General features: G+C 41.5%; 1 long non-coding RNA gene across 1 annotated transcript; it reads right to left on the bottom strand.

Moving 5' to 3' along the window:
* Window positions 1-15,669: 15,669 nt before the first annotated feature.
* On the bottom strand, window positions 15,670-57,991 carry LOC123377068. Its single transcript, XR_006582068.1, has 3 exons — window positions 57,819-57,991; window positions 45,765-45,916; window positions 15,670-15,862 (listed from the first exon to the last, which is right to left on the bottom strand). It is a non-coding gene; the product is annotated as an uncharacterized LOC123377068 (long non-coding RNA).
* Between the last annotated feature and the right edge of the window lie 1,418 nt (window positions 57,992-59,409).

The following is a 59,409-nucleotide window of genomic DNA, read 5'->3' as shown; positions in this document are numbered from 1 at the left end:
TCTTAGCTCATCTGGGCAGGATGGAATAGGGACTACGGGAGCAATGCACCTCCAAAATGGAGCTGTCTCTCTGTTACCTCCAGGTCCTATTGCCAATAGCACCATCTCCACCAAAGGTGGGGTCACGCCCCCATGCTGGCTGACTACAACCCTTTGGGACTGTGAAGCATTGCAGTTCCAGCTCATGATCTGCTCCTACATGCATGCACTGTGTGTGGTGATATAAGAGCTTCCCTCTATACCCCAGTGCAAAACTGGGTAAGAAAGCCTAGGATTTTGCCAATAGGTTATACTTCAATTTCCATAATTAGTGCTTTTTTTGCTGTAGAGCCCATGGTCAAGATTTGCAGAAGCAGCTATTGATTTTGAAGGCCAAATGTGACACCTTAAAGGGGGCTGATTTTCACAGGGCAGGTGCTCAGCCCATTCAGAAAATCTAGCCCCTTTAAGGCATCAAGTTGGGCATCAAAAACATGAGACACCCAATATCACCAGTCACTGTTGAAATAAGGAATAAATAAATAATTTGGAAGAGTAAATTTTGGATGAGGGTGTGACAGATAATATCCTGGGCAAGCCTTACTGAATTAAATTGAATCTTGTTGAATTAAGCTTAACATCTGTGAAGTCCATTGCATCAAAAACGCATATGGATATGTACTATTGTGGGATTGTATAGAACTTATTTAGCACGATGACAGGATTAATGCAATCTATGGAAGATATTTCAAAGGACTTTTTGAGACAATACTTGTGAAGTAAATTTCCTAGGAAATACGTGGGGGTGAGGGAAATGCAAATGACCCACTTCAAATCCATTATTTTGAAGCTACACCCTGGGGAGAGAAGCCAATTTTCCACTGACTACCTGCTCCTGAAAATACTCATTCAACACCTTTAAACTGTATAAAGTGGGGGGACTAAACTGTTCATGTGCACTAGCTCTAACAGGGGTGGCTCTACAAATTTGGCCACCCCAAGCAGTCATGCCCGGGAGGCGCCCCCGAGCCGTGGGAGCAGCGGACCTCCCGCGGGCATGACTGCGGAGGGTCCGCTGGTCGCGCGGCTCGGCTGGACCTCCCGCAGCTGCGGGCGGTTCGCTGGTCCGGCGGCTCCGGTTGAGCTGCCGCAGTCATGCCTGCGGGAGGTCCACTGGAGCCGCCGGCCGAGCGTCCCCTCCGCAGTCATGCCTGCGGCAGGTCCGCTGCTCCCGGGGCTCCGGTGGACCCCCCGCAGGCATGACTGCGGCAGGTCCGCCGGCCCAGCCTGCCGCCCCCCCTGGGAAAGGGCCGCCCCAGGCGGGTGCTTGCCCCGCTGGGCTCTGGAGCCGGCCCTGGCTCTAAGATGGGACTGTTATGAACTTGTGACCACAAAAGAGATCCTTTTGGGTGGGTTGAAGGACTCACTTGCCAGAACTGATGTTGGAGACAGCTGCGGAGGGTGAGGGATCTCTGGTAAACTTATTAACATGCATGTTCACTCTTTTATTGTTATTAATGTTTTCCTGGTAATGCTTATTTTTAAACCTTAAGAATTAGGTTAAAAAGCGATTAAAAAAATTAATTGTGATTAATCACACTGTTAAACAATAATAGAATACCTTTTATGTGAATATTCTTGGATGTTTTCTACATTTTCTGATATATCAATTTCAGTTATGACAGAATACAAAGTGCACAGTGCTCACTTTACTTTTATTACAAATATTTACACTGTAAAAAAAAAGTAGCATTTCTCAATTCACCTACAAGAACAAGTACTGTAGTGCAATCTCTTTATCATGAAAGTTGAACTTAGGAATGTAGATTTTTTTTGTTACATAACTGCTTTAAAAAATAAAACAATGTAAAACTTTAGATCCTGCAAGTCCACTCAGTCCTACTTCTTGTTCAGCCAATTGCTCAGACAAACAAGTTTGTTTACATTTGCAGGAGATAATGCTGCCCACTTTTTGTTTACAATGTCACCTGAAAGTGAGAACAGGCATTCTCATGGCACTGTTGTAGCTGGCATCACAAGATATTTATGTGCCAGATGCGCTAAAGATTCATATGCCCCTTCATGCTTCAACCACCATTCCACGGGACATGCGTCCATGCTGATGATGTGTCCTACTTGATAACAATCCAAAGCAGTACAGACCAACACATGTTCATTTTCATTATTGAGTCAGATACCACCAGCAGATTTTCTTTTTTGGTTGTTTGTAGTTTTTGCATCTGAGTGTTGCCCTTTTAAGACTTCTGAAAGCATGCTCCACACTTCGTCCATCTCAGATTTTGGAAGGCATTTCAGATTCTTAAACCTTGGGTCGAGTGCTGTAGCTATTTTCACATTGGTACCTTCTTGCATTTTGTCAAATCTGTAGTGAGTGTTCTTAAAATGAACAACATGTGCTGGGTCATCATCTGAGACTGCTATAACATGAAATATATGGCAGTATGCGGGTAAAACAGAGACTGGGACATACAATTCTCCAAGGAGTTCAGTCACAAATTTAATTAACACATTTTTTTAAAATGGAGCATCATCAGCATGGAAGCATGTCCTGTGGAATGGTGGCTGAAGCATGAAGGGGCATATGAATGTTTAGCATATCTGGCACAGCAAGTTGTGTGGCTTTTCCAAAATCTATTTCCCAAAGGTCCGAATGTCCAAGTCTCCCCCTTCTGAGACAAGGGTAATTGAACAAAGGAAGAAGTTGGCTCTGAAGTGTGCATTCTGCAGTTGGGTTCCATTTTCCTTGTCTTCCCACTAACACTTCACATACAACTCAGTACTGGGGCTTAGTGCCATTAACACATCTTTGAATTGATCCTTTAAGAAGAGCCCTACTTCTTGAGTTTCCACATGCAATGGAACAACTTGTTCCATTGCAAAATCGTAAATGCACTCGCCCACATTTCCCATGGTGTCCAGTAGATTATGGGGGGAGGGAAAGAGCCAGGCCTATTGTGACTGGGGACTTGAGATTTGGCAATGCTTCAGGTATGCATCCAAACTTATGTTGCTCCAATGAATGTCAGCCTTTTGAAGCTAGCCCATTGCTATTAGTTATAACCTAGACCTACAGCTTATTTAAAAGAAAACAACTTCTAAACAAATGTATGAAGCACTTGAGTGCCTTTATGTTTAAATCCCAAGAGCTTTAAGATAGTGGATTTGTTAGGGGAGATTGAGTGCAAGTACCCTTCTGTGAGCTGTGGAGCTTAATTGGACTACAGTTGCTTTTCACTGTGTGTGGAGAGAATGGGAATTTACTGACTTTCATTTTCTCCACTGTACTTCCATCGGTGTAGATTTTATCACACAGAGTGTGAGAGATGAGGAACCTAAAATGGAGGGGAATCCTATGATTTGCAAAAAACCGAAGGTGTAGTGCTTCCCGAGTGAAGTCAGCAGGCATACCACTGAGGCTTGCTGGGGCCCACAAAAACATTACTGCTCATCTCCTGAGAGAGCATGCTGCACTGCACATTATGTAGCAGAATGCAATCCTCCTAGGTTGAAAAGGTCAGAGAAGAGGCCAAAGAAATGGCAAGAGTGACTGAAGTGCAAAGATTAGAAAGTAGATTTGCAAGGTGAGAGCTAACCATAAAAAAAAAATAGAAGCATTGATCCTATAGCACTTAAGTGACTTAGGAACCTAATTCCCATGGGCTTTCCTTGGAATTTAAGTTCCAAACTAAAATAAACCCAGTACTATTTTTAAGCAGTCCAGTCCCCTCTTTTTTTTAAAAGGCATATTATAATTCCTAAATGTCAACATCTGGTTTTGCACCATTCAGGCATGTAATTATAAAGCTCTAATTTCTAGAATTAACGCTTCAATTTGTATATATTTTGTTTTGAGACATTTCATCATTAAGATAAATATGAAGTAAGTGGCTAGTCATCATTAATTTCATGTTTATTGAAAATTAATCACAACAAAAGAATATAAAACCTCTGCCGTCATTTTGTTTAGGGCTTGAAAAATTTAGCAGAGAGCTATAAGCAAGAGGATCAAGCCTATTGTGCCAGACATTGATTCAAAATTTGAGTGGGGAGAGATCAGCCAGATCCATCTTGCACCCCTAGCTACTTTAGAAGGGGGAGGATGCAGTCCTTGGATCCAGCTCTTCCATCTTTTTATTTGTCTTTTTATTTATTTTATTTGTGGGTAGTGCGTGTCTCAAATGTGAAGCCACCTACTCCTTCCCATTGTCTGGTTGCCAGAAAGGGGAAGCAGCTTTACTGGTTTCTCCCCTTGCCTGCACCCCTTATAACAGGGGAGAGCAAACTTTTTGGCCTGAGGGCCACATCGGGTTTTGTAAATTGTATGGAGAGCTGGTCAGGGGAGGGGGTCATGGCCCAGCCCCCACCTCCTATCTGTCCCTTCCCCAGGACTCCTGCTCCATCCAGCCTCTCCTGTTCCCTGACGGCCCCTGCCCCATCCACACAGCTCTGCTCCCTATCCCCTGACTGCCCCCCGGATCCCCATCACCCCATCCAACCCCTCCTCTCATTCCTGATGTGCCCCCCCTGCCCCATCCAACCACCCCTTTTCCCTGTCCCCTGACTGCCCCCGGAAGAACTCCTGCCCCTGACTGCCCCTGCCGCCCCATCCAACCTCCCCTCTTCCTGACTGCCCCCCTCCAACCCCCAGCCCCCATTCAACCCCCAGTTCCCGCCCCCAACCACCACCTCAAACTCCCCTGCCCTCTATCCAACCTCACCCCCTCCCCGGCTCCCTGCCCCCTTACCGTGCTGCCTGGAGCACGCGTGGCTGGTGGCACTACAGCCACGCAGCCCGGCTGGAGCTGGACCACACTGCCACAACACAGCTCAGAGCACTGAGTCAGGCTGGGCTCTGCAGCTGCGCTTCCCCTGAAGCTCACAGCACCGCCACCCAGAGCATTGTGGCAGAGTGAGTGAGCTGAGGCTGCTGGAGAGGGGGAACAGTGGGGGAGGGGCTGGGGCCTAGCCCCAGCCCAGGAGCTTGGAGGCCAGGCAGGACGGTCCCGCGGGCCATAGTTTGCCCACCCCTGCCTTATAAGAAGCTTTCTGGCTGCTGAGGGAAACCCATTACTATAGCCTTTCCCCAGCCTCCTGGCTGCTGTGAATGTGTATGTTAGGGTCACTAATAGTCCTCTACTAGTTCTAGTTTTTGTGTCCTCTTCCCCATTGCATAGCTTCAATGCACGAAGCCCTAGCTGCTGCTCAAGAATTTGCCAAGCAGCAATGGAGTGGAGTGAAATTAACATGATGCTTTTTAGTTTCACTACTACCCACCAGGCTCTGATTAGAAGCAGGGGAAACTGACAAGTCTTGTTACCTCTCTTGCTGCTCAGAGGATAACCAAGATAATGGAGGCATCTGTCTGCAGACTCAAAGATTTGGCTCATATTTAGAATCTATCTTTGCAACAAGAAGGACTATGTAGCCCTTCACTTTCAGACCCAAGCTTCCAAGATGTGAAAACTTTTGCCTTAATTTGTTAAAATGAAAGTTTGAAATTGACAACTTAACAGTCCCCTATGCCCAACACAACAAAAACATTTCCATGTCATATGAAAAAATGGGAATTTCATTTCATTTTTGTTAACAATTTAAACTTTTTCTTTCTTCTTACAGTGTTTCAGACCCTAAAGCATGGAGGTGCTGTTTGCAAAATAGGAGTTTCAGCTGTCACTTAGCAGCCAGTGCTGAGCCTGACAAGAAAGATTTCAAACTCCCCCACTCAAAACCTTGTCTTTTTCACCAATAGAAGTCAGTTCAATAAAAGATATTTCCTCACCCCACTTTGTCTTTCTAATATCCTTGGGCCAACATGGCTACAAAACACTGGATACAGGATCAGTTGTCAGAGCTACAAAAACAAAGTGCTTTAAAATAATCATTCCTTCCCAACTTTCACTTGCTGTTTTCAGCAGGCTGACATCTGTTGCCATGGTAACAGGCATGGAGTGCATCCACCAGACATGAGCAGGGACATTAGATCCCCTGTTTAATTTCAGCGCTGGACAAAAGCGGAGAACTGAAAATACTATTTAACACACAACACCCATTGGACCATAACCCACTCTGACTTATGTCCTGTGCAAACCCATTACCTTAAAAAATAAGTTACCAGGGCTGTAAATTAGGGCGAAACATGGTCCATATGCTCAGGATTCTACGGACTATAGCACTTCAACTTAAATTAAAGAAAACATCTCTAAGACATGTCCTTTCTATTTATTGCTCCTGTTATGGTGGAGGCTGGGATAACCCTGTTTGAATCTGGGGGTGTGTAACAACTACCCTGCATTCATGATAAATGTCAGAAGCAGCTATGATTTTTTGGGGGGGGGAGGGGGTAGGTTGGAGTAAGACAGCTGAAACAATAGGAGCCACCACCTACAACAGGCCATGTGTAAGGTCATTTAGAAACTGAGCTGTGTGTGCAGGGAACTTGACTGGGTATTGTTTTGCTGGAGGTGTGCATATCTGTGAGCAGAAGCAGCAGAGAACAGGGAGAGAAGCAGTCAAAAAGCTAAGCAGCCAGCCAGAGAAGCATTTGCAGCATGACTCAGAGAGAAAGTCAAGCATGTGAGCTTCTTGGGCAGAGCACTGGCTGGAGAGAGGCTTGGACCTGTGAGCAAAGAAATTGTCTTCAGTTTGATTCCTACTGCATTCAGGGAAACAGAACTTTGTACATTATTTGTAAATAAATAGGACTGAATCAACAAAATACCTGATTCCAACATCAATTTTTCCTCCTAAGGAAACAATCTTCAAAAACCTGAATGTTGGCTAACTGCTCAAGTCAAAAGATTAACAGCCTCTTAGGCAGTAAACAAAATTAGCTAAGAATTTGCAACCTCTGTGATTGTACCAGTTATGCAGTCTTACAGCCAGACATTAGATTGATCTGAACTTCCTGTCTCTGATCTGTGAACTGGACTCTCAGGTCCCATTTACACTAGCAAACTTTAATTACTCCAGTGGGCTAGGCTATCTAGCAATGTTAACAGAGATTTCTGGGTGGAAGTAACATAAAATTGAAATATAATGCATTAAATTGGACAAATATATACAGACACATATGCATTACATCCATGTGTGGATGCTATGCACCTATTCTAGAGCAGCTCTGCAGCCAACTAAGGCTACATCTATAGTACAAGCAAAGGGTTTGATTCCCAGCACACATACTTATCCAGTAAGAGCTAGCACCAGTACAAATAATAGTGTAGCCCTGGTAGCAGGGGCAGCGGTAGTAGTGGCACAGCTTAGCTGAGCACAAACCTGCCTGAACCCCATGGGTACATACTTGGAGTGGCTAACCTGTGCTGTCACTGTCATGCTACCAAGGCTACAATATTTATATACTCACTAGCTTAATGAGAGCTAGTGTGCATGTAAGCAGAGAATCACCCTCCTAGCTGGTAGTATCAATGTAGTCAAAGGGTTAGGTTCTTTAATGCCCAGGTGCAGCAGAGGCTGTAGGGAATGTTGTGTGTGAACATACTATCGTGGTTTACACAAACCAGGCTGACAGGTGAAAACTGTTGCAGGATCAAAGAATACTGGAGATCCTTAGCTGTGACACCCACATTATCAGACCTGATATGCACTGGTGACTCATTTGAAGCTTCTCTCCCAAGTGTGCCAGAAAGGCATCTCCTTCTAGCCTAGTCAATAGGGGCTATGCTAAATTGGTCTCAGCTGGTAATCTCTTTGCATATCTTACACTCACTCAGCTGGACTTTTTGCTTGTAATCCACTGCCTTTTTTCCATTATGGCTTTTTTATATCATTAAGATCTGAACAAGTCAGCAACTAAGCTAATCAAACAGAATCAAGTTGCTCACAGGCTGGCACTGAAGTATTGTTATCACTAGGGAATGGAGTGGAAGCAATTGCCCAGAGTACAAATTAACCAAGTCTTGACTCAGACTATGACCTGAAATCCAGATACTAATGCTGGAATAACTTTTGCCATCTCTTCTATACCAAAGGCTTCAATATATTTAAATATTCATTAAGTAAATCTTTAATATTTTAAATTTTACATGCCAGTAATTATTCTGAACTTTTGATTGCAAGCTTTTATTTGTGTCTAGTTTGAAATATCATTTTTCCATAATGGCTCAAAGAGATTTGTACCTTGATTTTAAGTGTTAAATTACTAGGAGATCTCAATGCATTAATCTATACTTCCCATATCATCGGCAAAAATGCAAGACGCACAGTTTAGGGTGTTTGGGGTTTTGTTGTGTTTTTAAAAATAGGCTGTTTAAATGACATTGTACATTAAATTAAGTGCTCAGACTTGGAAAACGCCACCTGGCAATTAATAGGACTCTAAGGCTGATAGGCCTAAAATTAGATCCATGGTACTAGCTACCCTTTGGAGACCAGGTTTGTCCACACACCACACTTTCCCTCTGCCCTGGTTGTGAAGAGATAGGATTATGAATATATAAAATCCAAGCAGTGTGATCTCCAAGCACCAGAGAGAGCAGGATAATTCACTACCTGCACACACAAGCCCAGAGCAAATGGGCAGCATAGAGGAACATTTGTGATCACAGTAAACCTCCTCACTGGAGGCTGTGGGGATTTTCAAAACCTCTTAGCAATGTCCTAACTCTGCTCTAATTTAAGTCAATAGGAATTAAGTTAGGACAACACTGAGCACTTATGAAAATCCCACCCTGGATTTATTGTTGGGATACTCCGCAGAGAAACTAATTCTTTTTTCAAGGTTTCATTCATTAGCTATTCAGGATCAGAAAGGCTTATATTAAAAAAAACAAAACACTCTGTTCCACCTAGGCTATGTTTTGTGCTTTGGAGACCATCACAGAGATACTGCCAGGAGGCTTGCCAAGCCAGTTAAAAGGTCACCAGACTTGTGAACCCAGGTTCAAGTAATTAGAGTAAATAGAGGCTCTTAAAGTCAAGAAAAATATTGGGTTTCAATCATACATAAAACCCACTAGGTCAGTCCAGAAGTGAGCAAGGCTTCAGGCCAGGCACTGAATGATGACAAGGAGCGGGAATGCCAACCAACAATGAGGAATTCTAGACGGTAACAGGAGGACAGGTCCATTACCTCCACTTTCACAGCAGAACAAAAAAAAGGGGATGCAGCTTGCTCATACATTGTCACTTACTGTTACTGACCAGCATGCCCAAAAAGTGCCTCTTCCTGCCTTAGTGTGTTTTGCCTTTGCCCCTCTCCAGGCAATTGGAAGCAATGTTGCCTTGTGGCTAGAATAGTGGAGGGGAATTCAGGAGATGTACGTTCTATTCTCATCTGCGTCGGGTCTGCTGTGTGACCTTGGGCAAGTCACTTCACTTGTGGGCCTCAGTTTCCCCCTCTGTAAAATGGGGATAATGGTACTGACACTGCAAGTGTGCTATCCAGCGATATCAGCATCATACGTTGTTTTAATTGTATGTTTCTCAGGGTAAGGACAATGTTTTCAACACCAAGCTCACCATCTGCATACAACTAACAAGAATACTAATCAGAATTAATAGACTAGATCAGCATCTGCTTCTGAGGCAGCAGCTACTGGATGGAAAGAACAGAAGATAGCAGCACAACATTAAGAAGAAAAAGGACTTAATTGTTTTGTAATAATTCCCGTCTTTCTGTTACCCAACCTTTGAAAAGCACCTGGCAAGTAGCCAATTCAGTAGATGGATCAACATAGTAGGGTGACCAGATAACAAGGGTGAAAAATTGGGACCAAGTGGGGGGGAAATAGACATCTATATAAGACAAAGCCCCAAATATCAGGTCTGTCTCTATAAAATCAGGACATCTGGTCACCCTAACATACAGTCTCTTTCTCCATCTAACACACAGAGGAATATCTGATTTTTTTGCTTAAGAACTAGCTGGACTCCTGGTGTTGAGAATTGCCCACTATTGATATTTCGAAAGAGAGAGAAAGGCCACTGATATGATGAATGATATATTTCCCCTTCACAGGCTCATTGCTGGAGCCACAGTCACCCCTCCCTCTTTCTGCCTTTGCCACTGAACCATAACCATATTTTAATCTTCTTCATAACTAGGGGACATCAGAGGGAGGTGAAGAGATTGCTTTGCTGGAGTGTGACAGTACTAGTAAATGTGATAAAAGTAATTAAATCCTATTCAGTCAGTTTATGTCTTTCCCCATCCTTAACATTCTTCTTGCAACTTCCAAAAATAGGATTCCCAGTCGCTGGCTACACTGTAATTCACCCCACCCTCAAATGGGCCTTATTATATATTTACTTATTTGTATTGTGGTAGCAACTAGGAGCCCCAATCATGGACAAGGACCACCTTATACTAGGTATTCTACAAACACAGAACAAAAAGATGGTCCATCCACACCCTAAATAGATTGCAATTTAAGTAATTTTGCTATGGGGTGCATGCTGGCCAAAGGATAACTTGTCAATGTTGCATGTAAATGGCTGCTAACTGTATGAATTATTGCACTACTTTTCTTCAAGATTTATTTTGCTGGCATTTGATTGGCCCTCCTTTAATGATTCTCCTCTGCTTATATGAACTCTGTGAAGGGTTTTGTTATTTGTATTCTGGTACTGCCTACAAGCTCCAGCCAAGGTTGAGTCCTTGGTGTACTAGGCATTGCAAAGACACATGATCGAATGCAGTCTCTGCCCTAAAGAGTTCACAGTCTAAGACAAGACAGATAATCCAATGTAGACAACAACTGATAAGTAAACTTATCAAAAGTGTAAGCCTTCTTGGATAGAATGACTCATTTTTCTAGCTATTGCTCTGTCAATCTGGCAATTGCTAGCCTGCTGGGTGGCTGTTGCACAGGGAACTTAGGGGAATGGGGAGCTGAGGGGGACTGCAGGTCCACCCTGGTTCAAAGCCCCCACCAGCTAGCTCCAACGGGCTGATCTTTCTGCAAACAGAGGACAAAGCAGGCCGCTGCCAAACAACCTTATAAGGGAGCACTGCACAACTTTAAGCGAGCATATTCTCTAATTGATTGGCAATGTAATAACAAAACAACGTTAACCGGGACGACTTTAAGTCACTTAGCAACATGGCAGAAATGGGGCAATGAAGGATTTATGTGTGGTCAGGGTAGTGGCCTTTCAGATGAGCTCATGTAGTTTATACAGAACCTGGAAGGGTGCTTGGAAAAATGCAGAGAGGTGACTGTGCAAGAAGCTGAGAAATGGGCAGACAAGATGGAAATCTTGTGGAGCAGAGGGGACATTTCCATTTAGCTTCATTTTTACATCTTATTTTAGACTTGAAGATGGAGCTAGTCATGGCCTGGTAGCTCTGAAGGGGGCTCAGGAGACAGGTTGTGTTCTGTCTGTCCGTAAACTGGAGATAATGATGCTAACCTCCTTTGTAAAGCACTTTGAAATCTACAGATGAAAAACACTATGTAAGAGCTAGTCAGTATTATTACAGTCAGTCAGTTTCTGCAACCAAGGAGCTGCTTCAGAAAGGAAGCAATGACTCTTCTTCCCCAATCCCCACAGCCTTGACAAAATAATTCCATATTTCATGCAGTAAAATCTCAGCACTAAATGCAACTGGATACACAGAAGCATGAATGATACACTTTTTTTTTAAAGATACCTGAAACCGATACCATTTTATAGGGAACAAATAATAGTTTACATGTTGCATTCTTTAGCCATTCTTTGCTTTCTCTCTACTAGTAGGTACAGCACAGCAATTACCAGCTACCTCCAGCTCCCTAAAACATGCACAAAGGGTAAATGAGCACAAAGCCATATTAAGCCTTCTCCCTAAGGAGGCCTTGAGGCATCTGTCATTACTTGAGGGTGTCTCATGGAGATATTTTCATTGTACAGTAGGAGTGTCTACCTGAAAGAAGACATCACCAAAGGGAAGAAGTAGCACTTGTTGGGTGGGAGGGATTTTTCCACCTCTCCAGCTGCTAAAAATGAATTCTGCTTCATTGTCTTCTAGCTGAAGCCAGATAATATAGGAGAACCAATGCTTCACATTCTGGTATCCAGCCAAGAGGACTGCTCCATACGTTCAAAGCCAGCCAGTAAAACTAGCCTATCTGGTAGTGAGCTATAGCCATACCAAATCAGGCCATTATTCTAGCTCGTCCAGTAATTTCTCTAGCAGCAGGCAGCACCAAGAGTTTCAGAGGGAGATAAACCCGCCTCCCTAATCCACCTACTAAATCTTTTTAGGGGGAGAATCTCTCCCCAGACTACAGCATGAGATCAGTTTATGCCCTGAACAGTGGGGCTTGATTATCACTGTTTAATCTTGTGTGACTGCAAACGTTATTACTGTCCATGGGATTCTTAAATCCTTTCCAACATCCAGCTAAGCTATTTTTCAGGAAAGGAAACATCTTTACACACCATGCAGCGAACCTGTCCTCTATGTTGTTGTAATGAATAACCTAGACTGACTAGCTGACTACATTGTGTATACAAAGAGGTAGTTCCTTTCATCCCTTTACCTTTCACTACTTTGCAATTTTGAGTATCTTTTTGATCATGAAATGGGGATTTCCAGTGAGTTGTTTATTATCCCCTTTGTTATGCCTCAATAAAGTCCCAGTCCTTGTAGTCTCTCTTCAGATGAGAAACCGCCTATGCCTTAAACAATTTTCTCTGCCAGTCCATGGACCTTTTCGGGCTCTGGTATATTAATCACTATGGGCTAGATTCATCCCTGATTGACTTTAATGGAATTACACTACTCAATGGCTACATGCAGTGCTTCCAACTCCACAAGCACAGGGAGGAGGTCAAACAGCCCTGTGTAATAGCTCTGCATTTGAAAGAACCAACTCCTCTGCAGCCAATTCCTTTGAGCTAATAGTAATCAGGATTACTGCTTAAGAGCAAGGCCAGTTTCCCTACCCTCAGTGCTGAACAAATCACTGTATTGATGATGGGGGTCTGGAAATTCCATTTCTACCTTAGAGCTCAATTTGGATTCCCTCCCCTCCCCCCATGCAACACTGCTGGTTGCATGGTGGAGATGCACAACGTAAATGAGATCAGAATTTGACCTCTAGACTTCAAGTTTCAGTTAGTGATGCAATTTTCTGGACTCTTTCTTTGAAATCCTCCTCTTTCTTAAGAACTCCCTAATACAGGAGGCTCAGTGTGAAGAAGTGCAACTGCCCCATGTTTTCCCAGGGGTTCCAACAGTTCCTTGAGTAAATAGTGTCTGGAAACTTACTGTGATAAATTATGGTCTAGTATTTGCCATCTGCTCATGAGGCCTTAGATTGCCCTCCCTCTACTAGCAAACATCGTGCAGGTCCCCAGGAAAGCTGCCCCAGCGAATGTCCATCTAGGACTTGAGTTCTTATCTTCATTAAGTAGGAGGGGAAACATAATGCCTACAAGTCAGGAAACATTCATGTGCAGCGCCATCTCCTTTGAGCAAGCTATAATGAAAATTAACTGATTTATTTTTTAAAAAATAAGTAGTTGCATTGCCATCTGTCCTCATTATAAAATATTCATGTGACAATCAATATATTGTCTGAGGTCTAGAATATTTTTTAAGGGAGCAAAGAGAAAAAATTTCAATTAAATTCTGTTAAAGCACATGGTGTATTTTTAATTTTAAATTCTGTCTGCTTGCATTTTTGGGGATCAGGGTCTTGAAGTTAATCACAGCACAGGGAGGTTAGTTCCTGCTGATTCTACTGGTTGGCATTTTATTCTTCATATTCACAAGCATCTGAATCTCTCCCACTGGTTGGCTAGTATGTATCTAGTTTCAAAAATTAATTATGAGTGGGAGATGGTCCCAAAACTGTAGATTTGTCCTTCCAGAAGCAAGAGACTTGGCAGCACTAAATGGTGGTATTTGCTAGTTCAGGACTAAATGAATGTTGGCAGTAATGCTCTCTGTGCCCTATTTAAAAAGCTGTCATTTTCTCAGCATATGATGTTCTGTCTTGTGTCACATCATGAAGTGATTCAGTGTATGTAAATCACCATCAGTCTGCAGCAGTTTCATAGGGAGGGACTATTTCGTCTTTGTTTGGAATTAAGTACCTGCTGCAAAACTCAGGGCATATATGAAAGGGGAAAGTGGAAGAGATACATGTGAAAATAGGCAATTACTCTAATTTTGCAGGCAGATAATCACTTCTAACATTTATTTTCCATTGATTAAAAGAAAAGTCCATACCCATTGAAACTCAGGTCAACATTTTCTCTTAGGTGAATAAAGCAAGACACCTAAATAAGGAAGTGAGTTGATTTTTTTCATAGACACTGAGCACCACTGGTTCCAATTGACATCACCAGGAGATGGAGGTACTCAAAACCCTTGAAACAGCTCACATATTTAGGTACCCAATTCTGGATTTATATGCTTAACTTTAAGCCCTCAAGTTTGAAAATGTTGGCCATAGTTCTTTGTATTGCCCCCCAAGCCCTGTCCAGCAATAATTGCTCTAGTAGCCACGTAACAAACACCATACTGAGCATAGGCAGAAGGGGATGAAGAATCTTTCCTGTTTACAGGCAAGTAATGTGATCTCACCCCTGCACAGTTGCCAGAACTGCCAGTCATGGAGACAGACACTCACAGCTGTGATCAGTAGAGAAAACAAGACCTGCTATCAAATGGGAGAGAACAGAGAGGGAGAAGGCAGAATGGCCTAAGACAGCAAAGGGGTAATAGTTCTGCACCAGGCTGCCTCTGGGAAAGCACCCAGGAGACCGACAGACAGAAAGGCTGCAAGCCCTGGAGTTGAAGTGCAGATAGACTCAATTTAAGGGGGAAGGTTCATGAACTGATCTGATTGAAAACAACTGAAGAGGGCCACTTAGGAGAAGCTAGGATGCCTAGAAAGACCACACCAAGAAGTGTTGACAGGTCAAAGCCACAAGATTTTTAGCTGTCCCCAAACCTCTCTCTCCATCCAATATTATCCATATCATTCTTTGTAGTCCCCTCTTCTCCTTCACATTATAAATGCTTAGGGCTCTGGAAAGATACCAAGTTTCACTTTGTCTATGTACATTCAGAACTTCTCTCACCGCACCCCCACCCCCAAAAATCTGATCCAGATGAAATTTCATCTGTTTCACTACTTGACACAGCTCTTAACAGCAAAAGCTCAGATTCTAAGGCCAGAAGAGACCATTCTGATCAACTAGTTTGACCTCCTGTAAAACCATGTGCTATAGATCTTAGCCAGGATCATTAATAGAGCATATCTTTAAAAAAAAAATCTAATCTTGATTTTAAAATAGTTTATGAAGAATGACCTTGGTAAGTTGTTCCAATGGTTAGTTACTCACAGTTAAAAATTTACACTTTAGTTCCAGTCTGAATTTGTCTTGCTTCAAGTTCCAGCCGTTAGATCATGTTATACCTTTCTTTATTAGACTGAAGAGCCCATTATTAAATATTTGTTCCTTGTATAGATACTTATAGACTGATAATCCCCCATTGACAGTTACATTTTGAGACCCGTCAGTTTTTAATCTATTTAATGTTTACTCATTAAAAAAACTAGAATGATATAAAATTAATCACAATGAGGTGCAGCATCAAGTCAAATGCCTTACAGAAGCTTATATTGCATCAACACTATTATCTTTATCAACCAAGCTTGAAATCTCATTAAAAAGTAGTTTGACAGGATCTATTTTCCAGAAACCCACACTGATTTGTATTAATTAATATGAACTAGAGGAATGTAACATAACCAAGTTCTGTATCAGTCACTCCGTGATCTTGTCCAGGATCAATGTCAGGATGACAGCTCTATAATTATCAGGGTCATCCTGGTTTTCCCTTAAAAAAAAAAGCACATTAGCGTTCTTACAGTCTTCTGAAACTTCCTCCAGTGCTCCCAGACTCCTTGAAAAAGAAAAACAAAAAAACCCAACTTTAATGGTCCAGCAGGCTCCTCAGGCAGCTCTTTAAAAACTCTTGGATGCAAGACTTACTGATTTATAAATGTTTAATTTTAGTAGCTTCTGTTGAACATTCTCCAGAGATACTAGTGGAATGGAAAGTTTTATCACCATATGTTGAGATTGCATCATCTGTGTTTTCCCCAAATACAGAATAGAAATATTTATTGAACACTTCTGCCGTTTCTGCATTACTGATAATTCTACCCTTTCCATCTAGTAATGGATCAATACCATTGTCAGGATTCTTTTTGCTCTTAATATATTTTTTTAAACTCCTTTTTTTTTTTTAAAATAGCACAGCCTTCTTTCCCAGTTGTGACTTTTGGGGGCATCTAGTAAGGTGTTCTTAAATTATTCCCAATCATCATACACAATTCCAGATTAAATTCTTTCTCCCAGTTGATTTGCATCGTAAACTGTTTTCAGTTTTGTGAAATTGGTTCTATTAAAGCACCAAGTATATATAGTAATGATCAGGACTTTATTCTGTTTGCACATTATAAATGCAATCAAGTCATAATCACTTGTACCTAAGCTACAATTAACTTAGTTGTGTGATCAGTTCCTCTGTCAGTTAGGACAAAGTCCAGTATAGAATTCCCCCATGTTAGCAACAAAACTTTGAGTTAGAAAATTGTCATCTATAAGATTTAAAAATTCCATAGATGTTTTAGTCCTGCAGCGTGAGATCAAGCATGTGTTCCTCAGACTGAAGTCCCCCATGATCACAGAATATTTTTCCTTACATGTTGTAGATAAGTGTGTAAGGAAGCAGTCACCCTGTTCCCTAGTATGGCTTGATGGTTTGTAGCAAACACCAGCTAATACCCTATCTTGTGCTTTATCTGCTAGGAGATTGATTTATAGTTACTCAAGATTGATAACTCAGAAGAAAACTGACTCCAAAGCCAGTAATGCCAGTTTTGACAGAGTGCCATTTCCTCTCCCTTTTTGCCCACTCAATCCTTCCTAAATAGGTTGTAACCACTGATTTTTAACATTCCAGTTGTACTAATCATCCCACAAGATTTCAGTAATACCAGTGAGATTGAATTTATGTTTATAAATGAACAATTCCAATTTCTCATGTTACCCAGGCTCCTAACAGTGTATAGGCAACTCAAGAAATTTCTCCATGTCCTTTGGTTCCTTGATTAATTTTGTTCTCAACATCTTGATTTTGTGTTAACTGAGTACTCATATCTTCCCTCTTTTTGCCCTACTTTTTTTCCTATTAGTTTAACCCCCTCCTGACTACTCTAGCCAGCCTATCCCCTGGAGATTCCCCACCTCTCATCTTCTATTGTAGTGGAGGCCACCCATCCTATAGAACCTTTTCTCCCCATAGAAGGTGCATCAGTCTTCCACAAAACCAAAGCCCACTACGCTATACCACTTACCTAGCCAGTGATCCACTTCCAGAATCTTCTGCCTCCTTTTGCTCATGGGATAGGAAGGATCTCAGAAGATTGTTTGGATATTCTTCAGCACTCTGAGTTCCCCGAAGTCATCTACTATTTGTGAGAGATACTGTGATGCAGTGTCAGTGCCAATATGAACCATCACCAGTGGATCCTTGCCTGTAGGCTTCAGAAGCCTATGCAGTCTTAGATGGATGTATCTTGTCTTGGCTCTGGAAAGGCAGCAGACTGTCCTGTTATCCACCTGTCCCTTGCAGAATGTTCTTTTGATTCTTCTGAGTATTGAATATTCAACAAAGATAGTCTGTCTACCTTGGACAGTTGGAGAACTTGGGTAAGCTTGATTTTCTTACATGTTGGACCAAGCTGCCATCCATGCATGTTCCATGTCTCCCTTCCATTAGAGCTGTTGGATCTTGATAGGTATCTTCTATAGTTTCCATGTTGAAGACCTGAAACTTCTATTTGAAACTTCTGGCTGTCGAATTCTTCCTGTGTCTCTTCTCTGATGGCCAGTCTGCTCATCCTCTTCTGTCTTCAACCATGTAAAATGCTGCGGTGACCTCTTGCCTCTGGTGGTTACAAACTGCCAGGCCTCTTCTCTGACTTCCTGTCTCACCAATTCCTTTGTGGGCAGCTTCATTTTTCCTTCAACCGGGGGTGCTGGTGTTTCCTGAACCTGTTCTCTAGGAACTCCTCAGATTCTCTTTCTTTGAAGTGTCTCAACTTGCCAATCCAATCCAAAAATTTTCCCCTGCACCACAACTACCAACTTGCACAGGAAATCCCTTCTGCTTTCAGGTAGGAAAGAACATGGCATTTCCATTGCAGGTCACCAAAGAGTGAAAGTTTTGATTTGAACAAGCATATGACATTCTTAAAGTTTTCCCCTAGGTTAAAATTTTGCATTTTCACAGAGAATTTTGCCCTTTTCCTAGAAAAAACAACTTTCTGCAATTATATGGCAGTTTTCTTCCTGGGTGTATGATGTTTCACTTCAAACTAGCAAAAAAAGATGAAGTGGAAAAATTACTTTGGGGAATTTTTTCCAAGTTTCACTAGTGCTGAAAATTTTCTCACTGGTGTAGCCAAGACCATTTCTGAGTTTGTGGTGCCATGATTGAACTGGTTATTAGCTGGTACTAAAGAGTGATGCATAATTCCTCACTTCCACTTCCTTGGAGGCTGAAAGTCATTTCTGTGATAGAATATCCGCCTCTTTCAGGAACAAAAAGTTCTATGGGCATAAAGGAGAGGAAATCTCTTGCAGTTCTCCTCCCAGAGATTGCTCTCAAAGTGTTCAGTCATCCCACACCTTCCCCACCAACTCCCCATGGAACAGGCTCCTGGTCTTGCCTGCAAATACAATGGATCTTCTAGGATAGAGTTGTCGAAGAAAAACTCAGTTCTCGCTTTTTGTTTGGGTGCAGCAAAATCAAATACTTTATTATTTCTCCAGTAATTACAATGGAGGGAGAGTGTGCCATAGGACACAGGGTCGCCCCAGTCCTGGACAGGTCTCTCAACTGGTAAACAATTACATCAAGCCTTTATACCTTTGTTACAGACAATTTCTAGCAATCATGGAGACAGTAAAAAGCAACAAATACATTTTGTTTATACATAGCAGAAAGGCTTATCTTATTTGTCTCACTCCTAAGAAAAGCAAGCCTGCATTTTGGTTAGTGATTGCAAGGTCGTAATAACTTTGTACACAGTTCTTGTCCTGTCGCCTCGCACTATCTTTGCTCCTACAAGTCTTACATCATTAGGGTTACAGTATGTCCTGACTCTTGCTAACTGACTGACACGCATTAAAATCCCCTTCAAATCCTTATTGAAGCTTTCCCTGCTTCCACAGAGTTCAGGATTCTCATGCATGGTAAAGGATTCCTATGAACAAGCTCAGTGCCTATGCAGCAGTGCTCACTTCCTCTGACTCTGGCACTCATCCTTGTCAGCCATTCTACCAGGAACTCTCCTGGCTGCAGCTGCCCAAAGGGCCTGTTTAAAAGAATGCAGTGCAGGGTGATGACATGGACAAATAACACACTGTATCCCAATGCCTCACCTGTGGTCTGCCCATTTCCCACCATCTCCCCTGCACAGATTTCCAGACCTATGGGGGACACTCTGCAGTGTCTGTACATGCTGTCACAGAGATGACTGAGCTCCCTGAGGGGGTCTTATGCAGGGGTCCCATCCACTCCCATGGAGGGGTCACAGTGATAATTGGACCCTGGGATTGTCTCTGCTGATACGACATTGCCTGTTTGGGGATAATGTCCACCTGACACTATGTGAGATTGCCAAATTTACTTCACTGGTCATCATCATCATCATCATGTTCCTATTACACCTCTGGCATTTAGGGCAGTGACAAAACTCCTCCTTTCCTGTCTGTTTCTGGCAAGTCTTTCAATAGTTCCCCAGCTGTGCCCCAGCTCAGCTTCCACAGCTGTTCGCCATGTTGTTTTCAGATGGCCTCGTTTTCGCTTGCCTTCAGGTGTCCAACTTATTGCTACTCTGGTGATGGAATCAGTTTCCATCTGAAGCACATGATGGATCCATCTCCACCACCAACTGGCAAGGATGGTGCTCAGATCCTCTTGGTTTGAGATTGTTCTGGGCCAAAAGATATGGAGGATTTTTCTGAGGCAGGTAGTATGGAATGAAAACAGTTTGGACATGTCATACTTTCTCATTTCCCACCATTCTGCACTATGAAGTAGTGTTGAAAGTACACAGCTCTAATAAATCTTGAGTTTGGTTTTGGTGTTGTATTTTGATGATTTCCAGACTGTATTTAAGCTCCTGAAGGTGTTCCTGGCCTTATTGATTTTGTTCCGGATGTCCTGGCTTGTTCCACCATCCTGGCTGATGGTGCTGCCCAATGTGAATGTTTCTACATTGGTGAGAACATAATCCTCTATCTGTACTGGTGATGGTGAGGCAATATTAAAGGTTATGATATCCATCTTATTGCAGTTAATTTTCAGTCCAATTTGCTGGCTGAATGCATTGAGTCTAGTTGCTTTTTCTTGTATATAGACTCAGACTTACAGTCAAAAGGAACCATTATGATCATCTAATCTGACCTCCTGCACAATGCAGGCCACAGAATCTCACCCACTCACTCCTGTAACAAACCCCTAACCTATGTCTGAGTTACTGAAGTCATCAAATCGTGGTTTAAAGTCCTCAAGGTGCAGAGAATCCTCCAGCAAGTGACCCGTGCCCCATGCTGCAGAGGAAGGCAAAAAACCTCCAGGGCCTCTGCCAATCTTTCCTGGAGGAAAATTCCTTCCCGACCTCAAATATGGTGATCAGTTAAACCCTGAGCATGTGGGCAAGACTCACCAGCCAGACACTCAGGAAAGAATTCTCACATCCCACCCCATCTAACATCCCATCACAGACGACTGGGCATATTTACCTGCTAATAATCAAAGATCAATTAATTGCCAAAATTAGGCTATCCCATCATACCATCCCCTCCATAAATTTATCAAGCTTAGTCTTGAAGCCAGATATGTCTTTTGCCCCCACTGCTACCCTTGGAAGACTGTTGCAGAACTTCACTCTTCTAATGGTTAGAAACCTTCATCTAATTTCAAGTCTAAACTTCATAGTGGCCAGTTTATATCCATTTGTTCTTGTGCCCACATTGGTACTAAGCTTAAATAGTTCCTCTCCCTCCCTGGTATTTATCCCTCTGACATATTTATAAAGAGCAATCATATCCCCCCTCAACCTTCTTTTGGTTAGGCTAAACAAGCCACACTCTTTGAGTCTCCTTTCATAAGACAGGTTTTCCATTCCTCGGATCATCCTAGCAGCCCTTCTCTGAACCTGTTCCACTTTGAATTCATCCTTCTTAAACATGGGAGACCAGAAGTGCACACAGTATTCCAGATGAGGTCTCACCAGTACCTTGTATAACAGTACTAACACCGCCTTACCTTTACTGGAAATACCTGATGCATCCTAAAACCGCATTAGCATTTTTAACGGCCATATCACATTGGCGGCTCATAGTCATCCTGTGATCAACCAATACTCTGAGGTCCTTCTCCTCCTTGGTTACTTCCAACTGATGTGTCCCCAATTTATAACCAAAATTCTTGTTATTAATCCCTAAATGCATGACCTTGCACTTTTCACTATTACATTTCATCCTAGTACTATTACTCCAGTTTACAAGGTCATCCAGATCTTCCTGTAGGATATCCCGGTCCTTCTCTGTGTTAGCAATACCTCTCAGCTTTGTGTCATCCACAAGCTTTATTAGCACATTCCCACTTTTTGTGCCAAGGTCAGTAATAAAAAGATTAAATAAGATTGGTCCCAAAACCGATCCCTGAGGAACTCCACTAGTAACCTCCTTCCAGCCTGACAGTTCACCTTTCAGTATGACCCATTGTAGTCTCCCCTTTAACCAGTTCCTTATCCACCTTTCAATTTTCATATTGATCCCCATCTTTTCCAATTTAACTAATAACTCCCCATATGAAACCATATCAAATGCCTTACTGAAATCGAGGTAAATTAGATCCACTGCATTTCCTTTGTCTAAAAAAAATCTGTTGCCTTCTCAAAGAAGGAGATCAGGTTGGTTTGGCACGATCCACCTTTTGTAAAACCATGTTGCATTTTGTCCCAATTACCATTGACCTCAATGTCCTTAACTACTTTCTCCTTCAAAAATTTTTCCAAGACCTTGCATACTACAGATGTCAAGCTAACAGGCCTATAGTTATTCGAATCACTTTTCCCCCCCGTTTCTTAAAAATAGGAACTATGTTAGCAATTCTCCAGTCATACAACCCCTGAGTTTACTGATTCATTAAAAATTCTTGCTAATGGGCTTGCAATTTCATTTGCCGTTTCCTTTAATATTCTTGGACGAAGATTATCTGGGCCCCCCGATTTTGTCCCATTAAGCTGTTCGAGTTTGGCTTCTACCTCAGATGTTGTAACATCTACCTTCATATCCTCATTCTCATTTGTCATCCTACCATTATCCCTAAGCTCCTCATTAAAGACTGAGGCAAAGTATGTGTTTAGATATTGGGCCATGCCTAGATTATCCTTAACCTCCACTCCATCCTCCGTGTTTAGCAGTCCCACTTCTTTCTTGGTTTTCTTCTTATTTATATGGCTATAGAACCTTTTACTATTGGTTTTAATTCCCTTTGCAAGGTCCAACTCTACATGGCTTTTTGCCTCTCTCACTTTATCCCTACATGTTCTGACCTCAATAAGGTTGCTTTCCTTGCTAATCCCTCCCATTTTCCACTCCTTGTAGGCTTTCTGCTTTTTCTTAATAACCTCTCTGAGATGCTTGCTCATCCAGCTTGGTTTACAACTCCTACCTATGAATTTTTTCCCCTTTCTTGGGATGCAGGCTTCTGATAGTTTCTGCAACTTTTACTTGGAAGAGGCCTCGAATTACTTCGCCTTTAGATCCACAAGTTCTTCAGTCCAATCCACTTCCCTAATTTCCTTAATTCTTTAAAGTTAGCCCTTTTGAAATCAAAAGCCCTAGTCACAGATCTAATTTTGTTTATCCTTCCATCTAGTTTGAACTGAATTAGCTCATGATCACTCAAACCAAGGTTGTCCCATTCAACCATTTCTTCTATGAGGTCTTCACTACTCACCAAAAACAAATCTAAAATGGCATCCCCTCTTGTTGGTTTAGCAACTACTTGGTGAAGGAATCCATCAGCCATCACATCCAGAAAAATCTGAGCCCTATTATTATTACTAGCACTTGTCCTCCAGTCTATATCTGGGAAGTTAAAGTCTCTCATGATCACACAATTCCCATTAGCGTTTACTTCATTAAAAAATATTAAAGAAGTCTCTATCCATATCCAAGTAAGATCCTGGCGGTCTGTAGCACACCCTAAGCACTATCTCAGGGAAGGCTCTAGTCCAATGTGATTTTTGCCCAGACAGACTCTGTCTTATCCATTCCATCACTTCTTATTTCTTTACAGTTTACCTCATCATTGATATACAATGCTACTCCACCACCTTTGCCTTTATTTCTGTCTTTCCTAAACAGCACATACCCATCAATACCTGTACTCCAGTCATGACTACTATTCCACCATGTTTCTGTTATCCCTATAATATCCAGTTTCACTTCCTGCACCAGTAGCTCTAGTTCCTCCATTTTGTTATCCAGGCTCCTCACATTAGTGTACAAACATCTTAATTTTTGCTGTTTGGCTTCACTGACATTCTTTATCCAATTAGGCACAAACATTCTACCATCAGTATCACCTATTAGACTGGTATCTACACTACCCTTCCTCCTTATGTCCATGGCTGTATCCTGTCTTACTTTGTTTTCTTCCCTCTCAATGTTAAATTCCGGCATGGAGATTACCTGGACATCTGGGTAGGTGATAGGAGAGCGACAATCTGCGAAGTCCGGGTATTCAAGGGAGGAGAAGAGTGTCCATTTAATGCCACTTGGTATGTCTTGTTGTATGCCGCATTATCCAGTCGATTGCAATGTTGGAGTATTGCAGACATGACACACCCCGATCTACTCCTGTTTGGACTTCAAAATTGAGCTCACTGTGATCAACACTGCATGTAAAGTTAAAATAGAAGCTTTTGATGTTGATTATATGGAAAGGAATCCCATATGCCCACAGACTGCGCCATAGGCTGGTCCTGTGAATGCTATCAAAAGCCTTCTCAAAGTCTATGAAATTTATGTAGAGTTGCCATTGCAATTCTAAGCACTGTTCTATTATATTTCATAGAGTGACAATCTGGTCTGTGCATCCCTGCCCTTTCCGAAAACCAGCTTGCTCTTTCCAAAGAATGCTATCAACTGCCTCTGATACACACTGGACTATGATCTCACACAATACTTTGCTTGGCACAGATAAGTGTGATACCACGCCTGTTATTACAATCAGAGTTCCTTTCTTTGGTATCTTCATTATAACCTCATTGGTCCACTCACCTGGTACTTTTTCCCTTTCCTAGACTGATGTAAATAGAGGGGCCAGGATAAATGCTGCTAATTTAGGATTTACCTTGAACAATTCTGCATTCAGGTTATCCTTGCTAGGAGCTTTCCCATTTTTTAAGAATTTGATGGCTTGAATGATCTCTTCTTTAGTTGGGGTGTCTGTGTTGATATCAAGATCTTTTTCTGCCTCCTGGATGTTTGCTTCCTCTTTAGGTGGCTCCCTGTTCAGCAATTCTTTTAAATGCTCTGTCCAGCACATTTCTTGTTCTTTTTTGTTTTTTAGTAGGTGTCCTTGTTTGATCCTGATAAGAGTGTTTGTTGGTATCTGCCATTTACCACTGATAAACCGTATCATTTTGTAGATGGTTCCTTGTTCACCACAAGCAGCTGCATCCTCTGCTTGTGTTGCTGGATTATCAATATGTCATATGTCCACTCTCACAAGGCGTTTGACCTCTCGGTGTGCCTTGCTATACCGCTCATGGTATTCATCCTTTAGCTTCTGGGATTTCGTGTCTAAAACTTTTTCCTTCTGGGCTCATCTGGTTTCTATGACATTCCATGCACTGAGTGTAATCCACCCCTTACTTCTCTTCTGCCTGTAGCCTAGACAAGCTTCACTGCTCTGTTTATAAATTGCTGTTACTTTGTCCCACTTCTTTTTGATCTCCTCATCTGCATTTCCTTCCTCTTCATCAAGGTCTGTGTGTGCTTGAAACCTGTTCTTTAACTGTAGACCAAAAGTTTTCTGTATTTCAAGGGACTTTAGCTTGTCAGTATCATAATGTCTATGTCCCTTGTTTGGTGGACCCACACTTCAGTTTTAGCTTGATGGAGGCTGTCACAAGGTGGTGGTCGCTGCCAACATCTGCACCCCTTCTCACTTTCACATCTGTCAGTGAGCATTGCCATTGATCATGATATGGTCAATCTGGTTCTTATCTCTGCCATTTGGAGAACACCATTTCACAATGTTCAAATAGGATTCCACTGATTATTTCTGTAATATGAATGACCTAGTCAACAAGCCTCTCTCCATTTTCATTCATGGTGCCACACCCATGTGTTCCCATTGCTCTGTCATTTTTGTGTTGTCCCTACTGACCTTGGCATTTAGGTCTCCCATGATGATAGGTCGTGGCATGGTACTCGCTCTAATTCTGCCTGTAGTGCAAGGTAGAATTTGTCCTTTACTTCTTCATCACTGTCATTTGTTGGAGCATAGCACTGAATCAGGGTATTATTATATTTCCCTTTCAGTCTGGCTCTCATAAGTCTGCTGCTGATGGATTTCCATTCAAGCAGGGAATGCTCCACTCCCTTCTTCAAAAAGGATAGCAACACCCTTATGTTGTTGTCCATCATCCTGTCCACAAAACAGCAAAGTTTCTCCCGAGGCTGTTAATCTTCCAGACTTCACTTGTAGCCTAATCCAAATCTGAGCTTGGACTTCAAGAGCCATCATGCATTAATCTACTATGGAAACTAGCTCCTTATTTCATCTAACAGAGCAAAAGAGAGGTAATTTAATTTACATACAAAGTGTACAGTACAATGCTGGCCAGTTTCTCCTCCAGATACATGGCTGTAACTCATTGATTCTATGGGAGTAGTGTCTGTGAACCTGAAGGCAGAACTGGGCCCTTGTGTCTAAAAGTGGAAACCACATGTTTGTTGAACAGCTGAAAATCCAGAAACTTTCCTTTTAGTACAAAGAGAAACTGATTCACAAGTGCCCCTTACAGAGGATCCCAACTGGGTCTGCAAAGGGCCAATGGTATCAGTTCTAGATGCCAAAGAGAAATGTTACTACCTGTTGTTCGGACTCAGAGCTATGTTTTCCACACACTACAAGCTCAGTCCTGCATTGGGTTGAGCATTCTCACTCTGATCGAGTACAAATTATGCCAGATTGTGGCTGTGGTGCTCAACACACCTTGTGAGATCAAGCCCCCAATTCTTTTCCTGGCCAGCACAAGGAGCAGAGAATCTTCCTATAGCTTCTCCTTTAATAGGATTCCTGCTGACCAGGGTAGGTAATAGGAATGTATTGCATTGACTGCACTTACTGACTAGCCAATTGCAGAACTGGGCAATCCCTCTTGCCCCACAATATGAACCTTCCTGGGGCTGTAATTTATGGGCCCACCCACTCACTGGATTCAAGTCATAGCACTCTTTTAATGTTAGGGAGATATTCCACACTGTTGCATGTGCAGAGAAATAGGTTCCTTAAACCTGCTCCTCTGCTTAGGCATCCTCACAAGGGAAGGCAGCAGGATTGAGCACTAGTGTTCCAGAACTAAATCCTATGGACAAGATTTAGTGCAAAAATTCCTGTTTCAAATACTACAGTTCGCACGCGTTGTACCTACTTGTCCCTATGAAGACAGGATAATACTAAAGGGTATGTCTACGAGCAGCTAGGAATGAGGCTCCCAGACTGGCTAGACAGACTCATGTTCGGTGGGCTTGATCTAGCACACTAAAATTAGCAGTGTGAGCATTGTGGTTCCAGAGACAACTGGCTAGCCACCGAAGCTCACTCCAAAGGGTTTGGCGGGTATGTAAGAGACTGAGCTGCCACCAGAGCCATCCATGCTGCTAATTTTAGTGCACTAGCTCATGCAAGTCTGTTTTCCTGGGCTGGAGGTTTCACTCCCAGCAGCAATGTGCACATATTGCAAGTGACCCTCGTACATAACAGAAATCCTGATGATTTTCCCTGTTGCTGAAACAAAGTAGTCAAGGCCTGGCTGAAACAGGGCTTTAGAATGAACACTGAAGAGGCTATATCAATGTTGCTTTACTTTAATACGATTGACATCCAGTGAATGTCTCCTGTGTACTTTATAGGGCTCTATTCATGAATGAATAATGTTGACAATTGGGTCACCTTTCTGCTGATTTTCTTTACATGCAACATGCCCCGGTATTCTACGCATAACTAAACAGTCAGTGAGATATAGGTATACATCAGAGCGTGTGCAGGGTCTTGGTTGGTGCAGAGTCACCCAAAATAAGATTAAGCTAGGAGACACCTTTTTCAACACAGAAATGCCATTTTATAATAGATCGTGTCTATAAGAAGAACTGGTTGAGAATATGAAAGTGGAAGGCAACTTGGGTGAAAGTGATCATGAAATGGTAGAGTTCATGATTCTAAGAAATGGTAGGAGGGAGAACAGCACAATAAAGACAATGGATTTCAAGAAGGCAGACTTTAGCAAACTCTGGGAGTTGGTAGGTAAAATCCCATGGGAAACAAGTCTAAGGGGAAAAACAATTGAAGACATTTGGCAGTTTTTCAAAGAGACATTAAGAGCACAAGAGCAAACTATCCCACTGCACAGGAAAGATAGAAAGTATGGCAAGAGACCACCCTGGCTTAACCAGTAGATCTTCAATGGTCTAAAAAACTAGCTAAGGACATAAAAGGAAACAAGAAAACATTCTACAAATACATTAGAAGCAAGAGGAAGACCAAGGACAGAGTAAGCCCATTACTCAATGTGGGGGGAAAGACAATAACAGAAAATCTGGAAATGACAGAGGTGCTTAATGACTACTTTGTTTCTATTTTCACCAAGAAGTTTGGTGGCAATTAGACATCTAACGTAGTGAATGCCAGTGAAAATAAGGAAGGATCAGAGTCTAAAATAGGGAAAGAACAAGTCAAAAATTACTTAGACGTCTTCAGGCCCTGGTGATTTGATGAAATGCATCCTAGAATACTCAAGTAGCTGACTGAGGAGATATCTGAGCCATTAGCAATTATCTTTGAAAAGTCATGGAAGACGGGAGACATTCTAGAAGACTGGAAAAGAGCAAATATAGTGCCCATCTATAAAAAGGGAAATAAGGACAACCTGGAGAATTACAGACCAGTCAGTTTAACTTCTGTACCAGGAAAGATAATGGAGCAAATAATTAAGCAATCAATTTGCTAACATCTAGAAGATAAGGTGATAAACAGCAGTCAGCATGGATTTGTCAAGAACAAATTGTGTCAAAACAACCTAATAGCTTTCTTTGACAGGGTAACAAACCTTGTGGATGGGGGGGGAAGCGGTAGATGTGGTATATCTTGCCTTTAGATTCATAGACTCTAGGACTGGAAGGGACCTCGAGAGGTCATCGAGTCCAGTCCCCTGCCCTCATGGCAGGACCAAATACTGTCTAGACCATCCCTGATAGACATTTATCTAACCTACTCTTAAATATATCCAGAGATGGAGATTCCACAACCTCCCTAGGCAATTTATTCCAGTGTTTAGCCACCCTGACAGTTGGGAACTTTTTCCTAATGTCCAACAAAAAACCTCCCTTGCTGCAGTTTAAGCCCATAGCCTCTAAGGATAGAACAAGAAGCAAAGGTGAACAAGTTTTCTCCCTCCTCCTGATGACACCCTTTTAGATACCTGAAAACTGCTATCATGTCCCCTCTCAATCTTCTCTTTTCCAAACTAAACAAACCCAATTCTTTCAGTTTTCCTTCATAGGTCATGTTCTCAAGACCTTTAATCATTCTTGTTGCTCTTCTCTGGACCCTCTCCAATTTCTCCACATTTTTCTTGAAATGTGGTGCCCAGAACTGGACACAATACTCCAGTTGAGGCCTAACCAGCGCAGAGTAGAGCGGAAGAATGACTTCTCGTGTCTTGCTCACAACACACCTGTTAATGCATCCCAGAATCACGTTTGCTTTTTTTGCAACAGCATCACACTGTTGACTCATATTTAGCTTGTGTTTAGTAAGACTTGATAGTGTCTCGCACGACCTTCTCATAAACAAACTAGGGAAATACAACCTAGATGGAGCTACTGTAAGGTGGGTGCACAACAGGTTTGAAAATTATTCCCAGAGAGTAGTTTTCAGTGATTCACAGTCATGCTGGAAGGGCATAAGGAGTGGGGTCCAACAGGGATCTGTTCTGGGTCCAGTTCTGTTCAATATTTTCCATCAATGATTTAGATAAAGGCATAAAGAGTACATTTATACAGTTTGTGGATGATACCAAGCTGGGAGGAATTGCAAGTGCTTTGGAGGATAGGATTAAAATTCAAAATGATCTGGACAAACTGGAGAAATGGTCTGAAGTAAATAGAATGAAATTCAATCAGGACAAATGCAAAGTACTCCACTTAAGAAGGAACAATCAGTTGCACACATACAAAATGGGAAATGGCTGCCTAGGAAGGAGTACTGTGGAAAGGGATCTAGGGGTCAAGCTAAGTATGAGTCAACAGTGTAACGCTGTTTCAAAAAGCTAACATCATTCTGGGATGTATTAGCAGGAGAATTGTAAGCAAGACACGAGAAGTAATTCTTCCACTCTACTCCATGCTGATTAGGCCTCAACTTGAATATTGTGTCCAGTTCTGGGTGCCACATTTCAGAAGAGATGTGGAAAAATTAGAGAAAGTCCAGAGAAGAGCAACAAAAATGATTAAAAGTCTAGAAAACATGACCTATGCAGGAAGATTGAAAAAATTGGGTTTGTTTAGACTGAGGAAGAGAAGACTGAAGGTGAGGACATAACATTTTTCAAGTACATAAAAGGTTGTTATAAGGAGGAGGGAGGAAAAAAATGTTCTTAACCTCTGAGGATAGAACAAGAAGCAATGGGCTTAAATTGCAGCAAGGGCAGTTTAGGTTGGATATTAGGAAAAACTTCTTAACTGTCAGGGTGATTAAGCACTGGAATAAATTGCCTAGGGAGGTTGTGGAATCTCCATCATTGTCCAACCTACTCTTAAAAATCCCCAAACACCTGTCAGGGATGTTCTAGATCAGGGGTCGGCAACCTTTCAGAAATGGTGTGCCAAGTCTTCATTTATTCACTCTAATTTAAAGGTTTCGCATGCCAGTAATATATTTTAATGTTTTTAGAAGGTCTCTTTCTATAAGTCTATAATATATAACTAAACTATTGTTGTATGTAAAGTAAATAAGATTTTTTAAATGTTTAAGAAGCTTCATTTAAAATTAAATTAAAATGCAGAGCCCCCTAGACTAGTGGCCAGGACCCGGGCAGTGTGAGTGCCACTGAAAATCTGTTCGTGTGCCGCCTTCGGCACGCGTGCCATAGGTTGCCTACCCCTGTTCTAGATAATACTTGGTCCTGCCTTGAGTGCAGGGGACTGGACTAAATGACCAGTCGAGATCATAGAACTTAAGATCAGAAGGGACCATTATGATCATCTAGTCTGACCTCCCGCAAGATGCAGGCCACAAAAGCTGACCCACCCACTCCTGAAATAATTCTCTCCCTTGACTCAGCTGTTGAAGTCCCCAAATCCTGATTTAAAGACTTCAAGTAGCAGATAATCCTCCAGCAAGCGACCCCTGCCCCATGCTGCAGAGGAAGGCGAAAAACCTCCAGGGCCACTGCCAATCTACCCTGGAGGAAAATTCCTTCCCGACCCCAAATATGGCAATCAGCTGAACCCCGAGCATGCGGGCAAGACTCTCCAGCCAGACACTCAGGAAAAAGACTTTCAATATCCCAACATTGACCCACGGTACTAATTACCAGTGGTTGCACGTTATTGACCTATTGGCTAAATCACGTTATCCTATCAAACCATTCCCTCCATAAACTTATCAAGCTTAATCTTAAAGCCAGAGAGGTCCTTCACCCCCACTGTTTCCCTCGGTAGGCTGTTCCAGAATTTCACTCCCCTGATGGTTAGAAACCTTCGTCTAATTTCAAGCCTAAACTTCCCAACTGCCAATTTATATCCATTTGTTCTCGTGTCCACATTAGTACCGAGCTGAAATAATTCCTCTCCCTCCCTGGTATTTATCCCTCTGATATATTTAAAGAGAGCAATCATATCTCCTCTTAACCTTCTTTTGGTTAAGGAAAACAAACCGAGCTCCTCAAGTCTCCTTTCATACGACAGGCTTTCCATTCCTCGGATCATTCTAGTGGCCCTTCTTTGTACCCGTTCGTTTGAATTCATCCTTCTTAAACATGGGAGACCAAAACTGCACACAATACTCCAAATGAGGTCTCACCAACGCCTTGTATAACGGGACTAGCACCTCCTTATCTCTACTAGAAATACCTCGCCTAATGCATCCCAAGACCGCATTAGCTTTTTTAACGGCCACATCACATTGCCGACTCAGTCATCCTGCGATCAACCAGGACTCCTAGGTCCTTCTCCTCTTCCGTTACTTCCAACTGGTGCGTCCCCAGCTTATAACTAAAATTCCTGTTAGTCATCCCTAAATGCATAACCTTACACTTCTCACTATTGAATTTCATCCTATTACTAATACTCCAGTTTACAAGGTCATCCAAATTTCCCTGGAGGATATCCCAATCCTTCTCCGAATTGGCAATACCTCCCAACTTCGTGTCATCTGCAAACTTTATCAGCCCACTCCTACTTTTGGTTCCGAGGTCAGTGATAAATAGATTGAATAAGATCGGACCCAAAACCGAACCTTGAGGAACTCCACTGGTAACCTCCCTCCAACCCGACAGATCACCTTTCAATACGACCCGCTGCAATCTCCCCTTTAACCAGTTCCTTATCCACCTCTGGATTTTCATTTCGATCCCCATCTTTTCCAATTTAACCAGTAATTCTTCATGCGGTACCGTATCAAACGCCTTACTGAAATCAAGATATATTAGATCCACCGCATTTCCCTTGTCTAAAAAATCTGTTACTTTCCCTTCCAGTTCTATGATTCTATGTCAACACATACAATACTTAGAACCTTGAAGTTGCTGATAAAATAATTGAATAAAGCACAAATATCCCACCTAGACCTGGTTAATCACACTCCACCTCTTTTTCAAAATATGAAAAATTTCAAGTGGCTCCATTAAAAAAAAAAACACGACATCTAAATTCTTATTTTTTCCAGATGTCCAAAGCTTGAAACAACCACAATTTCAAAACTGGAGAAGTTTTGTCTAGCTTTTGTTCAAATTACAATTTCTCAAGCTCATAAGGAGGCATTATGGGCTAGATATTGCTTGTCTTACTCACATGAATAATTCCAAAGGAGTCTGTCGGATTACTTCTGTGAGTAAGGTAAATAGGACATTATCCCCATATGTGATGGGTGGTAGGTCCAACTGTTTAAAATCCCTAAGATTTTCCATTAGAAAATCATGCTACAGATGGGCAGTTTTAAAACTAATTCAGATGAAAAAGACTTTGTTGCATACAAAAGTAGCCTGATTTCATTTCCCCCCCGCTAAGAACTTGAAACTCAGTGCAGGTTCATCCAAAATCTTGCTAAAGTTCAATTAATTTTTGTGTGAATCTTGTCTCAATTTCAAGTGCAGGCTTGAGTTTCAGAAAAAACTTCCTTGGAGGATCCAAGAGGTGAAGGCACTGTAGATACCATTAGCCAGTGGCCTGTTAAGCATAGATTCCCCTGAAGAGTGGAACTGTAGAGTTGGTCTACAAAGTTAGGTTGGCTTAACTACAACACTCAGGATATGAAAAATTTCACACCCTGTGAAATACACCCGGGGGGGGGGGAGAGAGGGGGAAATCAACCTAAGCCCCACTGTAGACACCACTTGGTCTTCCATCGACCTAGCTACTGCTTCTCTGAGAGTGGATTTACAACAGTGATGGAAGAACCCTTTCAGTCACTGTAATACATGTCTACGCTGCAGCGGTGCAGCTATAGCATTTCTAGTGTAGATATAGCCCAAGGTCCGAAAGAACTGAGATCCACAGAACCACCTGGAGGCCAGGATGCTACTGGAAATGAGTGTGATGAGGATATATGGGGAAATTAGTCAGCTGGTAGCAGGGATTGGCCCTGGCTGCTTTCTGTTGCCTCCTCTGTTTCAATGGAGGGTTTTACTATTATGTATTATGGGGCATGTTCTCAGACACTCCATAATGCACAGCATGGTAACCTGCACACATGGCAGGCCATGCACTGAAGGAGCTAGGGCCCACCAAAGAACAGCAGGAGGAAGCAGGGGCAGTGGTCCTTCCAACCAGAGGATTGAAAAACAAGATTTCCTCCCCCCCCCCCGAAAAATGGCTTTAAGATTAACCACAAATTGAGGAAAATCCATTTTTTAAAGGTTTTTTTTTTTAGTGAAAAAGACATTTTTTTCATATGTCAAAAAAAATCATCATCAAAAAATGGGGGGAGGGGAGAGAAGCATTTTCCTTGTATCTATTTCCAGCTCCTCCCATTGCTGTAGTAAGCATCTACACAGAAGCACTATAGTGGCAGTAACTGCAGCTGTGCCCCATAGCATTTTAAGTGTACACTTAGCCTACACCTGAGCAGCTCTGTCCAGATGGCCAGAGATCTCTCCCCCGCACACACACACACACCCGCCCTCCTTTTGCTTTTCCAGACTGACATCTTCTAGCAAAGCTGGGCCAATTTACTATTGTAATTTAAAAGCAAAAAAGCTTTTTATTTGGTGATGGGGAGAGGTGCGGACGGAAGGGTTGAATACAGCAGCAAAAGTGACCAAATTAATGGGAATTTATAAAATAGTATTTCTGAGTAGGGCTAGGTGAAACTGGTGTAGAAAAAAAATTGTGAGATGTTATTAAAAATGTTTTCACTAACTGATTTCATATTCTTCCCCCCCCCCCTTATTTTTGTGTTTGTAGAATTTCAAGTGTGTGATTCACAATAGTGTCCAAAAATCTGGGAAAGCCACCTTCAGTTGAAAAGTTGCACTTGTGAATTATGAAAGCTGCTGGAAGAGGCGCTCTGCAAAGACACGGTGATAGAGAGGTTCTATTCTAAGCTCTATTCCTTCTGTTGTCTCTAACAGTACTTTTCATTTATACACATTTCTACACACACTGGCTCTGATCCCATAGCTTCAGTGTAACTCCATGCAGGAGTAAGGGTGCATGTGTGCAGATGCAGTTCCAGAAGGAGGGTCTACAGTATCCAAGAGGAGTGCCAAAAAACAAACAAAACCACCAAATGTCCACCTTTAAGGACTCCAACACCAGTCAGAACTCTGAGTTTCCTTACTAGTCTAGGAAGGAGGTTTACAGGATGGCTGGCTTTCTCTCTTTACCTTAGGCTTCAGGCCAAGAGCCATTTAACACACAGTTCAAAAGGCCCTTACCTCAGCCTTGGCATTGCAAACTTATAGTAAAATTCTACACACACAAATAATGGGGGAGTGGAAGTATGGAATTGCATGAAATCAATTAGTGGAAACATTTAAGTAAATTCTCAATCTTTTCCCACCAGTTTCACCTAGCCCTGCTCAAATACTATTTTGTAATGTTACATTGATTCCTGTTAATTTATAGTTTAAAAAAATTATATATAAACTTTTATTTTGAGTTTGGTTGCTGACTCAAAGCTCTGAGATAGGGCCTTATGAACTGGGTTATGTGGCTCTTGGTCTGAGGCCTAAGCAAGAAATATATATTAGAACCCAGATCAGACTAGTGACCTGAATCCTACATGAATGACTTCTAATCTTCCCCTCTGCTTAATTTCCTTTTTGTGTTTATATAGCCCAGCCCCAGAGCATAGCAGAGATTTTTGACTACACCCAGACTGTCAGGTCCAGACTGTCCCTTAACAGGATAGAAACTCCTTCACACAGGGCCCTTATCTGGTTATGATTAAGAAGGTAATCATTATCCTATTTAACAGATTGTGAAATGAAGTGCTTTCTAGGCAAGTCAATTAACCTTTCTGTGTCTCAATTTCTCTGCCTTGTAACACGAGAGAGTGATTATAGTTATTCAAAAGAAAATGTGAAAATATACATGATATAAGATGTCCACAACTGCAAGTAGATAAATAATCCTAATGCTCAGAAAGGTGAAGTGGCTTACATAGGAGGCATTGTGGTCTAGTGGATTAGGTACAGGTTTAGCAATAGGACAGATGGGTTCCTCCTAAACTTGGCTCTAGCAGTTGTTGTTTGACCTTAGGCAAATAATTTAGCCCTGACCCTCAATTTCTGCAGCTACAAAATGATTATTTACCTACCTGACTACTAAATATTTAGTACTACATAACCAAAAAGCAGTTTTAAGGTTACTCCCTGGCTGAGACAGGAATAGAAGTAGGGATCTTCTGGCTCCTCCTAGCCCTTAGACTAGGTTTTTGGGTGACACCAACTCCTCCTGTTTAGGGAGCTTTTTAAAAATCTGAAGTGGGACTTTGAGTGAAGGTAGCTTTTTGATTTTTCCCTCCCACATGCAGATCATGAAAAAAAAAAATCACTAAAAAATTGTCAATGAACATTTTTGAAGTGTTGTGAAATTGCACCAGTTCCAGGAAGATTCACAGACTTAAGAGATAAATTGCATTAAAAAAATCCTCAAAGTGTTACACAATGACTTTCTCCTACCTCATTTGAGGAACAGGAGAACGATACACTCAAACTCCTCCCTTTTTTTGTTTGAGGTTTCTTTTTTGTAAATTGACAAAACAAAATTCAGATTTTTAAAATCATTCCTGGTCTGAAAGCTTCTGTGCCAAGTTTCAGTGAAGTTGAATTTTTATCTCTAGCTTATAAACCCTTGCAAACTGAAGCCTATAATGCTGACAGCAGTTGTAATAGCAAAAATGTGAGTATTACCACTCTAATAAAATACTGATCTTTTGCTGCATCTCCCCAATGGGTATCAAGTGGAAGAAATTATAAAAGCATTGAATATAATCCATTAAAAGGTCTTTCAGCATGTGATAGACAGGAGGGGGTTGTGGGTTTTTTTGGTTCATTGTAAAGTTTCAAGGTGGATGTGGCTCAAAACTAACTGATTATTACAATGGGAGGGAGAGATGAGTGATTTTAATACTAGATTGGCAAGCAAGAGAGGTGGGTTAAATTCCTGCCTCTACCACAAACATCATGTATTATGTACAGCAAGACATTTAGAGAGAATTTTAATAAGTATTTGGGTGTTTAATGCCCATTGAAATCAATGCCTAAATACCTTTAAAAATCTGGCCCTTAATCACTCAGTTCCCCATCTGTTACATAGGAATGCTCTGTTTCTTCCACAGTTTGGATTGTCTTTTTAGACAGTAAGCTCTTCAGCCAAGGACTGTCTTACTGTGTGTATGTGTAGGTGTTATTGTCCTAGAAGTAATAACTGCCTTCCAGGAGGGAAATCAGACCTCTCTATGTTTCATAATTTCTTTAGGAACAGACTCAAGACAACACAATTTACAAAGCACTGATACTTGGAACATGGTGTCCTACACTTCATCAACCTAGGTCAAGTCAACAGGCCCAGATTAAAGCTGTCTTTGACATTCAGTTGTTTTGCAGTATTGTTATAGCGGTGTTGGGCTCTTGATAAGAGACAGCTGAGTGAGGCAATGTTTTTTCTTGGACCAACAACCCTCAAATCTTGCCACGCTCAGAGCCAAGGACACAACAGCTCACAGAGTCACCAGACTCTGAACATGCAACTCCACTGGTACAATGATCAATATTCCCCCACAGACATACCTCCCAAGATCCATGGAGCCTATGCAAGCCTATCACAACATACGGTGTACTGCATCCAGTGCATCAAATGGTGAAACTGGACAAGCACTACACTCTTGAATGAAGTAAAAAAAATAAGGCAAACAACCTATCACCTGTGGATGAACACTTTCCTCTAGCAATCATTCCTTATCGGACCTTTCAGTCCTCAGCCTCAAAAGGAAACCAATACACAACATTTTCAAGAGATGAACCTGGGAAATTGAATTCATAACTCTGCTGGACACACACACAAAAAATCACAGACTCAAAGACACTGATATTATGGCTCATTTCAACATTTTATAAACCCACCAATCCTTCTTTGTCCTATGACAGCAGAGGTGTCAATTGCCCACTTCATTTTAAGTGGTCTCCTGCAACATGTGTTAGCCTCTCATGCTTAAACTGTCCCACCTTGTATTTAACTGTGACACGCCGTTTACCTTTCCCAGACCTGAATAAAAGCTTTGTGAAGCTCATAAGCTTGTCTCTTTGGGTAGGTCTACACTATGAAATTAGGTCAATTTTATAGAAATCGATTATATACAGTCAAATGTGTGTGCCCCCACTAAATGCATTAAGTCAGCGGAGTGCATCCACAGTACTGAGACTAGTGTCAACTTTCAGAGCGTTGCACTGTGGGTAGTTATCCCACTGTTCCCATAGTCTCCGCCACCCATTGGAATTCTGGGTTGAGTTCCCAGTGCCTGATGGGGCAAAAACATTGCTGTGGGTGGTTTGGGGTACATGTCATCAGGCCCCCCTCCCTCCGTGAAACCAACAGCAAGCAATCATTTCTCGCCTTTTTTCCTGGGTTACCCGTGCGGATGACATACCATGGCAAGCATCAAGCCCGCTCAGCTCACCATCACCGTATGTCTCCTGGGTGCTGTTGGCAGATGCGGTACCGCATTGCTACACAGCAGCAGCTCCTTGCCTTTGTGGCTGCAGATGGTGCAGTATGACTGCTAGCCGTCGTTGTCTCCTGGGTGCTCCTGGCCAACCTCAGTGAGCAGCACCATGCAGTCGCACCTACCTCAGCCTACCCCTTGATTCCATGGCTCATGAAGCCTGGAAAGTAGTAAGGAGCAGTTCAACTATAGGCTGAGCAAGTGCAGAAGGGTGGTAGAATGTGCATTTGGATGTTTAAAAGCTCACTGGCGCAGTTTACTGACTCGGTTAAACCTCAGCGAAACCAATATTCCCATCATTATTACTGCTTGCTCTGTGCTCCACAATATCTGCAAGAGTAAGGGGGAGATGTTCATGGTGGAATAGGAGATTGAGTCAAATCGCCTGGCCACTGATTACGCTCAGCCCAACACCAGGGTGTTTAGAAAAGCACAGCAGGGCACGCTGCGCATCAGAGAAGCTTTGAAAACTAGTTTCATGACTGGCCAGGCTATGATGTGAAAGTTCTGTTTGTTTCTCTTTGATAAAACCCAGCCCCCTTGGTTCACTCTACTTCCCCATAAGCCAACCACCCTCCCCTCCCTCCTTTGATCACCACTTGCAGAGGCAATAAAGTCACTGTTTCAAATTCTTGAATTCTTTATTAATTCATCACACAAATGGGGGGATAACTGCCAAGATAGCTCGGAAGGGGTGGCGGAGGAGGGATGCACCGGGTGGGATGGTGGAGAAGGGGAGGAGGGAAGGACAAGGTCACACTGCACTTCAAAACTTATTGAATGTCAGCTTTCTGTTGCTTGGGTAGCCCTCTGGGGTGGAGTGGTTGGGTGCCCGGAGGCCCCCCCACCACGTTCTTGGGCATCTGGGTGAGGAAGCTATGGAACTTGGGGAGGACGATGGTTGGTTACACAGGGGCTGCAAAGGCGGTCTGGAGATTTTCAAATATTTGGGCACTTCATCTTTTGGAACAGAGTTCTGATAGCACTGATTCCTCTCCCCATACAGTGATCAGATCCAGTACCTCCCATTTGGTCCATGCTGGAGCTCTTTTGCAATTCTGGGACTCCATGGTCACACATGCTCATGAGATCTGCATGGTCACCTCTGAGCTTGTCATACTGGCCAAACAGGAAATGAAATTCAAAAGTTTGCAGGGCTTTTCCTGTCTACCTGGCCAGTGCATCTGAGTTGAGAGTGCTGTCCAGAGCGGTGACAATAGACACTCTGGGATAGCTCCCGGAGGCCAATACCATCAAATTGTGTCTACATTACTCCAAATTCGACCCAGCAAGGTCAATTTCAGCACAAATCCTCTCTGAGAGGAGTACAGAAATCAATTTTAAGAACCCTTTAAGTTGACAAATATGGCTTCGTCATGTGGATGGGTGCATGGTTAAATCAATCTAATGCTGCTAAATCCAACCTAAACTCATAGTGTAGACCAGGGCTTCCACCAACAGAAGTTGGTCCAATAAAAGATATTACCTCACCCACCTTGTCTCTCTTGACATTCAGGTCAGCCTACTGATTCTCAATTTTTTCCCCATAATCTATCAATTTCCTATAACACCTTTTTCCTCTAAATGCAATAAAATATACAGGAGGTCACCCTGTTGTATATCCTGTGGAACATATACTCTTCATCATATGTGATGGTAATGGAACCAACGTGACAACACACAAGATAAGAAAAAATATGCAATTAACAGTGGAATAAAACTTGTTGGCTCGTACTAACAATTATTACTGTTGACAAGTTGCAATCATTTTGGGAGCTAATTTTATGAAAAATGACTGCCTTTCTCTGTAACCAAATCCAAATATATGTCACAGTTAAGCTCACATTTTACAAGGAGCTTGGCATCCTTCTATAGTCCAACATGCTTTTCCAGTCAGGCACCCACTTACATAAGGGAGAAAAAGAGGATTAATGTGTTATTGATATGGCATAGTACATTTGGTATTCTTCAGCAGCAGGAATGCCACATTTCCATCATAGTAACCCAAATATATTTTTATTAAAAGGCCCATAAAAATCTCATGCTAATTATTAAAGATGGGGAGAGAAAAAAAAAACTCTAAGTACAAGCTGGGAAATGTAATGTTGAAGCCACTAGTACTTTGGTAGGCATTTAATCATTTTAAATGGAGTGGCTTTACAAATGAAGCAGGTCATCCCTTAGGGTTTCTGAATTCTACATTTTTAGGTTCTCCTCACCTAGAAAATAACCTCAATGAAAATTTAATCTGCCGGGGGGAAAAAATCTTCTAGTAAGCTGTTCTCTAATTTCCTTTCAAAGTTTAGCTATGCCTACACTATCAGTTTCCTAGTCTGTCATTCTGAGAGAAACTGAAATATTATTTGGAAAATTTATAACCCAGCAATTTAAGTGGGTGCCCTCTGCATGAAGCATATACATAATTGCTACTTCATAAAAGTTTGATAAATGAGAGATAAAATGCATGCAGACTTCCCTGTAACAATACGCAGGGCATTATTCCAAAGGTCATTTTAAATAATGAAATAGATTGAGTGCATTTGAGAAAACTAAAAGCGAATTAACAAACACTGCAAAAGGATCTAAGACTAATACTATCCAAGGTCTAACATTTCTTAGCTTCTTGCACTTTAAAAACATGGGATTGTTGTAGTTTCATTCTAATCCTCTTTGGGAATCACAGAGCCGGCATTTGACTGAGAAGCCAGCACCCTCCCCTGCAGAGGCTGCATCTGTCACTTCCAAAATGGAATTTCTTTGGAAATCAGTAAACAGCATCACCTTTTACAAGCTGTTAGATATACTCCCAGGGCACTATCTATTCTGTTTCATGTGTGATCATTGTCCAATGTGTTATTATATTATTAGTGGTAAAAGATGGTTTCCATTATATGTAGACTTTCAAGTTCTTACTGGATAAAAATATGACATTACAGGCTTTCAGATCTTGAGGGACATATTTACAAATGTTTAGTTTTTACTGAACAGATTTTGCAATATCTGACTGCTTGGGTTTTACATATTGCTACATGAAGTGACACTCCTGGCCTGATCCCAGTTTGACTTAAAATGTCCTGTTAAACGCTTAATCCTTAAAAATAAGAAGCTCGGTTTATTTTAAAACCATAAAACTTTTTTAAAATTGCTGGGATAAATTAGACAGCATCACTTACAGCAGGGAAAGAAAGGAATATGCTGCACAAGGGAGTGACCAGTGCATGTGCAAGGCGCTTGCTTCATTATAAGAAAGAATCTAGGTGACTGGTTCAAATAGACAATCAAATGGCAATGAATGACTATGTGAAATGAGTTGGTGCCTAGGTCAGTTCATAGCAGACAGGTGTCTGCATTACAAAAATCATCATCACAGTGGGCACCCTCGTCGTCAGTCTCATTATGGAAGCCAAGCATTAACTGGGCATGGAGAATGAATTAGAGATAGTCCCTCAGAGTCAGGATTGAGGCATATTGGCAGTATGGGGTTGTTTATATTGCCACTGCCTGTACTATTCTTGCTTGAAGTATAAATAAGACCTCAGTCTCCAGTGTTAATCTGGCATCTATCACACGCCATGAACTAGAAAACTAAACATAGGCCTAAAATGTGTATGCTTAACTTGAGTGGTGATTTATGTGTGCAGTTACTCATACATCGAGATGGGAATTTACTCCATAGATTTCATTAAAGTAAAAAAAAATAGACAAAGTAAAACCTTTAATATGCCAGTACTTACACTTTGTACAGAGCACTGCTGATCCATGGAGCTTAAAGCCCTGTACAAAGATAAGTATTAATTCCACATGTTATAGATGATGGGGAAAACTAAGGGCTCAGGTGGCTTACCAATATTACACCAGACCTCAGTCGCAGAGGTAGGACTAGAAACAAGATCTCCAGTCTATGGTGCAAGCCTGCTACAGGACATATTCACAGTGGATGGCTTGGCACAAGCTGTGCCATGCCACCGCATTTTAAACACTATTATGAAGACTACCATACATCATGGGAGTGTTTAATCAATAGTATAAAAGACACTGAAGTCTCCATAGGTCATGCACTTACGTAATTGTATGGTTATAATGAGTTACTCTTGGTGAGGAGGAGGGGAAGGAAGAGAAATTCAGTTTTCCACCTTTTAATGACAAGAATGATTTCTACACAGTTTATTGAATCTTTGACAACATAAAACAGAGACCAGTAACACAGAGCAAGTCATAGCACAAACACAGATCCTGTGGAAGCACCAATATATAGGACATGCAACTCATTGCTGACACTCAGCATTCCAGCTGTTCTCCTGATCAAAAGTTAACAGCTATGCTGATTTGTGTGAGGAGGATAAACATCCCCTGGGCATCAGGTTTTAGGCCCCCAACAAAGCAATATTGCCTATGACCTCATCCAATTTCAAACCAAGATTTTTCAAAAGTAAAAAAAAAAATGTCCATTTATCCACTGAGACATATTTCCTTCTCATTTCTTCCTGATAAATTTGTTGAATTTGTTGGAGCCATACCAAATTACACCAGCTGAGGATCTAACCCGTTATCTAAAATCTATTTCTCACCTAAGTATACTTATGTACCTATATGTGGAAATTACATATTTATTATTCAACAGAAAACGTTTCTTTCATTCCTTTGACTGATTGATACATCACATCTCTTTTCCCAATGCCTATGGAAAAGGATTTTCAATGAACCATAGACAGCCAGTATATATGGTTCATGGGTAATGGACAGTGTCTACACATTCAAGCTTCAGAGGATGAATTTCAAGCATTATTATGTGTGATAGAGATAAATTTAGTATGCACATCAGCTTTTTCAAACTTTTTCAAAATGTATAATTTTTCTAACCTTTATAGAAGTTTGCTGTTAGTTTGCAAACTTTTATATTATTCTTACAGGGTTAGAAATAACCCAGCATGAGATAGAAAGTTATTTCTTTAGCATAATAAAACAATTAGAAGACCATTTCTAGGAATCAGATACAGTAGAATCAGAATTTTTCAGACCTTACAATGCAGCCTCCAAACACCTGCCTCCCTCACTATCACTGAAGTAAAAAAATTCTGATATTGCAATTTCCAGAATTTATCATTCATTCTACCAAATATTAGTGTATGTGACTGACTGCCACATATGCTGGGGGTGGAGGTATATGCGCATACACACCAAATGCTTATCTTAAATACCATCCAATCAGTTAAAATGAAAGTATAACTATGTTGCCGCCATTAATCCACTTGCAAATTTCGGGGTTACTGCTTATTGTTGCTAGTGTTATGTTTTTCAGAACTTACCATTTCTAGAGCCATTGTTTCTTTTGATCTCCATATAATCATAGTATCATATTCTCTTGCCCTCTTCATTTATTCCATTAGTACCAATAACCTTCTTTTTACTAGAAGTACTGTAATTTTTAAATAGATATTTTAGTCATAGGGTTTTTTACATTGCCAGGTAAGATCCACAGCAACAGAATCGGAAAGGCCCCAAATAGCAGCCAAGAGCTACTAGATACTAGAGTCCAGGCCACGTTGGGATAATAGTTTCCTAGATATCACTGTATTTAAAACAGTGAGCCAATTTCCCCCATTGCAATTCTACTGAGTCAGAGTAATTACACCAAGAATAAATGTGGCTTGTAGCTGCTAGGAAAGTTCTAGAAGGGTTTGTTTCCTCCTCCCTATATCTATTTTAAACCTATCTAGAAGACCAGTTGGATGGGAGAGAGGTGAAACATGGCTGTAGAACAGAATAGAAGGGATCCTATAACAGATACTCATATAGATTTAGTATTAAATTCTGAACCCTACCCCCACCAGGTCTCCATTTTGGTAGACATAATCAATATGTTGATGTTAAAGTATCTGATTGCTACTGTAGCCATCTGAGGTTATCTAAATTGCACCTGTCAATAATTGTGGATGTAGAAATGAGGCCATTGTTTGAAAAATTAGGTGCTAAGCAAGAGCCAATTTTAAAAAAAAAAGCAGTAATTTTTAGGAAATCTTTTTGCATCTAATTGCTTTGATGTAGCAACATTGAACACCTTATTTTTAATAAGGCTTCAACTAGTAGTTTTTCAATGGGGCAACTTTATTCTTGTTTTAAATTAAAAACTCTAAGTATTATAATAGTTAACTATAAGCAATAACCCACTTTATGATGGGTGTTAATATTATACACTCACACTTCATGGTTATTGCTTAATAAGCCTGATATACATAGTTATTTGGGAAGAAGGATGAACTTGTGGTCCATAGGTGCTGGCCTGGGACTCAGGACACATGGGTTTCATTCCTAGTTCTGCCACAAGTTTCCTTGTGTCCTGGAACAAGTTGATTAATTACTCTTTGCCTCAGCATCCAAATAAATAAAATTGTATAAAAAGATTAACTGACTTTGCCAGTGTTACACAAGGAGTCTGCAGTAGAGTCAGATTTAAATCTAGCTAGTTCACAGGGATGTTGTGAGGATAAATCCATAAATACTTGGAAGGTGCTTAGGTGCTATTGTCCATATAACTAGCTATAATCTAATCATGCAGTGCAGTCTGGGCTTAATCCTACTTCCAATGAAGTCCATGGAAAGGCTTCCATTGATTTCAATAAGAGTTGAATCAGGCACTACATGCAGATATCTGGTATAACAATACACTGTTGTATGTTATTTTGCTTCTTTATAGAACTGCCTATGGTACATTGTAAAACTGCAGTATAGTAGGAATGACTTTAATCATTTTATTCTTCTGAAGGTAGCCCAGAGTGATCAAGAAAGTCATAACTGCAGAACCAAGACTTGCCTGCTCACTAATTGTAGCTTTGCATAAGGTACATCAGTAAATAGATAGTGTATTGCATACAGTTGTCCTGTTCTTAGAAAGCAATCCATCCCAGTTTGACATCTTTAAAACCACTTGTTATGGGGCACACTCCATCCCCATCCTTTGCTACCCCAGACACCTTTCAGCCTGTCTAGTAAGTGGCTATGTCATGTGACTTTTACATTCCCATCACCAGTCTTGTGCAAAGTGTTTCTTATCCTTTAGAACAAGGCCAGAGATCTCAGAGCACACTGGACTCAGTTAGCCCAGGTCCTCCTCACTCACAGCCTTCTTGCATCTTCTTTTATAACCCTCAGTTGATGGCTAATTGGTTCATTTGCCCTCCCAGCCTCATCAGCTAATTAGCTGCATATCCCCACACTGCCCTCTCTAGGGGAACTGATTGGTGCCTATGTGATCAGTGTGCTGGCTCACGTGTTAGCTTCCAGCACTCTGTCAGATCTCCCCTCTTTGACCATGAATATCATCAGGGAATGTCTTTTTTCTTGGCCATTTCTGCCTCCATTTCAGTATTTAGAAAGCAGATGGTATAAATATTCAAATAGTGACATTTAAATGTTCTACAACTTAGAGATCTATTTAAAATTAAGCACACTTAATAAACATTTACGAGGTATTCCAAACTGCCATAAAGTAGCATCATTTAGAGATTTGCAGGGAAGTTTATTTGCAGCTTCATACTATACTGGATATTTTAGCAATACCCTATAATACATCTTCCAGCAGCAATAAAATTTGAAATGGGCCTTGAGTTACTGCCCTATATGACAGCAGGTATCAGATTACCAAAAAAGGGCTCTTATTTTAATTTTTTATGCATTATCTGAGTCATGGTCTAAGGTGGCTACACTAGTGAGCTTACAGCGGCAGAGCTATACCAATGCAGCTGTGTCACTAAGATCCCTCATGTAGCTGTTTATGCTCATGGGAGACAGCTCTCCCATCAACATAATTAGCTACTGCCGCTCATTGGGGGTGGTCTATGTCAGCAAGAGAGTGGTCTCCCACCAACATAGTGCTGTCCACACCAGGGCTTCTGTAGGTGTAACGTACGTCTCTCTCAGGAGCTGTGTTTTTTCACACCCCCTAAGGAACATATTTTGTACTGACAAAAGTGCTAGTGTAGACATAGCCTAATGGAAATCCATGAACCCTGCCAAAAAACAAAACAAAACCACCCACCTGTAAATTCTGAGGATTTAGGGATTTCCTTCATATTTTTCTGTTGTCATCCAGAATCTAATTTTTCACTTGAAACAAATGAAGTTTGAGACATCCTTAGTTGTGAAGATAGCCTTGACAATGTAAAGCTGTTGGCTTTGTGATGCTTCAGTCTGAAACAATAGATTTCCAGGACATGTCAACTCTCTGCTAATCACTCTAATGGAGAGTCAAATCTGAAGGCTAATCATGACCCCTTAAAACTCAAAATCATTAACCGTTTACTAGTGATACTTAGATCCAAAAGACATTCAATTGTATGTATTCTAATCCACTATTGAGAATCTTTGTATAAAACTGTATAAATTCTGTTGCACATTGGAGCGCACACACATTTGAATTTGATGCAGGAAGTGGTGTGTGGATATTACATTTATAATTGCATGATAGATAGGTGAACAAATAGCACTGGAGATTAATATAGGTAGGCCTGAATTCATCATTAAAAGTAAGATTGCGAGGAGATCACTGACTAAAGGAAAACAGGCATGAGGGATTTAGTGGAGGTGGCGGAAGCAGGTGGCTATTGCCAAGATCTTAGTTAGTTAAAAGGCTGAGAACCACCACAATAGAATGTGCATCTGTGTGCATACTCCAGATGTACTGTTTAACAAACTCAGGATGCACCCATAAGGTAAGCATATCGGAACTATATTGAAAGTGCTGATCCTACAGGTTTGCACTTATTCGAAAAGAAATGTAGCTAGTCAAATTTGATAATTTAATTTAATCTAGGAGTGTGGTGGATATAGGATAGAAATTACAAATAGAAAATCTTTCCAATCATTTGTAGTATACAAAAACACACATACAAATAAAAATCCAGTGGATTTGTATTGTGTACATATTAACATTGTGCCACTTTGTAAACCCTCTAGTCCATTAGGAATTCAACAGTTAGAGGTAGCTGAATACTGGAAGAAGGGTTGTGAATTTCCTCTGCTAACTACAAAATATGCTGTCAAGGTTTGCTGTTACTGCTTACGTGGGAAAGATTAGTGGTTTGGCAGTTGCACAAAGGGAAAGCTTTGCTGTCACTAAAAACGGGAACTATCCCCGGTGCTGAAAATTCTTCAAAGTGTTTATGTGGTAGGAACTGACAAATATTTTCAGATCCCAAACTATTTCAGGCAGCCTTAGGTTTAGAGAACCCTTCCAGCTTTAGCTGGAAAATGTCAAGCTGTGATATAGGACATTTGGGGTGGTTACGTAAGTGCAGAGTTTCAGAAGCTTCCTTAATTGTCAGATTAGTCATCAGTGTTCACTAGAAATAGTTAGCATCCTGCGCTAGTCTCATGAGTAAAGAACTGGTAGGTACTACTGTGAAATGGAGTGGTCATTCCACTTCTGTGGCTTCTACATAAAACTGATAGAAAACAAACAGAATCTACTCCACAATTGTCAAGGTCCAATTATGGCCCGTTAGAATTTGCATATTTAATCTTAACTAACTGTTCTCAATTGTCTTAGTGTTCAAACTCCTTATAGTTTATGGGCCATATTGTGAAGCCCTTACTCATGCTGCCAAGCACTTACTCACTTACATAGCACTATTCAAGTCAATGGAACTACTTATGTGATTAATTGCTCCCCACTGGGACTAAGAGGCTATAATCTGACTCTAAATTATCTGAAAAATCCTTGCAAAAAATTTTAGATTTGTTAACACATTGCATGATAAAAGCAATGGATAATTTATGAAATGGGAACACATTACCCCCTTTGTCTAACACCATCTCTTGGCAACTAAAAACAGAGAATGTAATAAGGCAGAGCCTGATCAGACCCTTTATAAAAGATTATATACTGTAATGGTTCAAAACACATTGCTTATAGTAGTGTTAGTACAGTGCATTGGACCACTATTATAGGCAAGGCAGGTAGTGATACCTTTAATTAAGATTGCCGGACACTTCCCATTGTAAGACCCGGTTTCTAACCATTCAGGTTGAAATTTTCCTTATTGGATGTTTGCCTGATGCTCAGATTGGAAATTTTCAGCAAAAATTGTTCAGCCATTTCTGTGAACAAGATTAAGGAATATTATGTTTGTCTTATGTTAAATTGGTTGTAAGGTTCTGAGGTTTTGTTTGTTTTAAGAAGCTCTTGCACCTATATGCTTCAGAGCCAGGATTTAAAATTTGGCAAAGGGGTGCTCTCAAGGATATGCCTTTTACTGTTCCCATGAACAACTGCCTTAATTTGGTCAAGTTACAGAACAGCAGCAGCAGCTTCATGTGGCTATGTTGTAGTCATAGTGACATGTACAATGGATTTCCATCTTGAAAGGTCCTTTGCAAGTCTGTTTCCTTAGGCAACAGTCAGGATGGGAGGATTTAGCCTCCTTAAATCCCTCAAAATTGCATCTTCCAACCTCAATAGTGGCTAGTCTCATGCTCCGCTTTCTTCAGCTTCAGCTCTATAAACCTTCTGTAAAAAAAAGTGTCAAGTAATGAGCCTTAAAAAAACCCCACAAACCACACACCTCACTTCACACATGCTCGTCTATCCTCCCTGTGGCAGGAAAAGGCCAGGTAGAGACCGTCGAATCGTGGAAATCAACGAATGGCTACGCAGATGGTGTCGGAGAGAAGGGTTTGGATTCTTTGACAATGGGATGGTCTTCCAAGAAGAAGGATTGCTAGGCAGAGACGGGCTCCACCTCACGAAGAGAGGGAAGAGCATCTTTGCAAGCAGGCTGGCTAACCTAGTGAGGAGGGCTTTAAACTAGGTTCACCGGGGGAAGGAGACCAAAGCCCCGAGGTAAGTGGGGATGTGGGATACCGGGAGGAAGCACAAGCAGGAGATTACAAGAGGGGAGGACTCCTGTCTCAGACCAAGAAAGCGGGACAATCAGCGGATTATCTTAAATGCCTATACACTAATGCAAGAAGCCTGGGGAACAAGCAGGGAGAACTAGAAGTCCTGGCACAGTCAGGGAATTATGATGTAATTGGAATAACAGAGACTTGGTGGGATAACTCACATGATTGGAGTACTGTCATGGATGGATATAAACTGTTCAGGAAGGACAGGCAGGGCAGAAAAGGTGGGGGAATTGCGTTGTACGTAAGAGAGCAGTATGACTGCTCAGAGCTCCAGTATGAAACTGCAGAAAAACCTGAGTGTCTCTGGATTAAATTTAGAAGTATGAACAACAAGGGTAATGTCGTGGTGGGAGTCTGCTACAGACCACCGGACCAGGGGGATGAGGTGGACGAGGCTTTCTTCCAGCAACTAACAGAAGTTGCTAGATCACAGGCCCTGGTTCTCATGGGTGACTTTAATCACCCTGATATCTGCTGGAAGAGCAATACAGCAGTGCACAGGCAATCCAGGAAGTTTCTGGAAAGTGTAGGGGACAATTTCCTGGTGCAAGTGCTGGAGGAACCAACTAGGAGAAAAGCTCTTCTTGACCTGCTGCTCACAAACAGGGAAGAAATAGTAGAGGAAGCAATAGTGGATGGGAACCTGGGGGGCAGTGACCATGAGATGGTCGAGTTCAGGATCCTGACACAAGGAAAAAGGGAAAGCAGTAGAACAGAGACCCTGGACTTCAGAAAAGCAGACTTTGACTCCCTCAGGAAACTGATGGGCAAGGTCCCCTGGGAGAATATCATGACGGGGAAAGGAGTCGAGGAAAGCTGGCTGTATTTCAAAGAAACCTTATTGAGGTTGCAGGAACAAACCATCCCGATGTGTAGGAAGAGAAGTAAATATGGCAGGCGACCAGCTTGGCTTAACAGTGAAATCCTTGCTCGTCTTAAACACAAAAGAACAGCTTACAAGAAGTGGAAGATTGGACAAATAACCAGGGAGGAGTATAAAAGTATTGTTCAGGCATGCAGGTGTGAAATCAGGAAGGCCAAATCACACTTGGAGTTGCAGCTAGCCGGAGATGTTAGGAGTAACAAGAAGGGTTTCTTTAGGTATGTTAGCAACAGGAAGAAAGTCAAGGAAAGTGTGGGCCCCTTGCTGAATGAGGGAGGGAACCTAGTGACAGAGGATGTGGAGAAAGCTAGTGTACTCAATGCTTTTTTTGCCTCTGTCTTCACAGACAAGGTCAGCTCCCAGACAGCTGCACTCTGCAGCACGGTATGGGGAGGAGGTGACCAGCTCTCTGTGGAGAAAGAAGTAGTTCGGGGCTATTTAGGAAAGCCGGACGAGCACAAGTCCATGGGGCCGGATGCGCTGCATCCGAGGGTGCTAAAGGAGTTGGCCGATGAGATTGCAGAGCCATTGGCCATTATCTTTGAAAAATCATGGTGATCGGGGGAGGTCCCGGATGACTGGAAAAAAGCTAATGTAGTGCCCATCTTTAAAAAAGGGAAGAAGGAAGATCCAGGGAACTACAGGCCAGTCAGTCTCACCTCAGTCCCTGGAAAAATCATGGAACAGGTCCTCAAGGAATCAATCCTGAACCACTTAAAGGAGGGGAAAGTGATCAGGAACAGTCAGCATGGATTCACCAAGGGCAAGTCATGCCTGACTAACCTAATTGCCTTCTATGACGAGATAACCGGCTCTGTGGATGAGGGGAAAGCAGTGGATGTACTATTTCTGGATTTTAGCAAAGCTTTTGATACAGTCTCCCACAGTATTCTTGCCAGCAAGTTAAAGAAGTCTGGGCTGGATGAATGGACGGTAAGGTGGATAGAAAACTGGCTAGATGGTCGGGCTCAACGGGTAGTGATCAATGGTTCCATGTCTAGATGGCAGCCGGTATCAAGTGGAGTGCCCCAAGGGTCGGTGCTGGGGCCGGTTTTGTTCAATATCTTCATTAACGATCTGGAGGATGGTGTGGACTGCACCCTTAGCAAGTTTGCAGATGACACTAAACTGGGAGGAGTTGTTGATACGCTGGAGGGTAGGGATAGGATACAGAGGGACCTAGACAAATTAGAGGATTGGGCCAAAAGAAATATGATGAGGTTCAACAAGGACAAGTGCAGAGTCCTGCACTTAGGACGGAAGAATCCCATGCACTGCTACAGACTAGGGACCGAATGGCTGGGTAGCAGTTCTGCAGAAAAGGACCTAGGGGTTACGGTGGACGAAAAGCTGAATATGAGTCAACAGTGTGCCCTTGTTGCCAAGAAGGCTAATGGCATTTTGGGTTGTATAAGTAGGGGCATTTCCAGCAGATCAAGGGATGTGATCATCCCCCTCTACTCAGCACTGGTGAGGCCTCATTTGGAGTACTGTGTCCAGTTTTGGGCCCCACACTACAAGAAGGATGTGGATAAATTGGAGAGAGTCCAGCGGAGGGCAACAAAAATGATTAGGGGGCTGGAGCACATGACTTATGAGGAGAGGCTGAGGGAACTGGGATTGTTTAGTCTGCAGAAGAGAAGAATGAGGGGGGATTTGATAGCTGCTTTCAACTACCTGAAAGGGGGTTCCAAAGAGGATGGATCTAGACTGTTCTCAGTGGTAGAAGATGACAGAACAAGGAGTAATGGTCTCAAGTTGCAGAGGGGGAGGTTTAGGTTGGATATTAGGAAAAACTTTTTCACTAGTAGGGTGGTGAAGAACTGGAATGGGTTACCTAGGGAGGTAGTGGAATCTCCTTCCTTAGAGGTTTTTAAGGTCAGGCTTGACAAAGCCCTGGCTGGGATGATTTAGTTGGGTTTGGTCCTGCTTTGAGCAGGGGGTTGGACTAGATGACCTCCTGAGGTCCCTTCCAACCCTGAGATTCTATGATTCTATGATTCTATGATTCAATAGAGACTTGTTAGATTTTTGGTGACCTTAAACATGGCATTTCTGAAACTGTGGATGCTTGACTTCAGAACTGTGTTCTTTTAATGCAGTTTAGATGTCATTGTAGACTACAGTGGGGTTTTTGTGAGGAAAGCATGGAGGGTCAATTTATTCCCAAATATATATCTTGACCCTACAGAAACAATCCACTAATATCTGTAGATATTTGTAAAAGAACATCCACTGACCACCTGGACTTCAGCTTGGAATGGGTCAGCCTCTGGTAGAATGAAAATTAGACAACTGTGAGCTTCCTCTAAGTACAAAACACACTTTGTAACACAAAAAACTGAACAGTGAGTATTACCAGAAAACTTTTAATAGGTTATAGATAATGGGCTTCCCAGACATCTTTCAAAATATAAGAGACAGACCAAATCATCCTAGCACCAGTAATTTCTAAGCTATTCAAAGCAACATTGTGAACGTTAAGATCTGAGAAACAATGAATTTGTGATTGATTCACTATGTGCTTCAGTTCATAAATTAATTCTACATCAGTGATGTGCAAGGAATTCACACCCTCAGATCAATAGTTTTATAGCTTCAGTGAACTACCTGAATTAGATTTTGGTAGAAAAGATCACTGTCTCCAATAATTTTAGTTTATCAAGTTTTTGACCACAAAGGCAGGGATGAATTTCAATCAATGAGCCCTCATTTTTAAAACGGTTTTGATAATCTCATGTGATGTATTGCAACACAGAAATGATACATCCAGATAAGGTTGGCATTTTTAGCTTCAAAACAGTGAATGCTTCTCTATTTGGGCTAGCCAGTGTTATGAACTCAGAGTGAGGTCTAGTCAGTGAGAGGAAAGGGACATCTTGTGCCGAAGGCCCATGCTTGAGACTCAAGAGACGTGGTTTCCACTCCAGGATCTGCCAAATATTTCCTGTGGGATCTCATGCAAGTTATTTCATCTGTATGCACTCCAGTCTCCCCACCTGTAAAATGGGAAAAGTTGCACTACCCTCCGGGGATTTCGTAAGGTCAAATTCATTAAAGCTTGGAAGGGGCAAGTCTGTAGCAGCTTTGCCTCCCAGGAAGCATTTTGCTAGAATAGCCAAGAGGACCACACAATGATAAACCCACTGCTTCCCAGCCTCAGTGTATTCTGAAAGAAGGGACATTTCTCATTTACCCTAGGTTCTCTTTTTAATCTATATTCTGGAAAAGATTTTCAAGCCTGCTATTGATTCTGTACTTTAAAAAAAACAAAAACAATCCCCTTCTTCCTGCTCCCAACAACCTATCATTTATAAGCAGCTGATCTCTATTTCTTACTAGTATGACATTTACAGAGTGCTTAGGGTGCAAACAACATATATACTGTATTACAGGCACTGACATTTTCCTAACAGCAAAGGTTTTAGAATCCAAATATGCTTTAAATGTCGGTAGCGTGTTGGTTCTAAGTCAATCCAACACATTAGGTTGCGAATGATCAAAATCTATTACCATCTGATGGCTCTAAGGCCTTATATTAAATGAGATAGGAGAGAGTTGATGGGTTCAGTTCCCCATGGATATATCTCCACAAACTCACCGTCACAACTGGCTCTACTGTTTCCCTTCCTAGCAGTCTCATTGCAGAGACCAAGGAATGAATAAGCATGGAGAATGAACTACTCTCTCATCATGATAGATGGGATTCCTCTAAGTGTACGTCTACATAGCCAAAAGCTGTGCATGGACTAGCCTACCAGAGCTAGCTTGAATCCAGCTAGCACAGGTAATAATAGCAGCGTAGACAGTGCAGCATGGGCTTCAACACAGGTAGTACAAGACCAGTACAAACCATGAGTATGTACTCAGCTCACAAGCCTGCTCTGAAGCCCTCATTGCTCTGTCATCACTACTGTTGTTACCTTCAGTAGCTGAATTCAAGCTAGCTCAGGTAGGCTAGCCCATACACAGTGTCTGCTTGTAGACATACCCTTTGTCTCAGGGATGTGAAGCTTGAACTGACAGCATGTGTTTTACCTGTTCCATTGATAAATAGAAAGTGTCAGTCTACAAAGAGGTCCACTCAGGACTTTTCACGAATACCAAGGGCTTGATCCAAAGCTTACTGAAGGAAAGGTTTCCATTGACTTCTGTGGGCATTGAGTCAGCCCTGAAATTCACTAAAACAAGCTTTAAAATAGTTAGAATACACGTTATTGATATTTATCTCACCATAATTCTATCACTTTGTATTTCCTCACATCCAGGTGCTCTGAAAGGAAATGCAAGATGCGTATTTTGCTAGTGCTTACTCTTGACAATCCGTAGCTTTTATTAATAAGTGTAGTTATGAGTCAAGCAATCTTTGTATTCAGCTTGTTTAAGACAAAGCCAACACAGCCATGGATAGCACCATGAAACTTCGGTTAGCAGGAATGTTCACTTTTTTAAAAAAATATGACTTTTTCCTTGTCTGTGTGGAACAAGATTTCAAAAACAATTAAAATCCTGATTTTTTTTTTAAAAACCTTCAAGGGTATAGGCAGCCCCGCCATGGGTAATCACTATGGGAATCTGCTGCTAAGCAGATGTGTCACCTTTGAAAAAGGATTTTTTCCCCTGGTTTCCCCCCCAGTAAAATCTTCTGTTGACCTCACACTTGTGGAGGTGACCTCTGTCAGTAAATGGCTATGATTTACTGGCTCAATATGAAAAAAAGATGGATACCAGTGATATCATAAGTCATGAAAGGAGAATTTCAAGTAGCGTATGACATAACAGGAACTATGAGTCTGAGCTAGTTCCATACAACTCATGGCAACTCATTTATGGAGTTTCTTCCACCCTAAGATTTAAGGCTCTGTAAAACGAGATTGCAACTGTTAAAGGTGAACTGCTGGTCTTAAAGTATTCAAAGAGACACTCTCTAGACACACTGTCTGCAATTACTATCCCACCCTGACAAGAATGTTTAAAGTTTTCATCTTTGTCAACAGAGTTTCATAGCCTGTTGTGGAACAATATTTGTCACTCTCTCTTGAGTGGTTCTCATCGTTAGTACATTAAGTACTCCAGTACCATGGAATCAATGAAGTTACAGTGGCATAAAGCAGGGGTAATTCAGTGGTGAATTAGGCACCATATTTTCATGAAAATTGCCTTGCAATTTATATTCACCATCACTAAATTTTCCCCATGGAATCACCTTATTGATAACATGGGAATTACAGAAAGTCCATGAAAGATTTAAAAATCAGCTGACATGTTTTGTTTCATTTTGCTAAAAATCACCTCTATTTGCACTCATTGAGATGAAGTTTTACTCCCAAAATCCCTTTTCTGTCTCACTTGATGGGAACATTCTCATAGTCCTACTTAATAGAACTTGAATAGTATTAGTTTCTCATATTTCTGCTTCTCCCCCTTCCCCCCAGCATTTTCAGTCAGAACTAAATGAAACTCCGCCAAAGCTCTCTCAATAATGGAAATATGACCTTGCTTTTCTTCCATAGCAGCAGAAAAAGGTCTGTGCTAAAGTGACATAAAAGAAAAAAATGCTTGTAGTTCTGCACTAATGTAAAATGACACTCACTTTCTCCATACAGAGGCACAGAAAAGTCCTGTGCTACATGGGGAAATGCAGTCTCTATAAAAACCACATGCATTCTGAAAACTGGAAAATTTCCATAAGATCAGGACAGCATTTGTCTATGAACTACTGGAAGTTGCTAAGAATAACTGACCTTGTCATAGCCTAGACAAGCCCAGGAGCTTGATGTGTTGTTAATGTTTCAACACCAAGGTACAAAAAGAACACTAACATTACTAATATACAGTGAGACTATCTTAGATGGAGTTTAGATAAGTACATTTAAGGGGTATCTTGAACTGTTTGAATAGTCTTTCACTGCCCTTAGACTGAAGCTTCACTCTGCATATGGAGACAAAAATCTTCCTGCCTCTTGACACTGTCAGCATGAATATTTAAGTTTGGCATATGGGCCATGGGTGGTTAAGCTCCATGGGAGATGGGGAAATTAATCCATCGCAGGCTGCAGAAAGGAAACAGAGCTACTTCATCGTCATTGACTTCAGCAGGAGCAGATGCAGGACCCTAGTTAGCAAAAGTTTAACCATTTAAAAGGCCAGGCTAAGTAAGACACACAGAGAACCATAAAAAGAACAGGAGTACTTGTGGCACCTTAAAGACTAACAAATTTATTTTTAGTTAGTTAGTCTTTAAGGTGCCACAAGTACTCCTGTTCTTTTTGCGGATACAGACTAACACGGCTGCTACTCTGAAACAGAGAACCATGTTGATCCCTATAACCAATTCAGAGCTATTGTATGTAGGTAATATGCTGTAGGGTCTGGTTCAAAGCCCATTGAGAGAAGGACTCCCTTTGGCTTTGGATGTGGGAGCTAGATTGTGCCATCAATTACAGCTTTGCAACTTCATAAATAAAAGGCAGAATCTGGCCCTAAAAGGAGAAGTTAATCCTATTACGCTTTGCTTAGTTCCTCCACGAACACACATCTAGCAAGGCTTCATATAGATAGCTACTCTTATTTTTCTGACTTGGCATTTTTGTACATGTGAGATGACTTGTCTCAGAATTGCATTTAGAAAACAGAAATCACAAATCCTTCTACAGAGAACTACAGAATGCCTTATCCAGATGCTTGTGTGCTGATTACAGCAGTTTATTTGTAAATGACACATTTCTACCAAGAATTACTAACATTGTGCTAGGAAGATGAGCAATGCCCCTTCAAGATAACCTGCAACTTCCTTTTAAGAAAATAGATCTCCTAAAATATTGTGTGGAGATCAGGGTAATAAAGATTACTTTTTTCCCCTCGGTGACACAGGTAGAAAACAAAATAAATTAACAGCAAGTTATAGCAAAAACAAAATAAAAAGCCTCTTGTTTAAATGTCATATGAAACACTTATTCTTAAATTATTGACTGTGACTGAAGTCTAAAATAAAACACTATTTCTTAGGAGTGAAATTCACCCAATGACAGAGAGCACTCCAAAGGTTTAATCTGTGGCAGAGATGTACAAACAATAGGAATGAAGGGTTAGATTCACAAGGGGACTAGGCACCATTCACAAAATAGAAAAGGAGGAGATGGTGCCCTTATATCCAGTAATTTGGTGGTTAGGGCACTCATCTGGGATATGGGACCCCCAGGTTTGAATCCCCATTCTGGAACAAAATGTGGAATTCCCTCCCATCCCATATGAGAGCCTTAACCACCTAGCAATTAGCTATGCTGAGGTAGAGCTATCATAATCTCTCCTATTGAATCAGTTCCACTTTGTGTCAATAATTAAATATTCCTTGGACAAGAGAGCGAGTGACTCTAATCTGGTGGCTCCAGCACTTCCCTGGAAGGGGAGCACCCAGGTTCTTGTCCCTGTTCCAAGGAATATTTCTACAAAGTGAAACTGCTTCAACAGAAGAGCCTGAGAAAGGTCTCCCCCAGAAACCCAATAGGCTCATGGTTAGGGCCCGCGCATGAAACATGAGAGACAGTCCCTGCTCAACCCCATTTTGTGAATGGTGCTTAAGTTCCCTTGTGAATCTATCCCAAACTTAAAACAATGTTTCAGAAATGTTGAAATTTAATTTCAACATTTCCAAAAAAGTGTCCCCCTCCAAACTAATGATTTGCCAAAAATCAACACAAATTCATAAAATCCAATTTTGTTTCAGTGAAAAATTCATCCATTGCTAATCATAGGATCTACCCACACATACACAGATCCAAAGACTTAAAACGCCTGCACAGGGTATTCCGAGGGGCAGTGATTAATGTTCCAGTCCTTCCCCAAAACACATACAGCCCTAACAGAGCTCCCTCCATTGGGACACTCACTAAGTTATTATTGTGTTTGGAGTCCACCTCACTGGGCCCAATATACTTTAAGCCTTTTGAGTCACAACTACATCTAGACACTGCCCCTGACTGGGGTCTCTAGACATACATTCAGGATACAGATCCTTTGTCTAGCACCTCCTTCTAAGAGCTAAGTTGCCACAGTCCAGCTGCCGCAGCCTAGCCCTCTGCTAGACCTAGACCCTTCAGCTGCCCTGTAGCTTAAGCACATCCTCCTCTAGAACTCCAGGAATCTGGGCACTCTGTTTTCAATTCACCCCTCTATAAACACAAGGTAGGGAAACAGACACAGAGCTAGACCCCACAGAAGAGTCTAAAACAAATTACCCCTTACTTTGATAGCAAAAAAGATACACAGATCTAGACAAACAAACAACTATATGTATTACCCTACCTCAGTTTCCTTACTGTTCAGAAAAGTTCTCTAGGCTTAGGACAGACTTCTCTGGGGGTATTCAGGATCCTGCCGCTATTCCTTGCTATCCTACTCAGGGCTTCTCATCCAGAGTCTTGCCACAGTCAGTTTAACTCTTTTTATTACCCTTTCCCTTCAAAGTGGGATGGGAAATTTCCTTTATTTTATAACCTCCTGTTGCCTTTGTCAGGTGACTCCCTGATTAGCCTCAGTATGTGATCACCCTCCCAGGTGATTACAAAATGATCTATTGCTTAGTTACCACCCCTCTAGACTTCAGATTTGAAAAACTGGTTTGCCACAGGCAGCAAACACCTCTTTGTCCAAGGCTGCTCCATTTGAATGGACAAACATCAAGGTTTATCAACCCTCTGGTGTCTGACTATGAAGTATACTACATCATCTAAAGATGTAAAGCAGCAGCTCTACTCCCTCTGTACCAGCCACAATGCCTATGCCTAAATGGCAAGACTGAGTCCTTAATAATTATCTATTTCAGCTGGTGAATGTTGTGAAGTTTGGCTTCTGGACCCAACAACCAAGGAACTAGGCAGCTCAAAAGCACATTAATTTCAGAAGAAATCAATGGGAGTTAGGCACATAAATCTTTTTGTGAATCCCACCCATGGAGAAGTAATATTAACTAAAGACTTTTAGAACCACAAAACTTTTGCATGAAAGTTGAGATCTCTTCTTACTTTACTGCTCTAGCCATTGCTGATATGCCTGCTTCAGCAATTTCTTGAGAAGCTACATTATGGGGATTAAATCTTTACAACTGTTAATTTGAATCCAATAACTTGTATTAAGTAAGTGAAAATATTAAAAGCTTTCATGGCATTTAAAATGCTTTGTGCAGTTTGGTTCAGTAAAAGCTCATCTTTAAAACATTTACAATAAAATGAAAAGCAAAGAGAATGTAGTCACTCTAGCTACCAATGTTTTAACTGAGGTCATCTGAACTACAATTCCCAGAATGCTGAGCACAATTATGTACAGTATGTGACTATTAGGGCTGAGGAGAGAGAAGGAATGCCAAATCTGATTAATCTGATATCCAATTGATAACTGATTTTTTAAAAGTCCATAAAATGTAATAATTACTATACAGGTATTTCATATTAATAATATGTAGATGGTAACAATAATTATTAAGCAATGGTAATATTAGAATTGCTAAAGTTAGACATCTAAATCCATATTTAAAATGTCCTAAGTTTTCTAGGCTATTATGGAGGAATTGTTCTATGTGCCTAGCTGAAAAAAACAGCAAACAAAGACTCAGAATGCTTCCAAATTAAAGCTCACCTAATGATCGTACTTCTGATGAGAGAGAGAAGAATTAGCTGGTATGCTAACTGCCAAGCAGACCTAACTATTTCAACAGTGACAGGAGATAAAATAAGCTGCCTTTTCCAGTAAAATAATGAGGAGTTGTGAACACTGGTATTTCCCCTGTAGTGAGAAGGAAGTGACAGCAATGAAACCACCAGCGACAATCACTGCTTGTCTTATTTTCAGATTTAAAATTCTGCCATACATGTACTCTGCACAATGCTGGCTTAATCAA

The sequence above is a fragment of the Mauremys mutica genome, chromosome 9 (genome assembly GCF_020497125.1).
Source record: "Mauremys mutica isolate MM-2020 ecotype Southern chromosome 9, ASM2049712v1, whole genome shotgun sequence".
In the NCBI taxonomy this organism is placed as follows: Eukaryota; Metazoa; Chordata; order Testudines; family Geoemydidae; genus Mauremys; species Mauremys mutica.
The sequence above is the reverse complement of the archived record's forward strand: the minus strand, read 5'-3'. Positions and strand labels throughout refer to the sequence as shown.